Below are 72089 nucleotides of genomic sequence, written 5' to 3' on the forward strand. Positions count from 1 at the left end.
CTAAATAAAATAAGTGATAGCCATTCACTGGTTCATTCCTCAGGGCAATGCCTTGATCAATCAGAGTTAAGCTGCCTGTTTTAAAATTTCAAACAATTCTTGGCAGTTAACTGTCAGGCATCATTAACTGGTGCATTCTCCATGGCAATGCCTCTACCAATCAATTAGCACTCTCTTCTCACACAGTGTAAAGTTATTGCTTCTCCTGAATCTTGTGATTGTCCTGCTGAGTGCAAGATGAAAAGCTTCAATAAAATGTTTTATTTCAGCAACACTCAAGTTCTGCATGACCAAGCAACTAAAGTGATAATTCTTAATGGCTGTCAATCTATCTTTCTTGACTAGAAAGTGAACAATTAAACATTTAAACTCTCACTCTTTCAGCTTTTAATTGTTGTTGGAGATTTTAAGAAATGTCAACTTTAAATTTTACTCTCTTTCCTTTTCTTTCTCCTCTCTCTCTCCCTCTCTCTCCCTTAATGCAATTCCCTCAGCCCCCTCTCTTTATTTTCCTTTCTGTACCTGATTTGACTAATTCAAGAGTAAAATACTGCGGATTCTGAAAATCTGAAATAAAAACAGGAAGTGTTGAAAATACATTTTCTGTGGGGACAGAAACAGAGTTAACATTTCCAGTTGAACTGGAAGCACATAATAATCTTCAGCAAAATGTTTAATCTTTCCTGCCTTCCATGCTCTCACAGATCTTCCCTTTTGTGCTTTCCTCCCTGACTCCAACCTTTCTCCGCCTTTCTCTGCTTTGCTTAATAACTGTTATATCTCAGAGTATTCCCAGTTCTGAGGAAGGGCCCCCGACCTGAAACTTTAACCCCACTGACTCTACTTCACCCTATTTCCTTCCTTCTTGTTCCTCTGTTTCTTTCTCAATCCGTAATTTTCACTGGTTAACCAGCTAGACTCTAGGCCCTATTGTTCACCAAGGTCCCAGATGCCCTCAACGCCGCTGTTATCAGCTCCCACTTCCGGTGAGATACAGGACAAAAATATGTTGAGATGAAGGGAGTGGGTGAGTATGAGTCTTGGCTGCTCAGATGGGGATGTGAGATTCCTGCAGAGAGGACTGAGCGGAGCTACAAGATGTGCTGTCCTGAGGAATGCTTTGTAGGAGAATGTTGTGGAAGTCGGATGGGACTTGGCATCTGTAAGTGTTAAGCCGTTCACCTGGCATGCCTTCCTGAGTTCATGCATTCTCTTGGTGCACCATGTCCAGGTTGGAGGGAGCACACTCCAGCTGCAGACTTCTTTGGCTGCTTGCATCTACATCTGCTTGATTGTAGAAGCTGTCCTCCTCCTCCCACCCTTGGGAGAGGACTCCCAACACCGCAGCCCCTCAGGCCCTAGAGCAGGGCCCCCAGGTGATATTGAGGGACCTGGGGAGCAGCCCCCTGGGGCCGCCTCTCCATTCCTGAGGTTGCTGCAGCCTCGAAACTCCCAAGCGCTGAAGGGCTGTTCGAACCAATGCTGGTGTCCCTAGAATCAGGCATCCCTTCTTTGACAGAATGGATGCGTCATCCCACCCATCCTTCCAGGGTAATATTTAGTTTGCACTGACAAAATGTTGCTGCTGGGATGTACAAATCAGACACCTGCTTCCCAGCCGGCAAGTGGATCTGCCATTCTGGATGGGGCGAGGGGTGAGAAGTTTCCTCGCTACATGTTGGAGTTGAGGGTACAATATGGAATCCAAGCTGCTCTCAGATGCTAGAGAGCATCTCGTGTCCCCAGCAAGTCACACAGCAGTGAACAGAGGCACACAGCAGGTGTTAGAGGTCAGATAAGCCAAAATCTATAGCCAACTTGAGACAATTGCGAGTTAACCTTAAGCGTTCATATTTACTCACCTTGCAAAAATATAAGATGCTCGGGGATGTTGATTGTAATAATTTATCTAAATCCACATTACAGTTCAGGAAATCAGTATTTAAATTAACTCGGAGGAGATGCTAATAGATGCATTGCCCTTTCACAGCTGAGCAAGCTGGGCACTCCTGTTGACACAAACTGAAAGATGTGACATGGAATTCAAATCAGATTCTAATTTTAAAGCAACACAGAGCAACCAGAACTAGCGGACATCAGCATGACAGCCACGAATAAATCCAATAGGGCATTCAGGAGAAATCTCTTTACTCAGAGAGCGGTGAGAATGTGAAACGTGCTACTGACTGAGGCAGCGGTGTAGGGGTATTGTCGCTGGGCTAGTAATCCAGAGACCCAGGATAATGCTCTGAATACAGGGTTTGAAAAACATCGTAAAATTTGAATTCAATAAAAATCTGGAATTAAGCGTCTGATGATGACCATGAAGCCATTGTCGATTGTTGTAAAAACCCATCTGGTTCACTAATTCCCTTTAGGGAAGGAAACCTGCTGTCCTATATGTGACTCCAGGCCCACAGCAACGTGGTTGAGTCTGAAATGGCCTAGCAAGCCACTCAGTTTTATGAAATCATTAACAAATCTAAAAGGAACGAAGCTGGACAGATCATCTGACATCGACCTAGGTGCCAGAAACAACACTGCAGACTCAGCCCTGTCGACACATCAAGCCCTCCTTTCTAACATCTGTAGGCGAGTGTGAAGAGCCATACCCACGGAATCTTATCTTACAGGTAATTTCCCAAACGCCACCCTGGGTATGTCTTCTCCCACTGGCAGGGCGGACCCAGCAGGGTTGGTGGCACAGTGGTACACACTGGTGATATCAAGAAATGGCTGAAGGCATTGGATACTGCAAAGGCTATGGGCCCTGACAATATTCCAGCAATGGGACTGAACACTTGTACTCCACAACTTGCCGTGCCCCCTGGCCAAGCTGTTCCAGTACAGCTACAACACTGGCATCTACCCAGCTGTGTGAAAAATTGCCCAGGTATGTTCTGTACACCAAATACAGGACAAAAATCCAACCCACGAATTATAGCCCCATCAGTCTACTCTTGATCATCAATAAAGTAATGGAAGGGGTCATCAACAGTGCTATCAAGCAGCACTTGCTGAGCAATGACCTGCTCACTGACACTCAGTTTGGGTTCCGCCAGGGCCACTCAGCTCCTGACCTCATTACAGCCTTGGTTCAAACCTGGACAAAGGAGTTGAACTTCAGCGGTGAGGTGAGAGTGACTGCCCTTGACACCAAGGCCACATTTGATCAAGAGTGGCATCAAACAGCCCTAGTAAAAAGGGAGTCAATAGAATCAGCGGGGAGTCTCTCCACTGGTTGGAGTCATACCTAGCACAAAGGAAGATGGTTATGGTTGTTGGAGGTCAATCATCTCAGCTCCAGGACATCATTGCAGGAGTTCCTCAGTGTAGTGTTCCTCAGCTGCTTCATCAATGATCTTCCTTCCATCATAAGGTCAGAAGTCAGGATGTTTGCTGATGATCTCACAATGTTCAGCACCATTCACGACTCCTCAGATACTAAAGCAGTCCATGTCCAAATGCAGCAAGATCTGGACAACTTCCAGGCTTGGGCTGACAAATGGCAAGTAACATTTGTGCCACACAAGAGCCAGGCAATGACCATCTCCAACAAGAAAGAATCTAACCATTGCCCCTTGATGTTCAATGGCATTACCATCACTGAATCCCCCACCATCAACATCCAGTGGGGGTTACCATTGACCAGAAACTGAACTGGACTAGCCATATAAATACTGTGGCTGCAAGAGCAGGTCAGAGGCTAGGGATCCTGTGGTAAGCAATTCACCACCTGACTCCCCAAAGCCTGTCCATCATTTGCAAAGCACAAGTCAGGAGTGTGATGGAATACTCCTCACTTGCCTGGATGAGTGCAGCTCCCACAACTCTCAAGAAGCTTGACACCATCCAGGACAAAGCAACCCACTTGATTGGCACCCCATCCACAAACATTCACTCTCTCCACCATCGACGCGCTGTAGCAGCAATGTACACCATCTACAAGATGCACTGCAGCAACTCACCAAGGGCTCCTTTGACAGCACCTTCCAAACTCACCGCCACTTCCATCTAGAAGGACAAGGACAACAGATAGTTGGGAACACCACCACCTGGGAGTTCCCCTCCAAATCACTAACAATCCTGACTTGGAAATATATCACCGTACCTTCACTGTCACTGGGTCAAAATCCTGGAACTCTCCCCCTAACAGCACTGTGGGTTTTGGCTTTCAGGAAATACGACAGAATTTGTTCCCAAGAGCCAAGTATATTTCAAGTGGTCGTCCAATTCTCTAATGTTTTTGTGACACTTGGGGTTTCCTTCAGAATCATATCATGATACAGCACAGAAGGAAGCTACATAGCCCAAAGCGCCTGTGAGTGCTCTTCAAGCGAGCAATCCAATTAATGCCCACTCTCCTCCTTTTCCCCATAGCCCTGCAAATTTTTGCTTTTCAAGTACTTATCCAAATCCCTTTGAAAGTTACCATTGAATCTGCTTCTACCAGACTTTCAGACAGGGCATTGCAGGTACTAGCAACTTATATGAAATGTTTCCATATTTAGAAGCAGAATGGAAGTGGAGGAAACCATTTGCTTGTAATAAAGTCATGTTGGAGAATGAGTCCAAGTACATCTATGGACACCTAATAGGAGCGAGGCATGCAGATTCTTAAAAAAGCCCTCAGGTTTTCTTGGGTGTTTTTTTTAATTCATTGTGGGATGTGGGTATTGCTGGCTGGGCCAGCATTTATTATCATCCCTAGTTGCCCATGAGAAGGTAGTGGTGAGCCACCATCTTGAACCGCTGCAGGTCCATGTGGTGTAGGTACACCCACAGTGCTGTTAGGGAGGGAGTTCCAGGATTTTGACCCAGTGACAGTGAAGGAACGGTGACATATTTCCAAATCAGGATGGCGAGTGGCTTGGAGGGGAACTTGCGGGTGGTGGTGTTCCCATGTGTCTACTGCCCTTGTCCTTCTCGGTGGTGGCAGTGGTGGGTTTGGAAGGTGGTGTCGAAGCACCTTTGAAAGAGCCTCCTTGGAATTTGTTTCTTTGCTTATCGCTGGCCCTTTGGCTTTCATGAATTCTTGGTCTAGTTTCCAATATTTAAAAAAAAACCTGGCTCCCATCTCCCTTTCTTGACATCAGAAACATTACCAATTGGAACCCTCTAACCTGCATGTTTAGAGATAGGGGAGAACCTTCAGAGGGACTTAAGGCCAGCTAGGCTTCCTGTGTGGTGTCCTGTGCAGGCCAACCAAGACACCTACTCTCATGCAGAATCATAAAATCATGCCATGCAGAAGGAATAGGCTGTCGAGCTATCCAATTGATCCCACATGTATAAGATTGATGAGAGGTTCATGACAGAGTAAATCAACTTCAAAGAGTGTGCAAATCGAGCAAGTATGCAACTTGAATGTTCAAAACCATCACTAGATTTCAGGCGGGGTGTATAATGGGATTCACGCCTTCCCATCAAAGTTGAATCTTCCCACCCCATAATAAATTCATGAGAAATTGACGTGCTGGGAGGGAAACCTGATTTTTAACAACAGCATCAAATACTACTAATGCCTTTGTGAAGTAATTGTCTTTAACTTTTCTCAGTGGGAACTAAATCTGTCACCCACTCAATACATTCCACAGAGCGATCAATGCAAAGCCACAGAAATCCCTCACCACTGACCCAAAGGAGCATATGCAGCAAAAAGTGGTTGTTGTCATTGCTGCAGGAAAGATAAGGGACTTAAAGTATTCACTGAGCCAACAACCCACAGTCAACAGCCAGTGCTCAACTCACTCGCCTCACAGTCACGACACATTACTGTCTCTACCTGTGCTGACCGTTTTTGGCTTAGTTAGTTTGCTCGATCTTAAAGTTCAAACAGTTTTCCCCCCTTGGCACTTAATTTCCACTGTCACCAAATTCTCATTATTAGAAAGGAAAGCTTGCCTTGCTTAAGAAAGATAGCACCTGTCAGGGCTGGACCATATCCCAGTGCTGCCATTTTGGAGGAGAAATTAATCCAAAACCTCATTTGCACTCTCAGTTGGACTTAAAAGATCCCATGGTGCTATTTTGAAGAAGAGCAGGAGGTTTCTTCCCAGTGTCCTAGCCAATATTTATCCCTCAATCAACAAAAACAGATTATCTGTTTATTATCACATTGCTGTTTGTGGGAGTTTGCTGTGCTTGAGTTGGCTGCTGTGATTCCTACATTACAATAATGGTTGCTCTGCAGTGTACTTCAGTAGTTGCACAGCATTTGAGGATGACTCAAAACTTGGAAGAATTGCAACCCGTGAGGTGGATAGCGTTAAGCTTCAAAAGGACATGGGCAGGCTGCTGGAATGGGTGGACATGTGGCAGATGAAATTCAATGCAGAGAAGTGTAAAGTGATTCTTTTTGGTAGGAAGAGCAAGGAGAAGTAGTCACTCCAAAAAGTGACATCAGCACAAAGGTGGGAGCTGATTGGTGAATAGTGGGTAAGTGTTTTTTCTTCAGTTTAAAATAGATTAAGTTAAGGAAAGGCAAGGATTCTAGTTTTTATTTAAAGTACATAATTAATATAACTTTTTTACTGTATTTAACTTAAAGTAAGGTTTTTTTTTCAACTGGAGGCATGGCAGAGCAGTTCAGTCCCATGTTATGCACTGCCTGCAACATGTGGGAAGTCCCAGATACTCCTTGCGCTCTGACCAACCACGTGTGCAGGAAGTGCCACCAGCTGCAGCTACTTGAGCTCCGAGTTTTGGAACTTGAGCAGCAGCTGGAGACACTGAGGTGCATCCGCGAGGCTGAGAGTTTCGTGGATAGCACGTCTTTAGACATGATCACCCCACAGATTACGGAAGTGCAGACAGAGAGGGAAGGGGTGACCATCAGTCAGAAGAAAGGTGTCAAGCAGGTAGTCAGGAAACCCCCAGGGTGCATCTCACTCGAGAACCGTTTTTCTGTGTTGGAAAATGGTGAGAGTGACGGTTCCTCTGGGGAGTGCAGTCACGCTCATGGCACGGTGAGTGGCTCAGCTGCACAGGGAGGGAGGGGGGGAGGAAAAAGAGTGTAAGAGCAATAGTGGTAGGAGAAATCGACAGTAAGGGGAACAGACAGGTGTTTCTGTGGCCGTAGATGTGACTCCAGGATGGTATGTTGCCTCCCTGATGCCAGAGTCAAGGATGTCACTGAACGGCTGCAGGAGATTCTAAAGGGGGAGGGCAAACAGACAGAGATCGTGGTACATATTGGTACCAGCGACATAGGTAGAAAGAGGGATGAGGTCCTGCAAGAAGGATTTAGGGAGCTAGGAAACAGATTAAAAAAACAGGACCTCAAAGGTAGTAATCTCTGGATTACGTCTGGTGCCCCGCGCTAGTGAGTATAGAAATAGGAGGTTAGCCCTGATAAATGCGTGGCTGGAGAGATGGAGCAGGAGGGAGGGCTTTAGATTTCTGGGACATTGGGACCATTTCTGGGGGCAGTGGGACCTGTACAAGGCGGACGGGTGGCACCTGAACCAGAATGGGACCAACATCCTTGCGGGGAGGTTTGCTAGTGCTGTTGGGGAGGGTTTAAGTTAACTTGGCAGGACGATGGGATCCTGAGAGGAGGTTTAGCAGGGGGACATGCACAGCCAAAATTAGAAGAGAGAGCAAGTGAGTCTGGAAGGCATAGAAATTATAGAGATAAAAACAAAAAAACTGCGATGCTGGAAATCCAAAACAAAAACAGAATTACCTGGAAAAACTCAGCAGGTCTGGCAGCATCGGCGGAGAAGAAAAGAGTTGACGTTTCGAGTCCTCATGACCCTTCGACAGAACTTGAGTTCGAGTCCAAGAAAGAGTTGAAATATAAGCTGGTTTAAGGTGTGTGTGTGGGGGGCGGAGAGATAGAGAGACAGAGAGGTGGAGGGGGGGTGGTGTGGTTGTAGGGACAAACAAGCAGTGATAGAAGCAGATCATCAAAAGATGTCAACGACAATAGTACAATTGAACACATAGGTGTTAAAGTTAAAGTTGGTGATATTATCTAAACGAATGTGCTAATTAAGAATGGATGGTAGGGCACTCAAGGTATAGCTCTAGTGGGTTTTTTTTTTATATAATGGAAATAGGTGGGGAAAGGAAAATCTTTATAATTTATTGGAAAAAAAAGGAAGGGGGAAACAGAAAGGGGGTGGGGATGGGGGAGGGAGCTCACGACCTAAAGTTGTTGAATTCAATATTCAGTCCGGAAGGCTGTAAAGTCCCTAGTCGGAAGATGAGGTGTTGTTCCTCCAGTTTACGTCGGGCTTCACTGGAACAATGCAGCAAGCCAAGGACGGACATGTAGGGCAAGAGAGCAGGGTGGAGTGTTAAAATGGCAAGCGACAGGGAGGTTTGGGTCATTCTTGCGGACAGACCGGTCTGTCCGCAAGAATGACCCAAACCTCCCTGTCGCTTGCCATTTTAACACTCCACCCTGCTCTCTTGCCCACATGTCCGTCCTTGGCTTGCTGCATTGTTCCAGTGAAGCCCGACGTAAACTGGAGGAACAACACCTCATCTTCCGACTAGGGACTTTACAGCCTTCCGGACTGAATATTGAATTCAACAACTTTAGGTCGTGAGCTCCCTCCCCCATCCCCACCCCCTTTCTGTTTCCCCCTTCCTTTTTTTTCCAATAAATTATAAAGATTTTCCTTTCCCCACCTATTTCCATTATATAAAAAAAAACCCACTAGAGCTATACCTTGAGTGCCCTACCATCCATTCTTAATTAGCACATTCGTTTAGATAATATCACCAACTTTAACTTTAACACCTATGTGTTCAATTGTACTATTGTCGTTGACATCTTTTGATGATCTGCTTCTATCACTGCTTGTTTGTCCCTACAACCACACCACCCCCCCTCCACCTCTCTGTCTCTCTATCTCTCCGCCCCCCACACACACACCTTAAACCAGCTTATATTTCAACTCTTCCTTGGACTCGAACTCAAGTTCTGTCGAAGGGTCATGAGGACTCGAAACATCAACTCTTTTCTTCTCCGCCGATGCTGCCAGACCTGCTGAGTTTTTCCAGGTAATTCTGTTTTTGTTTTAGAAATTATAGGCCAGTTAAGGCACAAGGGAGTTTGGCAAAGATTGGATGGTATTTATTTTAATGCAAGGAGTCTGACAAATAAGGCAGATGAGTTGAGGGCACACAATAACACATGGAAGTATGATGTCATTGCTGTCACAGAGACATGGTTGAGAGAGGGGCAGGATTGGCAGCTCAATATTCCAGGATGTAGAGTCTTCAGGGAAGGAGAGGAAGAGGTATCACAATATTGATCAAGGAATCAATTACAACAGTAAGGAGGGATGACATCTTAGAAGGCTCCTCAAATGAATCCATATGGGTAGAACTGAGAAACAAAAAAGGAGCAATCAGATTGCTGGGAGTGTACTAAAGGCCCCCAAACAGTCAGAGAGAAATAGAAGAACAGATATGTAGGCAAATTTCAGAGAAGTGTAAAAATAATAGGGTAGTAATAGTAGGGGATTTCAATGTCCCCAACATTAACTGAGTTAGTCATTGTTTGATGGGGTTAGAGGGAACGGAATTTTTAAAATGGATCCAGGAGAGCTTTTGAAGCCAGTACCTAGAAGGTCCTACAAGAGAGGGGGCAGTCCTGGACTTAATTTTAGGGAATGAAGCCAGGCAAGTAGTAAAGGTATCAATGGGGGAGCATTTTGCAGACAGTGATCATAACTCCATTAGATTTAACGTTGCTATGGAAAAGGACAAGGATGGGCGAGAAATCAAAGTTCTAAATTGGGGAAGACTGATTTTAATAAGATCAGATATGACTTGGCCAGAGAGGACTGGGAGCAGTTACTTTTAGGTAAATCTGCGTCAGAGCAGTGGGACTCATTCAAGAAGGAAATAGGGAGAGTACAGGGCCAACATATTCCAGTAAAGATAAGGGGTGGGACCAACAAATCCAGAACCCTGGATGACAAGGAATATACAGGATTGGATAAAGAGAAAAATGGAGGCTTATGGCAGAAACTGAGGGCTCAAAACAGCGAAAGCCCTAGAGAAGTATATAATGTATAGGGGGCAACTTAAAAAGGAAATTAGGAGAGCAAAAAGGGGGCATGAGAAAACATTGGCAGGTAAAATAAAGGAAAATCCAAAGTTATTTTACAAGTACATTAAGAATAAGAGGATAACTAAGGAAAGAGTAGGACCTATTAAGGACCATAGTGGTAATTTGTGTGTGGAGCCGGAAGATGTATGTAAGGTTCTAAATGAATACTTTGTTGGTGTTCACAAGTGAGAGAGACGACATGGGTCTGGAAATCAGGCAGAAGGACTGTAATATAATCAAAGAAATTAAAAAGGGAGGGGGTTCTAAGTGGTCTGGCAGGCTTAAAAGTGGATAAATCTCCAGGCCCGGATGAAATGTATCCCAGGCTGTTGAGTGAGGCAAGGGGGGAGATAGCAGGGGCGTTGGCAATAATTTTCAATACCTCTCTGGCCACAGGAGAGGTGCCAGAGGATTGGAGGACAGCCAATGTGGTACCGTTATTCAAGAAGGGAGGAAGGGATAAACCAGGGAACTACAGGCCAGTCAGTCTAACCTCAGTGATGGGGAAACTATTGGAAGCAATTCTGAGGGACAGAATTAATCTACACTTGGAGAGGCAGGAATTAATCAAGGACAGTCAGCATGGTTTTGTTAAGGAGAGGTCACATCTGACCAATTTGATTGAATTTTTCGAAGAGGTGACCAGCTGTGTAGATGAGGGCAATGCATTTGACATAGTCTACTTGGACTTCAGCAAGGCTTTTGATAAGGTCCCATATTGGAGACTGATAACGAAGGTAAGAGTCCATGGGATCCAAGGCAATTTGGCAAATTGGATCCAGAATTGGCTGAGTGGCAGGAAGCAGAGGGTGATGGTCGAGGGGTGTTTTTGTGACTGGATGCCTGTGTGCAGTGGGGTTCCACAAAGATCAGTGTTGGGTCCCTTGCTGTTTGTGGTATATATAAACAATTTAAACTGGAGTGTAGGAGCATTGATCAGTAAGTTCGCAGATGACATGAAAATTGGTGGGGTGGCAAATAGTGAGGAGGATAGCCTTAGATTACAGGAGGATATAGATGGGCTGGTCAGATGGGCTGATCAGTGGCAAATGGAATTTAATCTGGATAAGTGTGAGGTGATGCACTTGGGCAGGACAAACAAGGCACGGGAATAAAGGATTAATGGTAGGACCCTGGGAAGTACCGAGGATTAGAGTGACCTTGGTGTGCATGTCCACTGGTCCCTTAAGGTAGTGGGACAGGTAGATAAGGTAGTTAAGAAGGCATATGGGATACTTGCCTTTATTAGCCGAGGCATAGAATATAAGAGCAGGTACTTTATGCTGGGAGGTTATGCTGGTACTTTATAAAATGCTGGTTTGGGCACAGCTAGAGTATTTAATGCAGTTCTGAAATCCGCATTATAGGAAGGATGTGATTGCACTAGAGAGAGTGCAGAGGAGATTTACCAGGATGTTGCCTGGGCTGGAGAGTTTTAGTTATGAGGAGAGATTGGATAGACTGGAGTTATTTTCCCTGGAGCAGAGGAAATTGAGGGGGGACATGATTGAGGTGTATAAAATTATGAGGGGCATAGACAGGAAGGAACTTTTCCCCTTGGTGGAGGGATCAATAACCAAGGGGCGTAGATTTAAGGTAAGGGGCAGGAGGTTTAGAGGGGATGTGAGGAAGGATTTTTTCACCCCCGGGGTGATGGGAACCTGGAACTCACTGTCTGAAAGGCTGTCAGAGGCAGAAACCCTCATAATATTTCAGAAGAATTTAGGTATGCACTTGCGATGCCATGACATACAAGGCTATGGGCCTGGTGCTGGAAAATGGGATTAGAATAGTTAAGAACGTGTTTGACTAGTGCAAACTCGATGGGCCGAAGGGCCTTTTTCTGTGCTGTAGACCTCTATGACTCTAGAAAATAAAGGGTACAATTGTAAAAGGGATACAGGAGCAGAGTGGCCTGTTTTTCTTATTCATTCATGGGATATGGGCATCGCTGGCTCAGCCAGCATTTATTGCCCAGCCCTAATTGCCCTTGAGAAGGGCTGGAGAGGGTGATGGTCAAGGTGGTGAGCCACCTTGAACAATTGCAGCCCATGTGATGTAGGGCTGTTAGGAAGGGAATTCCAGGATTTTGACCCCACAAATCATTGCAGGTTGAGAAAGTGGTGAACAAGGTATACAGGATCATGGGCTTTATAAATAGGGGCACAGAGTATGAAAACAATGAAGTTATGATAAACCTGTGTAAATACTGTGTCATGCCCAGTAAAAGCATGTCATATAATGGACTTTCAGTCAATACTTTTAAAAATTGGGCACAAACAAGATGTTATGATAGCTGCTGTAAGTCATGACTTTTAGCATTTGGACTATAAACGAGATCAAGTCTCTGGCGAATACCTAAAAAACTATAGACATGGGTGAGAATACCTCACAGCCATCTGTGGAATTCACTCATCTCATTGTTTAAGGATGGACCAAGACCTAAAGTCTATGTAGTTTCCAGAATGCCTGTCTCCATGTTTCAGACTAGACATAAAAGAAGATTGAAACTCAATGGCCACTATCAACTTCCCATTGTATTACATTGGCCTCCCCCATCCAAACTAGACTGGGTGGGCCTCAGAAGTTTTAACACAGTGGTCATGTAATCAAAATAGGGTTCAGGGACTGCACCCTAATACCCCATAGCCCAGCACACCCTTTAGAACCAAGAGTCTTCAGCCAGTCTGCGAACCTGGCTCTGAAACTAGCTGCCAAAGTACTTAACCTGTTACAATCTCAAAGCTCACCTGAGAACCAAGCTCTGAGATATTCAACTACAAGAAACCTCACAACCTGCTGTGAACCTTTTACTTTAGAAGGCCCTCAATATAATTTTAAATCATAAAATCCATTCAAGAAATGACAGATCTGCCACGTGGGAGACCAGTGATCATAAATCAGAGACTGAAATAACTGTAATCTGTAGAAGTGCACTATATGTATCTGCACCTATTACTTGTTTGTGTGTGTGTGTGTGTGTGTGTGTGTGTGTGTGTGTGTGTGTGTGTGTGTGTGTGAGAGAGACCAAGTGCACACCATTGTGTTAAGTGATGTAAGTATGTGAGAATAAATAAACTTCTTTATTTTAAACTCATTTAAGCTTGCTGCTGATTTTTTTTAGCTGGAATACACACTCCAAGGATAAGAAAAGACACACCTTTTTCCTTAAAAAACATGTTGATTATGGGCAGTTTTAGAACAAATACATTCTTTCTATGACAACTGTTTGACCTCAACTGGGGTATTGGGACCAGTTCTGAGCACCACACTTTAGGGAGGATGTGAAGGTGCAGAAAAGATTAAAAAGGATGGTTCCAGGGATGAGGAACTTTAGTTATGTAGATAGATTAGAGAAGCTGCGGCTGTTCTCCTTGGAGAAGTGCAGATTAAGAGGGGGTTTGTTAGAGGTGTTCAAGATCATCAAGGTTCTGGATAAGGCAGATAGGGAAAAACTGTTCCTGTTGGCGGAAGGATCAAGAATTAGAGGGCACTAATTTAAGGTGATTGGCAAAAGAAGCAACAATGACATGAGGAAAAGCTCTTTTACACGTGCGCTGCCTTGACGGAATCTAGTTGAGACATTGGCTGCCGGCTGAAGAGCCGACAAGGGTCCCACACTGTCTCTTTTCGGAAATGCACACTGGACCACGCACCAATCAGGCAGTGGTGAAGCCACAGCCCTTCCCCTGGAATCAAGACCCCTGGGGTGGAAGTCTCACCTACCAAGAGCTGCCAGCCAATCATAGCCTAGCAGCTCTTGTGCACAGCAGTGCCATTGGAGAGGCCATGGCTGCTTCTGGAAGGACAGACACCAGAGTCCCAGGATTGTGGAGTGATCCCAGTCACAGGTAAGTAATATTTTTTTTTTTGGAGGGGGGGTGGGGGGAAGGGGTGGGGGGCTATCTGTGGGGTGGGGGGGGGTCTGACGGATAGAGGGGTGCCATGGCGTCAGCAGCAGGGGCAGGGGGCGTGCCACTCAGCAGGCTATACCCTTCCTGATGACCAATCAGGGCAAAAGCACTCAGTGCCTGACCGAAGGACCCACCCTCCCTCCAGAGGTGAGAAGCTGGCTGCACAGTTTTACCTGTTGTGGATGCCACATGACAACAGGCCCGCCTGCAGCTGGGTTAATACCAACAGCGGCAGGATGAAGCCCTCATCAGTTGATGATCGGGCAGGAAGTCGACCCTGGGCCCTCCCACCCAGAACTTAATTGTGGCGAAGGTGGTGGGAGGAGTGGGGGGGGGGTGGTGTCAAGTACACCGCCATCCCAGCTTGTTAAATGCCCTTCCCACCTCCAAACTCACCAACGAGAGCACAAGAGTTTGGCCCTGAGAGAGGAGCGGAGGCTGATTCAGAGCCTTCAAAGGAGAGTTAGATAATTATTTGAAGAGAAAAGGTGGGGAATGAGACCAAGTGAGTTACTCGAGCTGAGATCCGTCATGAATATGATGGGCCCTATGTCTCCTCCTGTGCTGTAACCATTGTATGATTCTGTGTAAATTGTGCTATATAAATACAAGCCTACCTTTCTGCCTTTCTTTCTGACTTTATTTCTGCCCTTTTTTCTTTTGAAATGTGATTTAAATTCATTCATTTCATTTCGTGCAATGTTCAATTGTTGTAATGAAGAAAAGGCAGCAACCTATTTGTGCACAGCAAGGTCATAGGCAAGTGGCCAGCTCGGTGACCTTCAATGTTACTCAATGACAATCTGATGCATAATCTCATATCAATGAAAGGAAATTGGCCTGAAACATCCTGACAGCGCAGTTCATTATCTGAAGCACTCGGACAGAGTTCTCCATTAAGGACAAAGCGTTCGAAGCAGACATCGGGTTACATTGTAATACAATCGTTTCCATTGAGCCAACTAGAAATAGGAACTTATACAGCCTGATATGCAAGTGGCAACTTGCTGTTCATTGAAGGGCTGATTCATTCAGTGCTGAATGCCCCAGAGGAAGTGGGAAGGGGCTCGTTGGCATGACATAACACTGATTAAAGCTGACAGGGAAACACGGCGTGCAAATATTGAACAGTGGCTTTTAACCAAAGTAAAAATGGAAAATGTTGGTCATGCTCAGTTGGGACAGAGGAACAAGAGCGAATGTTTGAGGTCGACGATCTCCCACCCAATTCACTAAGCAAAGGAAAGCAGAGGTTTAAGGATTTGTAATTAATAATTGACTCTGGTTGGAGTTGGTGGTGGGCCCATGTAACTGCAGCTGTGATGGATGAGAAAGCACACAAGGGCAGTGTGTCATTGGCAGAAATTACAACTGCTAGATAATTTGTAAATACCAGGAGAGGTATGAAAATAACAATCACTTCTCCATTCCGTTACTGTTACCTTGAGAAATGGTGCTTTGTAATATTTGAATTACAATACATGTATAATTTTCCAATCAACTAGGTGCAATTAGTGTTCTACTGCACACAGTATAAACATCATATCCCCAATGACATGAAGATTATATTAACTGTGTACCTATATTTATTATTAATATTTTATGATTGTAATTAAATTATACATTTCTTATCCATCATAGAGCAACCATCTTCAGCTGCTTCATCAATGACCTTCCCTCCATCATAAGGTCAGAAGTGGGGATGTTCACTGATGATTGCACAATGTTCAGCACCGCTCATGACTCACCAGATAGTGAAGCAGTCCATGTCCAAATGCAGCGAAACCCAGACAATATCCAGGCTTGGGCTGATAAGTGGCAAATAACATTCGTGCCAGGCAAGTGCTAGGTAATGACCAACTCCAGCAAGACAGAATCTAATCACCTCTTCTTGATATTCAATAGGATTACTATCGCTGAATCCCCCACTATCAACCTCCTGGGGGTTACCATTGACCAGAAACTGAACTGAACCAGCCATATAAACACTGTGGCTACAAGACCAGGTCAGAGACTGGGGATTTTGTGGAGAGAGTAACTCACCTCCTGACTCCCCAAAGCCTGTCCACCATTTACAAGGCACAAGTAAGGAGTGTGATGGAATACTCTCCAGTTGCCTGGGTGGTTACAGCTCCAACAACACTCAAAAAGCTCGACACTGTCCATGACAAAGCAGCCCCCCTTGACTGGAGCCCATTGCCTTGAATTCACTCCCTCCACCACTGGCACACGGGGCTGCATCTTACCTATGTCAGGCGTGCTGGGTGAGAGAGGGCAGGGGCGAGTGCGGAGCCGATCACCGCCCGTGATCGCCTGAGTACCGCCATTTCACGTGGGCAGGCCAATTAAGGCCTGCCCAGCATCATACACGGCCAGTATAGGGCTCCCTGTGCAGCTGGGGGGAGGAGGGAGAGTTGGGGCCTGCGGTCTTTCCTGCATGTGCGCAAATGAACGCAGCATCTCCTTGAGGCACGAAGCTGCCTCAGGGAGATTAAGTTGGTCATGAAAATTTTGAATAATTGATCTAAAAAATTATTGAAGCATGTCCCCTCATGCGACAGTGTCACATGAGCTCGGATAATGTGCATTTCGCAAAATTAATTTAGTTATTTTATTAAACCTTCGGGGAACCTCGGCCCGCCCGTGGATGAGATTTCCTGAAAAACGCGAAGGCCGCTTGACCTGTTCGCCTGCCCCCCTCGCCAACCTGAAGGTTGGACAGGCCACGCTGTTAATGATCTAAATTACTTTCCTAATGGCCTGAATAAGCCTTTGACAGTTCGGCAAGCGGACAGCCGTCTCCAGGACGCATCCGCCAAACGCAATATTGAAATGACGTACGACGATGTCAGGATGCACGCCCAACGTCATCTCGTGTGTTGGCGTGTCGGACCAACCCCCGCACACCGATGGCAATATTCTGGCCACATTGGCAGCAGTGTGTGTACAATCTACAGGATGCACTGTAGCAACTCACCAAGGCTCCTTGGACAGCACCTTCCAAACCCATGACCTCTACCACCTAGAAGGACAAGGGCAGCAGAAACATGGGAGCACCACCACCTGGAAGTTCCCCTCCAATCACTCAACATCCTGACTTGCAAATATATCACCGTTCCTTCACTGTCACTGGGTCAAAATCCTGGAACTCGCTCCCTAACAGCACGGTGGGTGTACCTACACCACATGGGCTGCAGAGGTTCAAGAAGGCAGCTCACCACCACCTTCTCAGGCACAATTGGGGATGGGCAATAAGTGCTGGCCTAGCCAGTGATGCCCACATCCCATGACTGAATACAAAAAAATATGGAGCCAGGCTTATTCATAAGCAAAAGCCTCAGCAGATTTCACCTTAACCTTGCTACTGATTTCTTTAAATTTCCTTAATTGCATGCAAATTTCTTGTGGTTTGTTGATGCATATGCATTTTTTTCTCGATGTATATGCTTTTTAAAAGCTTGCCGCAGGTGATATTCATTGACTGGTGCAATTGGCTGTGAGGTTGATAGTGAGGAGAAAGCTGTAAACTGCAGGGAGGTATCAATGAACTGGTCAGGTGAGCAGAAAAGCGGCAAATGGAATTGAACCCTGAGAGGCATGAGGTTGTGCATTTGGAAAGGCCAAACAAGGCAAGAGAATAAACGATGGGATACTGAGAAGAGGGAGTGCATGCCCACAGATTCCTGAAGATAGTGTGGCAGGTGGTTAAAAAGAATATGGGATATTTCTCCTGTTGGCCAAGGCATAAAAAATATAAGAGCAGGAATATTATGATGGCAAATTGTATAAAACACTAGTTCGGCCACTTCTTCAGAAGGGTCAGACGGACTCGAAACTTTAACTCTGTTTTTCTCTCTCTCCGCAGATGCTGCCAGACCTGCTGAGTTTTTTTCCCAGCATTTTCTGCTGTCATTTCCGATTTCCAGCTTCCGCAGTATTTTGCTTTTGTTTTAAGCTCTTAATGAGCCTGATTGGCTACCTGCCGTGTGCGGGGCATGGCTCTACCATGATCCCCATCCCCCCTCTGCAAAAGTAGCCTGGGAGCAAGATGGGGCTGGGAATCAGCATGTCCGCTGGCAGGGCTACTTTTATCTGCCATCTGCCTGCTGAAGTGGGGTGGAGGCGAGAGGTGGCGGGGGTATGAAATTCAAGCCCAGTGCATCAGTACACATCAGGCACTTGTGATGCCATTTACTAGGAATCATGTTGAAGCAACAGAGACATGTTCGCTGGCATGAGCTCTGGCAAAAGGCCATTAACCTGAAACGTTAACTCTGTTTCCCTCTCTACAAATGCTGCCTGACCTGCTGAGTATTTCCAGCATTTTCTGTTTTTACCTCGGATTTCAGAATCCGCTGTATTTTTCTCTAATTATCTCCAGTATGAAGGAATAGAAATAGGAAAAAACAATTAAGAAAAACATTGGTTACGTTCCCTGTGGGGAGGCTGTAAAGCAAAATAACCAAATTTACCGAATGACCCCCAAATGAAGAAATTACCAACTGGATTACACTTTTTGAAGCTCTTTTACTTTAACCAACACATGGACTGCGGCGGTTCAAGAAGGCGGTTCACCACCACCTTTTCAAGCGCAATTGGGGATGGGCAATAAGTGCTGGCCTAGCCAGCGATGCCCACATCCCATGACTGAATACAAAAAAAATGGAGTCATACTTACTCATAAGCCAAAGCCTCAGCAATCAGTAATCAGAACCTATGCAAATGAAACATAAATTAGCAGGCAAACGATACTTCAAACAAAAAGGTAAATTTCATGTTAAATAGTCGATGCAACAAAGATACACTCTTAAACAACCACCAACATTTGCATCACTCTCCACATAAGTGCGGCACTATGTAGCTGTAAAGTTCCATAACTGGGCAGAATCCTCTGTTTGGCGAGCAGGGTACAGGGCCCGCTCGCTGGCGTGTAAAATAATGCGGGGTGATGTCGGGCTTGTGTCCTGACGTCACCCCACATCATTTAGATTTTCAGTTCGGTGGGCGCGCAGCTGGATGAGGTTTCATGAGGGTATTAAAATTTTTATAACATGTTTAAATAACAGAAATTGACATATCCCAGCTTATGTGACAGAGGCACATGAGTGGACATGTCAGTAATTTTTTTCCCCTTCTTTATTGAACCTTTCAAACCTGAGCCGATCTCCCTGAGGCAGCACTTTGCCTCAGGGAGATCTGTGCGCTCTTTTGTGCAATCCAGCTCAGGGAATTCCGCCCCCCCCCCCAACACCCCCACCCACAGAGGGAGCACACAGAACTTCCTGGTGGACGTCACGCTGGGTGGGCCTTAATTGGCCCGCCCATGTAAAGTGGCGGTGCACCCCAGCTGGGGGCACCGATCGGGAACCCCCCCCCCCGCCGCTTGCACCCACTCCCGCACAACCTCCCCAACTTGGGGGGGGGAAAGATCCTGCCCATGGTGTTCTTTATTCACACAGGATAAGTCATTAGTCCTATTTGACAACGGCTTTCACCTTTGAGTTTCATGGGTAAGGTTATCACCTGCAAGGCACACTGCTATGAACCCTCCCTCCCTCAGTTCATGACAGTCCTAATGGTCTAGCTTTCCAGAGGTTCTTTTCAACTGACCAACCAATAACACCGCAGTTCAAGGTTTGGCCATTTCAGGGAAAGCACCCAGCTCTTTAATAACACCAAGCTATTCTCACAGCCTTCCAGGTTTTAGACAATTTTTAGCCAGCTCTCACAGTGTCTCCAGAAGCTCCTGTCTCCTTTCTTCCAAAACAGAAAAACTGACCTCGGCCTGAGAGAGATTTGCTTCTTTTCTTCATAAGAATTCGGTGTGTCCCTCTTTTTGTCTCTGCCTGCTTTCTCTTTGTGTTTGCACCTGTGTGCTGATCAACTTCTGCCTGCAGCTCACCTTTGTGCCTGGCCACAAGGCTTCTATGTTTTTATTTATTCTTTCATGAGATAGGGGCATTGCTGGCAAGGTCAGTATTTGTTGCCCACACCTAATTGCCCTTGAACTGAGTGGTTTGCTGGCCTATTTCAGAGGGCAGTTAAAAAGTCAACCATATAGTCATGGATCCAGACTTGCATGTAGGTCAGACCACGTAAGAATGGCAGATTTCCTTCCCTAAAGCGCATTAGAAAACCAGCTGGGTCTTTACAACAATTGATGATAGTTTCATAGTCATCTTCTGAGACCAGTTTTTAACTCCAGGCTGATTCATCGAATTTAAATTCCACCAGCTGCCATAATGGGATTTGAACTTGTAACTCATGGGCATTTGCCTGGGCATTTGGATTACCAGTGACATTACCACTACATCACCATCTTGCCCCAATCTTCCTATATGTTTGTGCTGTTTTCAGGTCAAGGGTCGCCAGGTCACTATTTTTCTAATCGTTCATGGGATGTGGGCATTACTGGCTAGGCGAATATTTATTGCCATCCTAATTGCCCTTGAGAAGGTGGTGGTGAGCTGCCTCCTTGAGCCACTGCAGTCCATGTGGTGTAGGCTGTTAGGAAGGGAGTTCAAGGATTTTGACCCAGCGACTGTGAAGGAATGGTGATATTTTTCCAATTCAGGATGGTGAGTGGCTTGGAGGTGAATTTGCAGGAGGTGGTGTTCCCATCTATCTGCTGCCCTTGTCCTTCTAGGTGGTAGAGGTCATGGGTTTGGAAGGTGGTGTCAAAGGAGCCTTGGTGAGCTGCTGCAGTGCATTTTGTAGATTGTACACACTGCTGCCACTGTGTTGGTGGTGGAGGGAGTGAATAGTTAAGGTGATGGGTGGGGTGCCAATCAAGTGGGCTGCTTTGTCCTGAATGCTGTCGAGCCTCCTGAGTGTTATTGGAGCTGCAGCTGCACTCATCAAATGGAGAGTATTCCATCACACCCTGACTTGTGCCTTGTAGATGGTGGAAAGGCTTTGGGGAGTCAGGAGGTGAGTTACTCGCCTCAGAATTCCCAGACTGTGACCTGCTCTTCTAGCCACAGTATTTACATGGCTAGTCCAGTTCAGTTTCTGGTCAATGGTAATGCCTAAGATGCTGATAGTGTGGGACTCAGTGAGGGGTATGCATTGAACGTCAAGGGGAGGTGTTTAGAATCTCTCTTATTGGAGATGGTCATTGCCTGGCACTTGTGTGGCATGAATGTTACACGGACCACTTTTCATTATTATCCAAGAAAATTACAATTGATCCCTTTACAATTGATGCAAACTCTTAAAAGTTCTTTCCAAACTTCCTTTAAAACAATTATAGAATACTTTTAAACATTTTAAAGAAATTAAAATTTTCCTTACTGTACTGCTTCTGGGCCAAATGTCATCACAATTAGAACAGTGAGGATTATTGCATGATTTAATATAGATACTTAAAATTACGAAGGCCAGTTACATAGAAGATTGACACAGCCTGTTTCCCTATTTCCAGTAAAATTGCATACAGGAACCTTGGCCTATGAAAAGAGGCATTGAGTACAAAGATAAGAAAGCAAGGAAGTTATGCTAATCCTTTATAAAAATTACTGGCTCAACCTCGCCTGGAGCACTGTGTTCAGTCCCGGGCACCAAATCTCAGGAAGGATATTAAGGCCTTTGAGAGGGTGCAGAGGAGATTTAGTGGATTGGAAGCAAGGAATCGGGACTTCGATTATGTGCAGATGCTGGAGAAACTAGGGGTTAATGTTCTCCTTATAGCTGAGAAGATTCAGAGGAGCTTTCATTGAGGTGTTCAAGATAATGAAGAGTTTTGATAGAGTAATGAGGAGACGATGTTTCCAGTGGCAGGAGGGTTGGTTATCAGAGGATACAAATTGTGGATGATTGGTAAAAGAACCAGATGCAACATAAGGAGAGATTTTCTTTTTACACAGCAAATTGTTGTGATCTGGAACGCACTGCCGGAACAGATGGTGGAAGCAGATTTAATGGCAACATTTACAGGGCTTTGGGAAAGACCAGAGCGATGGGAGTAATTGGATCACTTCCTCCAAAGACCTAGTAGAGGCATGATGGTCTGAGTAGCCTCCTTCTGTGCTGTATCACTCTATCATTCCAGCTATAATCTTATTTCTAAGCCTCTTTGTTTTGGACAGCTCAGTCACTGAATCATAGAATGATACAGCACAGAGGGAGGGTTGATCAGTAAGTTTGCAGATGACACAAAAATTGGTGGGGCGGTGAATAGTGAGGATGATAGCCTTAGATTACAGGAGGATATAGACAGGCTGGTCAGATGGGCTGATCAGTGGCAAATGGAATTTAATCTAGATAAGTGTGAGGTGATGCACTTGGGCAAGACAAACAAGGCATGAGAATACATGATGAATGGCAGGACCCTGGGAAGTACCGAGGATCAGAGGTGTGCATGTCCACTGGTCCCTTAAGGTAGCAGAGCAGGTAGATAACGTGTTTAAGAAGGCATATGGGACACTTGCCTTTATTAACCGAGGCATAGAATATAAGAGTAAGGAGGTTATGCTGGAACTGTATAAAACGCTGGTTAGGCCACAGCTAGAGTATTGCGTGCAGTTCTGGAATACGCATTATAGGAAGGATGTGATTGCAAGAGAGAGAGTGCTGAGGAGATTTACCAGGATGTTGCCTGGACTGGTGAATTTTAGTTATGAGGAGAGATTGGATAGACTGGGGTTATTTTCCCTGGAGCAGAGGAGATTGAGGAGGGACATGATTGAGGTGTATAAAATTATGAGGGGCATACATAGGGGCATAGATAGATCCCTCCTTGATGGAGGGATCAATAACCAGGGGGCATGGATTTAAGATAAGGAGCAGGAGGTTTAGAGGGGATATGAGAAGAATTTTTTCACCCAGAGGGTGGTGGGAATCTGGAACTCACTGCCTGAAATGGTGGTAGAGGCAGAAACCCTCATAACATTTAACAAGTATTTGGATCTGCACATGCGATGCCAAGGATATGCACATAGTGCTGGAAAATGAGATTAGAATAGTTAGTACTTGCTTGACTGGCGGAGGCTCGATTGGCCAAAGGGCCTTTTTTGTGCTGTAGGCCTCTATGACTCTATGGCCCATTCTGCCTCTTTGAAAGAACTGACCAATTAGTCCCACTAACTTCCTTGTTCCCCGTTTGGAAATCTAACCAATTGTCTCTTTGAAAGTTTATATTGAATCTGCTTCCACCTCCCTTTCAGACAGGGCCTTCCAGATTATAACTAGCTGCTTAATGAAAAATAAATCTTCTCAGTTGCCCTCTGGTTGCTTTGCCAATTATCTTAAATCAGTGACATCTGATTGACGAACCTCCCGCCAATGGAAGCAGTTTCTCTCTACTTACTCTTTCAAAACCCTTCAGGATTTTGAATGGTTGTGATATATGCCTGTCTGCACAAAAAATATCCAGTCAGTGCAGTTTGAGATCTGCATGCAAGCTGGAGAAGTATCTCAAGAGATTTCTACAGTTGAAAGGGTTTTTGAGAAGAATGAAAGCTTTGTGCAGAGCACGTGACCTACAAAGTTCCTGGCAGTCTAATAAAACATCAAAAGAACCAAATGGTATTTTCTCTTTAGTTTGGCGTGACAAGTCACCTAAAACATTTGAATCTAATGAAGTGCTTTTGAAAATAATAGTATAAGTGTAGTTACTTTTCATTCATATGCTTTCTAACTACAGAAAGTGACATTTGCAACTGAGTTGTAATGCAATGTTAATCTAAAGTGGTTAAATCCAGATGACCAGAAAAGAAAACTTTTGTTTTTCCCCTTTATAATTTGACTTTCCGCTTTCTCTCAAAGGTTCTGGTTGCAATTCTGAAAAGTTTCCAACATTCTGGAGGCTGCATTTCTTCGATAATCTAAGCGGAGGAGATGATCTGAGAATTGGCAATTACTCTAATTACACTAATCTGCTAACTCAATTAAGTGGCTTCCTGCCAGGCAACCAGACACTCTCTAGGTAATGGTGAGTATTGAACAGAATGATTGCCATTGATCGATTACAGGCAGAGCCCCCGGTCCTCCACAACCCTATTCATCCTGCGTGATGATAATTCTTTCACAAGAGATTCTGTATCCTGGAATTGACTATTGCGTTCTAGGCCGGCCTCTCTTCTTGTTTCTACACGTTGGTTCATGAATGATCATTCTGAAGCCGGTTCCTCTTTAGCCCTGAAAGGATCATCAGCCAGTTTTAACCTTTATTGTTATTACTATTCTGCCTCCATATACCATCATACATAATCTCCCTGGTTGATATCTAAGGTTTTTCTCAATAGTGTTGTCTAAGGCTTTATAAACAACAGCATCTAAGGTACTTTTTTACCATCAACTAGGGACAGAGGAACAGAGGAGGCTATTCAGCCCATTAGCCTATTCCTACATTCAATTAGACCAAGGCTGACCTGTATCTTAACTCCAGCTGCTTGTCTTGGTGTTAATTTTTTTATGATTTCTGTTTACTTATGTGCAGCTAGTGGGGATTAATTGGGGATTTACTTGAGCCTTTACCGATAGACATAGGATAAAACTAGGATTGTTGAATTAGCAGGTATATACTTGTAATGTGCAAATCTATGAATAGATGTTATTATACATATGAAGTATGAAGTTGGTGAGATTGCTATGTTTCAGGACTGCCCCCCTGTAATTTTAGGTAAAATGGGGCAACGAAGGTGGCCCTCTGACCTGTTCTGAATTCTGCCAACAACAGGCCTTGTGGTTTGGCTGTTAAAGGTTAAGGGGGCCTGGGTTGTCTTACTGGGAAGAAGGTGCAAGATATTCACACGTGTGAACAATGACCAGAGCAGCTGTGCTGACAGTGGAGCACATCCACTATCTCTGCAGCTATCTCTATTATAGCTCCAGGATGTAGGAGCTGGGGATTTGTCGCATTTTAATCCCTTAAATTTCTCCAATACTTTCTCTCTGCTGATCTTAATTTGGCGATCTTCCTCACCCTTTTTTTAGCCCCTAGGCTACTGTCAGTTACTGATAAGGAACTTGTGTCTTCTACCGTGAAGACAGGCGCAAAGTATTTGTTCAGTGCCTCTGTCATTTCCTCGCTCCCACAATAATTTCTCCTGTCTCTACTTCTAAGGGACCAATGTTTACTTTAGTTACTCTTTTCCTTTTTATATAATATTGTAAGCACTTAATCTGTTTTGATATTTCTGGCTAGTTTACTCTCATATTCTATTTTTTCCTTTTGTATCAACTTTTTGGCAGCCCTTTGCTAGTTTCTAAAACACTCCCAATCCTCAGACTCCCGACTGCTTTTTTTTGCAACACTTTAAGCCTCTTGTTTTAATCTAATACTATCCTTAATTCTCTGAGTAAGCAATGGATGGAGCCCTTCTTGCTGAGTTTTTGTTCTTCAATGGAATGTATTTTTGTTGAACAGTTTGAATTGTTTCTTTAAATGTTTCCCACTGTTCATTCACCTCCAGACCTTTCAGTCGATTTACCCAATTAGCCGAACCGGTTCTCCCCTCACCCCTGTGTAACTGGCTTTGTTTGAGTTGAAGATTCTTGTTTGTGATTGGACAATGTCACGTTGGTTAAGGGGTATATATTGGTCAGGGCACTGAGGGAGAACTCCCCTGCTCTTCTTCATGGGATCCTTTATACCTGCTCACCATAATAAATAAGGCCTCCATTTCACGTCACTTCAGAAGGACAGCAACTGTGACAGTACGGCACTCCCTCAGTACCACACTGGGAATATCAGTCGAGGTTTTGCACTGAAATCTCCGAAATGTGATTTAAACCCAGAGCCTTCTAAAGTAAGATTACACTGAGCCACAGCTGACAGTGATATAGGCTGGCCTTGAAAAATGCATAAATTATTCTTTGCCTCTCAGATATTTGCAACCATCTACAGCTCCAGTTCAGATTAACGGATCAATGATCTTAATATATCCGCTGATGAGTTGGCCAGCATCATAACCAGATTGGTAGAGGACAGTGATGAGGTACAAGGGACATTTGAATCATTAGCCAAAAGAAAACTGACATTAGCTGATGAACTAATGCGTTACAATCCCAATAGGATTCTCATCATTAATCATGTACAATGTCTCCCCATACATCAGAATGGTATGCATGCTCATTTTAATTCACACACTCTTGAGGATATTAATGAACATTCAGTCATTTTGCCAGATGTTTGCTGCTATAATTTAAGACCTAGCCCAGCTTTCAAATCCACTCTATAACAATTTGGAATTTGCGGCATGACTAAAATTAACTTATATTTCCTCTCTTCCCAAAATCTGGCTAAATTACTGTTTTAATGCTTTGTTAAACCCGTCATCATTTATGAATCACTCAAAGCAATCTTAATGAGAAGCTGCCATTTACCATAACAATGCTCAACTCTTGGAATATTAGCAGTCTGCATTTTTGAGCACTCCTGCCAATCCTTAGGTGGCAAACCCAACAGGATCTAGCGCTTTACAGTTTTCCAGCCTTAACATTGAGCTTAACATCATAACCAGCTCCCAATTTCTCTTGTACATTCTGTAAACCTTTTAGGCCTCCTCTGTGTTAACAGGATCCAAGCCGATTGGTGAAGCCGAAACCAAGGCACAGAGCGTTTCTTTACTGAGAGAGTTTATTAACTTGTTCAGCCTCACAGCTCTCCTGCCACTCAACCCAGTGTCCCAGCTATCCCCTATTTATATTGAAACAAACTCCAATACTTAGCTTAGGTTTAATTTGAATTTGCGGTTTGGAAACTACAGTTCCTGGTGGGCCTCAGGCCTTCTGTGCATGCGCCAGCCAGGAAGTGGCCACATAGGTGCATTCTGTGCCTTTTACCGTCCTTCGGTCAGGAACTTAGGTCTCCTGCAATTGAGATGGTCAGGAAATGGCCGCACATGCACAGTTCATTCATTTTAATGTCTTTAAGCCGGGAACCGACCCTGTGCACATGCACAGAAGAGAAAAAAGCAAAGAAGTAAAATGGCGCAAAAGGGCAGGTCAGGTGACCTGAACCAGAGCACTATTGTGCTGAAGGTGTCCCAGGGAGCAGGACACAAGGATAGGGACAGGGAGAAGGTCCCAAACTGTGAAGAATATCCCAAACCAGGGATTGGGACAGAAAGAGAATTCCCAGGAAGAAAGTCCCCGGCAGGGACAAAGACAAGGATCAGAGATAGATCCCATTGATTCAAGATAAACAACAAGAGCAGAGAAAATGGCTCCAAATTAAAGAAAGAGTTGCGAGGGGCAGACTTGAAGTGAAGTGGTCTTGAGAGAAGCCCAGAAGATCCGAGATAGCAGCCGAAGGTTGGTGACTCTGGGCTGCTGCCCATAAGGTCAAAGGTACCCTTTTGGAGCAGTGGCATTCTCCTTGGCACGGCCGAAGCTCTGAGAGTGTGCTTAGAAGCTGAAACTTGAGTGTACTCGGAGACCCAGGGGAAAAGGTAGTCTCAGAAGGCGAGATTAAAACCCTGGGAGTTGGATCCTGGTTGAAGTGTCTGAGCGGGAGTGGTGTTTCAAGCGAACTCCAAGTGAGCTCTTCAAACATGGAGATTGGACGCCCTGGTGAGAATGACAGAGGCCTGAGTTTTCAGCCTGGCATACGAGGGTGGTCAGCGAGCCCGCGAGCGGGTGTGAAATCCGTTCCCGCCCGCAATCAGCTCCCGAAGTCAATTTCATGCTAGCTGGCCAATTAAGTGCCGGCCAGCGTGAAATGCACGCTGAGAGAGGCTCAGCAGTACCAAGGGGGTGGGGGGGGCTGCGGGGGGAGTGCGGGAGGAGGGCAGGCACCAGATACAGGCAGGCTGTGGGCAGGGGATTTAAATGTAGCTGCCTGAAGGCTGGAGGTGTGTGTACAGAGCCTCAGAGAGCTGGTATGGATTTCAAAAATGTTTGGCTGCCATCCTTGATTTAAAGCACTGCCTCTGTGCCCCAGGTTGGCATCATTGGCTGGAGCCCCATGCCAGGCATGACTGGAATTCCCAGACCCAGCCTGTCTCCTGTTTTTCAGATGAGTGCCTTAGGGTCTCGCTGCAGGCAGTAGGTGACCGTCGTGGCTTCCTGCTGCCAGGGGGCGTCAAGAGGGGGGGGCCAGCTCACATGGTGAAGAAGACCCGGACAGAGGTGGCAGCACTGGTCAGCGGCCATGATGTAGTACGCAGGACCTGGATCCAGTGTCGGAAAAGGTTCAATGACCTTCTACGCTCTGGCAGGGTGAAGACTGACTCCAGTTGGAACCTTGGGTTGGTGTCTTTGTGGGTGGAAGCACATGTTGGTGCTCAGGAGTGTGAAATGCAGAGTGAAATGTGGCACTTCATGAGCTTTAATAGCCCATGGCTGGCATGTAGGTCAGGGTGATGTGCAACAATATGACGGGCAACTGTTCCTACATCTTTGGCGGGTGAGGGAGGGGTGGGGTGGTTGGGAGGCTGCATGTTGTGGGTGACTAATGAGTGCAATTTTTCCCTTACAGGAGAGGAGGAGTCACAATTCAGTGGAGCGAGGATGGACTAGTGGCAGATTGCAAAACCTTCTTGTCCTCAGTCAGGCGGAGGAGCAAACATTGGAAATGGCCTCCGAGTGTGGAGCCAGGTCCACAAGTCGCAGAGAGCAAGGGGTGTTGGATGAGAGCAAGAGTCCAATGGAAAGGGACAAGCTTGGTGTTGAGTGTCAGAGATGTGAGGCTGTGGTTAATAGACCGACATGCGAAATGCAGTTATTCCTGTTGCTTGCCAGTCAGAAGTATTTGCTCAGCCAGATCTCCATTCCAATGAGAAGACACATCGAGTGCACTCAGACTTCGTAATGATGGTTGATGCTGACATTTTTGCTTCCTCCCCCAGATGGCTCATCATCATGACCCCAAAAGAGCCCCCAGGGCTCACCCCCCCCACCCCACCCCAACGCTCCCCGTCCCCCCACGCCCCTGAGGAGGAACAGCTGCCAAATGCACCCGCATCACATCCTCCTTCTACACCATGCATCAGCGCAGTTACAGGCACATCGGTGGGCATAAACGTCTCGGATCTGATGGTAATGCACAGTGGTGAAGGCACATCACACTCACCTGAGGAGCTGGTGGAGGCAGAGAGTCCAGAGGGCACCAGCCGTCGGAGGATTTCTGGAGACCAGGGCAATGCTGAGTCCCACGCAGTTGATGAGCCTCCGGATTCATCCATGAGACAGCAGAAGCTGGGTGTCCGATGGAATGCACAGGAAGATCCAGCCGAGATCCCTGAGGATCTGTGTGATATGCTCTGTCTTGGAGGAATCCATGCAGATCGTGAGCCCAGCTCTCTGAACGCACAGCCTCCTCCACAGAGAGACTGGTGACTCTCATGGACAGGCAGCTCCAGGAACTCAACCAGGAGTTTCTGGGGTTGCGTTCAGGCCTGCGAGCCCACACACTGGCAGTGATGTCAGCAGGTCACTGCCAATGGGAGAGATGGATGAGGCACCGAGTAACTCTGCTAGCTGCTCGTCTATGTAGAGTGAGCAGGGAGGTTCAAACCAACGTCATGTTGGCAGATGAGCTGCAGCTCTACCTGCAAGCTCCTCTCAGGGCACTCTGGATGATGGCAGCGGCTCCTCCGCCCCTCTGCCAGTCACCGTCACATCTGCTGAGACTACAACGACTGAGGAGTACCCAGCTTTGGCGTTAGACTTTCCTGCCCAGATGGGACCTACACAGGCTCTGCCAGCCAGAGGAAGGCTGCCACGGTCATCAAGGCCAACAGGGCATCAGAGTGAGCAGACTGCATCCAATTCAGCTGCCAGCGAGGGGGTAGCACCAAGATTTGGCACTCGCAAACAGAAGTTTAAGTCACGATGTTCACATAAGGGTTGCCAAGGGTGATTAATGCTTCCATGTGCACTGATCCATTGGCATATTTGCCTTCATTAGAAAAATGTCTTATTATGCGCAACTGCCTTAGTGTGCTTCATACATTCGATAGGGAAGAGACCTGGGGCCTGACTCTTCTGGTCGGCCTGCGGGGGAGGGTCCCGCTCGCCGACGCGTAAAGTGACACCCGGTGATGTCAGGAGTGCTTCCCGAATGCATCATTCCGATCTTCAGTTCGGCGAGGGCGCGCCGGAGTCGGCTGCGCACCTACCAAATTGTCAAAGGACTATAAAGGCCATTTGAAAACAAATTAAAAGAATTAACGGAGCTGCCCGTCCAACCTTAAGGTTGGCAGTGGTGGTGGTGGGGGGGTGGGGGTAGGGGAGGGTGTGGGGCAGGTGAGGAGCCCAAGCGGCCTTCGCATTTATCATGAAACCTCAACCACAGGCGGGACAAGGTTTCATGAAGGGTTTATAATTCAAATGAATTGTTTTAATTAATATTCGTTGACATGTCCCAGCTCGTGTGACGCTGTCACATGAGGGGACACGTCTGAATTATTTTTTCTTTTATTTAAATTTTCCATAATGAAATTAAACTCCCTGAGGCAGCTCCGTGCTTCAGGGAGGTTTCTTCGCTCTTTCGCGTGCTTGCTCGAAGGAGCACAGGCCCCGACTCAGTTTCATCAGTGCTTCCGGGTGTGCGTCACGCTGGGCAGGCCAATTAAGGCCCCCCCCCACCCCCCCACCCCACGTAAAATGGCTGCGCGCAACCAATCGTGGGTGCTGATCGGCTGCAGACCGCCCGCACCCACTCCCACTCAGCACCACCAACACCAGCCCCCCCCCCACCCCCCACCCCCACCCCCCCCCCCCCCCCACCCCCACGACAGAGAGAAAATTCTCCCCTGGGAGTAGCATGTGGCACACAGGAAGGGCTGCAAAGTTTATTTCAGAGGTCTGACCTTGACCTATGGGTGACAGGATTGGCTCATCTGGAAAGATCAGTAAGGTGGAGTACCCCTTGCCATCACCTTGACTCCTTGCTTTGGATGGACCAGCTGAAAACCCTCTGAATCAAGGCCTCCCTGACTCCCATAAAGATTCTCAAATCAGGATCCAGCTCCTCACCCTGGGGCTCCTCCAGCTCCTCTTCAGACCCAGCAGTTGAGTCATTCTCTGCGGCCTGTGCAGCAGCATCGCTGTCTTCATCCTCCAATGGTTCCCCTCTTGACAGAGCCAGATTGTGCAGTGCACAGCGAACAACTACAAGGTAAACGTGATATGGAGGGTGTTGAAGTGATCCCCGACTGGTACAGGCAGCGGAATCTCATCTTTAATAGGCCTATGATGCTCTCAATTACTGCCCTTCTGGAGGCATGCCTTCGATTATTGCTCTCTGCTTCTGTCCTCAGGTGCCTCAGTGGAGTCATGAGCCACCTTTTCAGTGGGTAGCCTTTGTCCACCAGGAGCCAAACATCCAAGCAAGCTGGAGCCACCAAGAGCCTTGGCACCTGGGAGTGACGGAGGATGCAGGCATCATAACAGCTTCCAGGGTACCTAGCACAGACCTGCAATATCTGACTCTTGTGGTCACATACAATCTGTATGTTAAGGGAGTGAAAGCCCCTTCTATTGATGAAGGCATCTAGCCCCCCGCACTGGCGCCTTTATGGGCACACGTGTACAGTCAATGGCTCCCTGGCTGCGGGAAAATCCTACTATTGCAGCGAAGGCTCTGGTTCACTCAGCCTGGCTGGCTTCATTGGTCTGGAAATGAATGAAGGTACTGATCCTTCGGAACAGGATGTCAGTGATCTGCTTGATACAGCTAAGGACAGCCGATTGGGTGACACCACATAGATTCCCCCACTGACCCCTGGAAAGAACCTGAGGTGTAAATGTTCAGGGTCACAAAATGGCGGAGGAACTGACTGACTGCATCAGTCTTCGTGGAAGACACGAGTAACATCCTCAAAGTTCAAGGTAGTCGGGGGGCAGAGGTGAGTATGGTGGCCATTACCAAGGAGAAGGTGCTAGGAAAACTGAAAAGTCTGAAGGTGGATCAATCACCTGGACCTGATGGATTACACCCCAAAGTTCTGAAGGCGATAGCTGAAGAGATAGTGGAGGCAGTAGTGGTGATCTTTCAGGAATCACTGGAGTCAGGGAGGGTCCCAGAGGATTGGAAAATCGCTAATGTAACCCCCCTGTTTAAGAAGGGAGTGAGGCAAAAGACGGGAAATTATAGGCCAATTAGCTTGACCTTGGTCGTTGGTAAGATTTTAGAGTCCATTATTAAGGATGAGATTACAGAATACTTGCAAGTGCATGGTAAAATCGGGCAAAGTCAGCATGGTTTCATCAAGGGGAGGTCATGCCTGACAAATCTGTTAGAATTCTTTGAGGAGGTAAAGAGTAGGTTAGACAAAGGAGAGGCAATTGATGTTATCTACTTGGACTTCCAGAAGGCCTTTGACAAGGTGCCGCACAGGAGGCTGCTCAGTAAGATAAGAGCCCATGGTGTTAGAGGCAAGGTACTAGCATGGATAGAAGATTGGCTGTCTGGCAGGAGGCAGAGAGTGGGGATAAGGGGATCCTTCTCAGGATGGCGGCCGGTGACTAGTGGAGTTCCACAGGGGTCAGTGTTAGGACCACAATTTTTCACTTTATACGTTAATGATCTAGATGAAGGATCTGAGGGCATCCTGGCTAAGTTTGCAGATGATACAAAGATAGGTGGAGGGACAGGTAGTATTGAGGAGGTGGGGAGGCTGCAGAAGGATTTGGACAGGTTAGGAGAATGGGCAAAGAAGTAGCAGATGGAATACAACCTGGGGAAGTGTGAGGTCATGCACTTTGGTAGGAAGAATAGAGGCATGGACTATTTTCTAAGTGGGGAGCGAATTCAGAAATCTGGAGTGCAAAGGGACTTGGGAGTCCTAGTCCAGGATTCTCTTAAGGTTAACTTGCAGGTTGAATCGGTAGTTAGGAAGGCAAATGCAATGTTGGCATTTATTTCAAGAGGACTAGAATATAAAAGCAGGAATGTGCTGCTGAGGCTTTATAAGGCTCTGGTCAGACCACATTTAGAATATTGTGAGCAATTTTGAGCCCCGTATCTCAGGAAGGATGTGCTGGCCCTGGAGAGGGTCCAGAGGAGGTTCACGAGAATGATCCCAGGAATGAAAGGCTTAATACATGAGGAACATTTGAGGACACTGGGTCCATACTCAATGGAGTTTAGAAGGATGAGGGGGGATCTGATTGAAACTTACAGAATACTGAAAGGCCTGGATAGAGTGGACGTGGGGAAGATGTTTCCATTAGTAGGAGAGACTAGGACCCGAGGACACAGCCTCAGAGTAAAGGGAAGACCTTTTAGAACAGAGATGAGGAGAAACTTCTTTAGCCAGAGAGTGATGAATCAATGGAATTCATTGCCACAGAAGGCTGTGGAGGCCAGGTCATTGAGTGTATTTAAGACCGAGATAGATAGGTTCTTGATTGGTAAGGGGATCAAAGGTTATGGGGAGAAGGCGGGAAAACGGGGTTGAGAAACTTATCAGCCATGATTGAATGGCGGAGCAGACTCGATGGGCCAATTGGCCTAATTTCTGCTCCTATGTCTTATGATCTTTTAGTCTTATGGTCAATGTAACCTTAAGAGCCACTGGCATTGGGTGGCCTTCTACATAGTTGGCGCGATCCCTGGACCAATCATCTCGCATATGTAGTTGACAGTCTCCTTGGTGAGGTCGAGCCTTCTTCGGCACTGAACCTCAGACATGTGCAGGTAGCAGGAGCGCTGCCTGTAGATACTGCCTGCTGGGTTTTGGCGCCTTCTCCAGACCCTTCTGCCTTGTACTTCCTGCAGGCCCTGCACCCCTTCTGACTGTGCATCTCGATCCACGGCTCCCACTCTGGGCCCGTGGGTAAATGGCCTCCTCTCCCTGCTGGCACTCTCCTCCTCTTCTGAGGAAGTCCCTCCAGCAGAGTAGGCAATCCCCAGTTTTATGCAGATGGTTGTACAGGTTTCAGCACAGGAGGGGCTTATTGGCAGAAGGCCTCTGCAAATCCTAAGAAGTTAGGGGGTTCTCCAGAATAACATAAAAAATGCCAGAAACTATCAATAAACCAGCTCCAACCCGCTCACAGCCAAACTCCTAACTATTCATCTTTGCATCTGCCTGTGGGCCTTTTATCCTGCCTTAAATGTAGAATCCATGAAAAACGTGAAGGCCAAGTGGTCCATGTGCCGAGTGTAAAGGACCCAGGGTCTATACAGAATCACGGACAATTGCCCTATAAATGACATTAATTAGCCCTTTAACTGTTGGCGGGCACACTTCCAACTTTCAGCATGCTCCCGGCGACTGAAATATTGCGAGGCAGCACAAGGACATCGGGATGCCCTCCCAACATCAGTGCACCCCATTTCAATATGTATCATGTGTACTATGCGCTCACTCAGCGAGGGCAAAATTCTGGCCAGAGTTTCAGTGCGCCCGGTTAGCTCAGGGTGTGACAAATACCTGGGTGAGTTGCTGAGAAATCCGTAGAACCTGCTTTGGTCACATCTGTGACTTACTTTGGAGACTATAGTTTGCCAGTTGTTCCACATGTACTGCGCACTTACCCTGAATATTAGAGTATAAGATAGATATGATAGATTGTTTTATCTTTCCGAATTTGTATGCGTCTGTCAAGATAAGCTGGGGTGAAGGGATAGTGAATATTTGAATCATTTCCTTGTGTTTGTATTTAAATCTTTCCAACCTTTTTGTCTGGTGTAATCTCGTTCATTTTTCTTGTTTAATAAATGTTTTATTCTTTCTATTAAAAGTTCATCAGCAGACTCCTGTGAATTTGTTCAGTAACTTTCCTCCACAGTTTAAAAAAACATTAGGATCCATCAAGCCAGGTTCTCCTCTGGAATTTGACATGTCCAGCAGTAACATCAGCTGGGATCGTAACAATATGTGCTCAAAGACAATTAATACCCATCCCTAGTTTCTCTCAACCTTTGCAATGTAGTTGACATTAACAATGTGATTGATAAGACATTGACACTCTGGACTCATCTTTTGGTTGTATATTCATCCCATTTGCCAACCTCCTTTTTCAAAAGCAAAATACTGCTAAAAATCTGAAGTAAAATCAGAAGATTCTGGAAATATTCAGCAGGTCAGGTAGCATTTGTGGAGAGAGCAACAGAGTTAATCTGATGAAAAGTTTCCGAACTGAAACGTTAACTTGGTGCCTTTCTCCACAGAATCTGCCAGACCTGCTGAGCTTTTACAACATTTTTCGGTTTTATATCACCTCCTTTTTGCTTTACACCACTACCCCTGTTATCATTTCTGCCCTCCCACTCTCTAGTCTATTACAGACCTCCTCTTTTGTTCTTTCACTGTCCCTGTACTCGCTCAGTGTTCATCTCTAAATGTTTCCCAGTTAAAAACAGATGAAAATTAGAAATAGAGGCAGGAGTAGATCATCCTTCAAGCCTGCTTCTCTATTCTATACAATCATGGCTGATCTGACTGTGGCCACTTCCCTGAGGAACGTTTGAGTACTCTGGGTCTATACTCGATGAAGTTCAGAAGGATGAGGGGGGGATCTAATTGAAACTTACAGAATACTGAAAGGCCTGGATAGAGTGGACGTGGGGAAGATGTTTCCATTAGTAGGAGAGACTAGGACCCGAGGGCACAGCCTCAGAGTAAAGGGAAGACCTTTTAGAACAGAGATGAGGAGAAACTTCTTTAGCCAGAAAGTGGTGAATCTATGGAATTCATTGCCACAGAAGGCTGTGGAGGCCAGATCATTGAGTATATTTAAGACCGAGATAGATAGTTTCTTGATTGGTAAGGGGATCAAAGGTTATGGGGAGAAGTTGGGAGAATGGGGTTGAGAAACTTATCAGCCATGATTGAATGGTGGAGCAGACTCGATGGGCCGAATGGCCTAATTTCTGCTCCTATGTCTTACGGTCTTTTGGTCTTATGGCGACTCCCCTTATCCCTTGATTCCCAGAGAGTTCAAAGACCTGTCTCAGCCTTAAACAACGGAGCATCTACAACTCTTTGGGAGAATTCCAAAGATTCAGAACCCTTTGTGTGGAGAGATTTCTTCTCACCTCGGTTCTGATGTAAAGTCATCAGAGTGTCGGTGGGAGAAACCTGGCAAGTTTAAGGGTGCAAGGATCCTGATGGATTTAAGGGCAGGACCACACGCACATTTTTCCCTTTGGTTTCTTGCCCGGCAGCTGACTAGGTTGGTGACGGGCTCTGGCAATTGGGAGGGAAGCCACCTGCAGATCAGAACTCGAGGATGTGAGGGGGGATGGTAGACCACGGGAGGGGGGGGGGGTGGGGGCAGAGAGATAGAGAGAAGTTGTAATTGGCAGAAGGGAGGCAGAAGGCTTTTTTGAGGGGATCAGGTGATGCAGAGTTGGAGATATGTGATTTTGTAGTAGGTAAACACCCCTGCTCCTCCTTGCTCCACAAGAGGTGCTGCAAAAAGCCTTTTGGAGATGACAGCTCCCATCTGCCTTTCTCTGTCACATTTCCCAAGCCCTGGGAAGCCCAGGGCTACTGCTAAACCTAAACCAGGCTCCCAACTGCATTTAACAATATTGCTCACCACTCCAAGATTCACACACCTCATTACCAAATGGCGGCCATTAGGGAGGCTGTGTGTTGGGGTCATGTTTCACATTATTTAGGGTTTGGGTGATGGGGTGAGTGAGGTGTTAATATCGAGACCATAAACTCTGCTTCTGCTGCTGGTGTTGCTGCCGGGCCTGCAGAGTGTCTCCAGCAATCTCTGTTTTTTTTAAGCCACAGAATCGTTGTTCAGTTCTCTTACAGCGACGTTCAACTCAGAACTGAAAATTAACTCTGCAAGCGTTAGTAACTTGGTCGGCTCATGCAGCTTCCTGTAGTGGCCGGGACACTGATGAATACTGATGAGTACTTGGCCTATAGCAATTTATAAGTAATTTGTCAAAGCATCCTTTCAAATTACATTTTTATAGATTTAAGTGCCACTATTATTGTACTGTGCTGTAAAATTGTTTTTCCTGCATAATGTTCCATTCCAATATTTATTGATTTTTTGCTTCCAGGTATTTTTACCAGAAAAGGTTAGACGCTGTTGCAACAGCTTAATTTCTCTTTCTTGGCAAATGCCACAGGACTGAAGTGATTCTTTTGTTTTGAGGCCATTATTTTGTTAGCGGTAAGGCTATGAGTTGTGCAAAAGGGTGACATTTATTTCTTTCCACACCCCATCCCCAACTTTTAACCTCAAATGTCATTCTTTTTTTTCCCTTCATAACTGTTTCAAATCCAGTTCATCTGTAGACTGGACCCTTCAGCATGTGGGTCGTTTACTCTTCTGGCAACGGCAACTTTCTATAATCCTCACTCTTGAGAGGCGTAAGCAACAGCTTGGAGGCCACTCAGCCCATCTTTGAAACAGCTATCCAATCAAGCCCACTCCCCTACTTGTTCCTCAAATCCCTGCAAAATTCTCCTTTCCCACTATATACGTTTACGAACAGTGGACTTTACAAGACAGCTATGATTTAAAGGTATCTCCTTTAATTTAAGATGAAACAAAACGATCTGAATAGGAGGATGGTGCAGTAATACTGAAAACCACCACCCAGATACAGGATAATGTGATCCGAGCCCCATGGGAAAGAAACCCAAACTATTGAAATTATGACATTTTTAAGATTGTTACATTTTGGGACTGTGGGCGGAATTTTCCATGACCATTGAGAGCGGGCAGGTTTGATGGCGTGAGGAAACAATATGGTGAGTAGGCCAAAAATCGGTTTCACAATGACATGAAACCAATTTGCAATCGTCCCTTCTGCCTGTCAATGCCGGGCTGTGTTTCCCACCATCGGACATCGGGAAATTCATTGTAATACATCTGCATAAATCAGTATAAACCCAGCTCGCTAGAATCAACCCTCCTCCCCAACCGCCTCCCCCACCCCCCACCCCCACCCCTCCGCCCCCCCAACCGATGCTGGATCACCTGGGGCACCTCTCGCAAATGTACTTAAGCGACGTGCACCTGGCGAGCTGCACTTCACTCAAGACTTCAAGGTTTGTTTGCCTACCTTGCTTCAGGCAGCGCTCGTGGTCATCAGCGCCAGGCTTCAAAGGCGGCACCACATCGGTTTTAGTGGGGCTCACAGGCAGGTTTCTACCTAGCAGACCAAGGCTGCAGGGCTAAGGCTTGCTTGGGGAAGGGGTATAAGTGGCCACAGGAAAGGGAAGAGACTGCAGGATGAGAGCTGTACTGGGGAAGGGGGGTATCCCAGGGTGTGTGGGGGCACATGTTGATCTGTGCAAGTGGGCGCAAGATGGTGAGGGCTGAGGAGGCAGTCTCCAGAGGAGCTGAGGCCAGGTGGAGATGTGAGGGTGTGTGTGTGAGAGAGTGTGTGGTGATGTCCCTTGAGCTGGCAGTGAGTGAGATGCCAGTGAACGTGTGATGGGCATAAGTGTGTGAGTTTAGAGTGATGAGATGGTTGCCTTACCCTGGTGGCACTGATGAGATCATTCATCCTCTTTCTGCATTGGATGGCCAACCTCTTCTGTGCAGCATTGGCACTGACCACCACCACCATCGCCTCCCAAGTTGGAGAGGTGAGATTACTGGACCTCCTGAGGCCAGAGCGGGGGTAGAGGACATCACAGTGGGCCTCCATGGCATCCAAAAGGTGTTCCAGGGATGTGTTACTGAAACAGGGAGCTACAGTCTTCTTGCCTTTTGGAGCCATGTCTTCTGTGCAGCAGTCCTGGGCTGGAAGCACTGAGAGGTGTGTGCGCGGCTGCACTTTAAAAATGGCAGTCGGCGTGAGGAAGCGGTGAGGTGATGGCGTGGTAGGCAAATGAAAGCCCGCCCGCCATTGAAACGGTGTGTTTCTCGAGAATACATGATTAACGAGGCGGGATTGGGATGATACTGCGTGAAAAGCCGTCATTGCAGCTTAGAGGTAAAGTGTACTTTTTCCCGCCTGCTACCATGCTTAGCACAAATCTGGGATGATTTCGGTCTGTGTCTTTGAGTTAAGGCTAAATGACCTGTTTTGAAGTCCGCTTGTCAGCAAGCCTGGGTGCTCTGATAAAGTTTCAAGGGGGCCCAGATTATTTCACTGGGAAGAAGTCGTAACATGTTTACCCTCGGAAATAATGGCGGAAACCTGTACACTAACAGAGGATAGACTGAGAATCTCCAAAATCCCAGAGAAGTGCTAAGAATGTTGGGTTGCAAACACTTGTGCTTTAAACTGTCCATTTAGTTCCAAAAATGAAAGAGTGTTGGGATTGCAAAGATAGCTAATCCACATCTCTATTTTTTTTTATTCATTCACGGGATGTGGGCTTCACTGGCTACTTGGATAAAAGGCCCATGTGATTCACATTTGCATGGAATTGGGTTTGAGAGGGGGGAGGGGTCTAAAATAATCCTGAAAATTCACAGACACAGTTGATCTGCCACGATCCAGGAAGGGGAGGGTAGCAGCTGTGGGCAGCAAGAGGCTGTGACGCACTGAGCAGGAATGCGGGTACGAGCTTGCGCTTCAATTGGAAAGGTCAGATTCATGGGGGAGGGGTGCGGGTGGTGTTAAAAATGAGACTGAGATTTGCCTAGCTTTAGCGAGAGGAAGCAGTCTGTGGGGAAACTTGCACCATGAAGGACAGTTCTGGAGTTAAAGTTTCCAAGCCAGAAATAAAAACAGAAATTGCCAGGAAACACTCAGCCATTCTGACAGAGGCTATGGAGAGTGAAACAGAATTAATAGGCAGGACTTTATGGGGCACCAAGGTCCCCATTTCCCAGCTAAAACGTCAGGCGGAGAGGAGAGAGGTCAGCTGCACCGCAACCATTTAACACAGGGAGCAGTGCTTATTTCCTTAAAGCGAGACTTCCATCTATATCTCAGGAGGAAGTCCCGCCTGAGAGAGCTGTCGGCCAATCGGGTGGCTGACAGCTCTGTAGTCACGCCAGCACCAGGTTTGGGCACTGCTGGGATGACAGTCAGTCCCTAAGAAAGAGGAGGCAGTGGAGGCTGGACTTCAGGTAAGTCTGGGGTATCACTATGGCCAGGCTGGCAAGCCCCAGCGAGGGAGTTCAGGGAGGGGAGCAGGGGCGACATTGAGAGGCCAGTAGGGAGGGTTGACAGGAAGGTATGACCTTAGGGGTGGTGCCTCTGCTGGGCACAGGGAACCCCCTAAAAGGAGATCCCTCCCCTTACCCAACACCAGCTCGCACAGCTAAAGCTAAAAGATGAGGCCTTTGATTTGTCACTAATTGGCCACTTAAGGGCCTCAATAGGTCAAAGGGTGGGTGGGCGGGCATCCCAACACCTCCCCCACCCTCTATAAAATTTGAGACGGTTTGGAGTGGGCAGGTAGGCAGAGAGAACCCACTGGGTTTTACGAGACTCCCACCATCAAGTCTGCCAGCAAGAGAGGGTAAAATCCAGCTCAGTGTTTCAGGTTGGTCAACTTTTATCCAAACTAGGAGAGGTTATAGATTAAAAAAAGGTTTTAAGTAAATTTCAGAGGCAGTTGGAAGGTGGGACAGGTTTTGGAAAGGAGTGGAGAACAGGAGTGATTAATGTAATCGTGGTCATGCCATCAAGACTGGACAGAGACCAATTCATATGAAAGATAAGTGTCTTTGTAGATAACACTACAAACATACGATTTCCTGGACACAGAGAGGAAATTTCCACGTGTTTTAGGTTTGTCCCTCTGTTTTTTTGCATCTCTCTGGAAATGAGATGGCCGCAGAGGTGTAATGGGGTGGTGATGATCCTACCATGTGTGGGTCAGGCCTGATAGGCTAACTAGTGCTTCCCTGCCCAGACAAATGGTAGACAGGCATGTTGATGGGGCAAGGCAAACTGAAGTTTCTACACTTGTCTCAGTTTGACTTGAACCAGTCACTGGAAATTGGCTGGCACTGCAGGTGACTGCTTTGGCATCCTAGAAGGAGGTGAAGGCAGGACAAATGAGGAAGGAGATTATGCCAGTTTAGCAACATTGATACGGTCCCATTGAGTAGGGATTGCCTTAGCAAGCTCTAGAAATGCCTTTGACTCTGCAAAACTTGGCTCCGTTAACCATGTTCACATCAGCTCCAGCACCAGCAGATTTGTTGACAACAAGTTGGCACTTGGGATGAGCCCAGTTTTTGTCGACTGATCTCCCTGTGTAGGATTATCTTATCTTACACCACTTTAAGCTTCAACAACTGTGCCAGGCGTAATCAGAGCAGAACACCCCATCACTGTTCAATAGCTACCTTGGAAACAGGTTCCCAGGCTCCCACTCGTTCCACTTATATTCCCTTTCATCAGAATGTCTACCTTTGTGGGACATGCCAATTGAGCAATTTTCTGTGACTGACAAGTGTTATCTAAAGAGCAGTTTCTCTTCACACCGGAAGAACACAATTTATTTTCAATGCACACGTTGCCTGAGTCTTCAGGGCACATCAGTGTTTTATTCTTTCACAGAACAATTTTGTGCCAATTTTGCAGTTGGCTTAACTCTTCCACAGGTATTGAGCAGTTTGACAGATTGAATTTAATAGAGGTATTCAAAAATTTTGCAGGGTTTTGATAGAGTAAATAAAGATTAACTGTTTATAGTGGCAGGAGAGTTGGAAACCTTAGGACACAGAACCAGAGGAAACATTAGATTTTTATTTTTACACAGCGAGTTATTATGGCCTGGAGTACAGTGCCTGAAAGGCTGGTGGAAGAAGATTCAGTAGTAACTTACAGAAGAGAATTGGATAAATACTTGGAAAGGGGGAAAAAAACATTTGCAAGGCTATGGGGAAAGTGCCGGGGTGTGGAACTAATTGGATACTTCATTAGGAGAGGAGCACAGATATGACCCTGAATGCCTGTGCTATGCTGTACGATACCATCATTCCAGGTATGCCTGTCAAATAACTATTAAGCTATTCCAAAAGCATAAAAGAAACATTATTTTCCTGTCATTAGCTTCTCTCTCTTCATTTTTTAAAAAATTATTCTTTCATGGGATGTGGGCATCACTGGCTGGACCAGCATTTATTGTCCATCCCTAGTTACCCTTGAGAAGGTGGCGGTGAGCTGCCTTCTTGAACCGCTGCAGTCGATGTACAGCCACGGTGCTGTTAGGAAGTGTCCTCGCTGCTTCAAGATTGCCAATCACAGCTCCCCACACAGCTCAATACCAGGATATCACAATGGGACAAGGAGAAGAGGCAGACTCAAAGAGCTACCTCAGTTGGTGCAGGGGTTGAATCTGTGCTGTCAGTGTTTATGCTGCTTTGAGTAATACCAAAGCCAAATGAGGTTTGTTATGATCCCAGCCGAGTTTACCACTGGACAAGCCTGATCTCAGGGTGCAACCCAGCTTGATAGATCCTAACTTTTAATTGTTTGCTTAGATACGTGGAGACGGGCTACTGAACACAGTCACGGAAGTCAGCTGAAGAACTTTTAATAAAAGCATAAAACATTTATGAAACAAGTTGAACGATATTACAATACTCCCTCACCCACAACAATACCTTTACAGATATATACAGATTTGTAAGGATATACAAATTACAAAAGCTATCTTATACTCTAATGTTCATGTAAACCAATTGCTGACCTGTGGTCAGACACACCACACTCTGAAAGATGCCACCCCAGACTATGGATCTCTCCTCAACTCCCCCAAGATGCCTATTACCTCGTGAGCCAACCATGTCAATGAACTCCACCTTTCACATGAGGGTTTCCAATCTTCATTTTCCAAGAACTCGCCTTGGAATCTTTTCCCAAACTGACACTTTCTCTCAGACGCCTTCTGCAAGGGTTCACCTCCAGGGTTTTGAACTCTCCTTCGCATATTCTTCTCCCCAGGTCACCATCTGCATTCAAGTTGTCTTCCACGCACTCTCTATCACTGACTCAGCTGTCAACAGTAGCACTGCTTCACATGCCCATAGCAAAGAGTTACAGACCTTCAGTTGCCTCTTTGGACCTTCTGACTTCTCACAATCCTTTATATCACTTTAACTCTGCTTCCTACAGCTTGGAGCCTTTCTCTGCCCCTCTTAAATTCACTTAACAGGACCTTTTTCCACATTCCTGTCCTTCCTTTAACTAGAAGGTCTGCTTGGGACTTTCTCCTGTTCTCCTGGATTCTTGAGGACTTTCTTATTTAGCTTGGAATTGGCTGTCTGAGCCTTCTAGGCTGCTTTTGCCTGGCAGCTGCCTTCAAAACTGAACTTAAAAATTACTGTTTCTAGTTTATTCTGTGTGTGTCTGTGGGAGGGACCTGCCACTCTCGATCCCACAGCTCAGTTTTTCTACCCTTGTGCTTGCTTAACTTCTCTTACAGTCATAAGCTCTCAGTAGAAATGCCGGCACCTTTTAAAGTGAAACTAAAACTCAACTCGACAAATCAAACTTAAAACATTAACGCTAAAACTCATTCCTAACACCTACAAATACCAATATAATTTACTTAAACTATCTCTATTTCCTAACAGGTCAAATTAACAAATTCAACAATTTAAAGGAGCAGTCTCTTAAAGGCACACTAACAAAGTGCAAAAATCTTAAAGGAAACTTAAATCAAATCATAATGTAGTTTTGGTGGTCTCTGTCCCCATTTATACTCTTGAATATAACAAATAAAACAAACGATCAAATTAGCAAAAATGGGCGAATTAACAAATTGACAAATGGGCAAATTAACGCGTGTAGTCCGTTAAAGGGAGCTGTTGGCATTTATAAAGCACATGCTCAAGCCAACTGAATGAACTGGTTCCCCGCTACCTCACTAATTGGCATTTCTGTAACTCATGGCTGTAATATTGTCCGGTTCTGGCATTGTAATCTGGGTCCATTAAAACCAATGAAGGAAAAACAAAATTTATTCACAAGAAAAATAAAATAAACCCTTCAACAACAACTTGCCTCTATATAGCGTCTCTAGTGCAACATAACATTCCAAGGGGATTCACAGGGAGCCAAGGAAATCTGACTCCAATCATCATATGGAGATGTTAGGATAGGTCACCTAAAGCTTGCTCAAAGGGATACATTGTAAGGATTCTCTTAAAGAGAGAAAGAGAATGAGGGAGACAGAGAGGTGGAGGAAGGGAATTCCAGAGCCTGGGGCCTTGGCAGCTGAAGGCACAGGCTCAAAAGGGGGAGCGATTAGAAATGGGGGTTCTTCAAGCTCCCAGAATCCATGAGGGGCATGGACAGGGTGGATAGGGAGCAGCTGTCCCCCTTAGTTGAAGGGTTAGTCACAAGGGGGCATAAGTTCAAGGTGAGGGGCAGGAGGTTTAGAGGGGATGTGAGGAAAAACGTTTTTACCCAGAGGGTGGTGACGGTCTGGAATGCACTGCCTGGGAGGGTGGTGGAGGCGGGTTGCCTCACATCTTTTAAAAAGTACCTGGATGAGCACTTGGCACATCATAACATTCAAGGCTATGGACTAAGTGCTGGTAAATGGGATTAGGTAGGTAGGTCAGGTGTTTCTCACGTATCGGTGCAGACTTGATGGGCCAAAGGGCCTCTTCTGCACTGTGTGATTCTGTGATTCTGTGATATCCCTCTCATGAAGCCATGCTGACTCTGCTTGATTAGATTATATATTTCTAAACGCTCTGCTATTACATCCTTTATTATAGATTCTGACATTTTTCCAATGACAGATGTTGAGCTAACTGGCCTAAAGTGACCTTTTTTTTGTCTCCCTCCCCTTTTTGAATGAGGCTGTTATGTTGGCTGTTCTCCAATCCTCTGGGACTTTTCCAGAATCTAATGGACCAAGTGCTGGTAATGGGATTAGGTAAGTAAGTCAGGTATTTCTCACGTGTTGGTGCAGACTTGATGGGCTGAAGGGCCTCTTTTGCACTGTGTGATTCTGTGATTCTGATTCTGTGTGAATTGGAAATGCACAGGTATCTCAGAGGGTTATGGGGCTTGGGAAAATTCCAAAGATAGGGAGGGGTGTGACTGTGGAGGGATTTGAAAACAAGGATGAGACTTGAAGTAATGAGGAGGCAATATAGTTCAATGAGTAGAGGAGTGATGGTTGTGATAGCGTTAGAACTATTTTTCAAAAAAAAATGAATGCTTTTTCCTCTCCAGGAACTCAGGAACTAAAAACAAGAATACAGCAAGTCATGATAGGCAAGATGAAACCCAATGTCACAGAACAGTGGTACATGTGTTGAGTTTTCCCATCAAACAGATAGCAGATCCAAGCAATCAACTTCCTGTGACCTGGGGACAGTGAAGACTGACAGACTCATAATAATCCATCGGGCAGAAGGTGCTGATGATGATCCTGCTGAAACCAAAACCAAAACTTCCTCAGGATCCATCTTCAGCTTCTTTTCAATGTGTTCATGCAGGGGGTTGCTGGCAAGGTCAACATTCATTGCCCATCCCTATAGAGAAGGTGATGGCAAGCCACCTTGCTGAATACAATTGAATGGCTTACTAGGCCATTTCAGAAGGCAGGTCAGAATCAGTCGCATTGGTCTGGAGTCACGTGTAGGCCAGAACAGGTAAGGCTGGCAGATTTCCTCCCCCAAATGATGTTAGTGAACCAGATGGGGTTTTATAACAATCAGCAGTTTCATCATCACCATCACTGATATTAGCTTTTCATTCCAGATATATTCATTTGAATTTAAATTACCCATCAGCCATGGAAACCTCATGTCCTTTGCTTTCTTTCCTGGGATGTGGGCATCACTGGCAAGGGCAATATTTGTTGCCCATCCCTAACTGCCCTTGAACTGAGTGGCTTGCTCGGCTCACTTTTTGCCTTTCATCGTCATCTCTTTTGCCGTTTAATCTCCCTTGCCTTTCACCTTTCCCTCTGACCTTCCCCATCCCCCCTTCCTCAATTCTTGATTATAAACTGCTAACTCCGTATCTATCCCCCACAGACGCCAGCCCACTAACGTATTTCCAGCATTGTTCCGTTTTTATTTTGTGTCCAGCGCCTGCAGTATTTTGCTACCTGTTTCAACATGTGACCTGCGGTTGACTGAATCGAAGCTCTTCTGTTCATAATAGGTATAGCAGCGGGGCTCGAACAAGCCGAGGTTCTCTTTGATAAATTGTGTCTTCTTACCACATTAAAGGCGCTATGTAAATGCAAGTTGTTGTTGTTAGATTTTGGGACAGTGCTTGAATGACAGTGGAAGTTCAAAAGCAGATGTCACCTCTGGACTGACAGCTTAAAAGTCTCAGCTAAAATGGCTCACATTTACTTTCATTCAAAGCTACAATCGATAGCGTTTGGCAGGTGGAAAGGGCAGAAATCTCAGTTCAAACAGCTTAAAGCTCAGCTTCGCAGAGCTCAGAAATGTTGACCAGTACAAGAGCAGGCTTTTGATGAAGCCACTGAGACGGGATGCCTGGATGATACCCCGATTTCCCTGCCTCGCCATCGGCTCGGTTGGCAATTGAGCTGGCTTCTGCGAACGCTGTCGTCCCAGCCACTGAGAAAATTGTTTTCAGGATTTCAGTGGGAATCTTCGTCCTGTGGCTGATGAAGGAATAAGAGAACCAATTACCCGGTGTGAAGGGAGGTGTTTTATCAGGGAGAAAAAAGCAATTGAAGTAAGTCCAAAGCTTAAAGACTCTCCAAAAAGCCATTTCTGCTTGATCATGCAGTAAGATTCATGTTGCCACCACAGCAGTCACTTGGAAATATCTTTTAAACCTAACAGATTTCACAGCGGTGGAGAAAAGAACTATCCTGTTGAACAATCCCAGAGAAGTATTGAATCATGCAACAGAGAAGGAGGCCATTCAGTCCACAAAGTCTGTGCTGGAATAGAAACAGAAAATGCTGGAAGATCTCCCCAGATCTGGCAGCATCTTTGCAGAGACAGAAACAGAGTTAATATTTCAAGTCTGTATGACTCTTCTTCAGGGCTGAAGTGGGGTAGAAAGGTGATGGGATTTAAGCTATTGGAAAGGGAGGAGCAGGTCAGGGATGGGTTGGAGGTCAGGAGAGATTAATTTTTTTTATTCATTCAAGGGATGTGGGCTTCACTGGCTAGGCCAGCATTTATTCCCCATCCCTAATTGCCCTTGAGAAAATGGCGGTGAGTTGCCTTCTTGGACAAAGATATCATGGACACAATACAAAGGGATTGGTAATGATAGTATTAAAGAATAAAGTGTGTATTAAAAGCAGCATAAAAGTCAGCTCTGTCTGAAAGCAAGATAGCAGAATGTGTTAATAGCAGAACAAGGGTCAGTGCTTACTAAAAGTCTGTGCTGGCCCTTTGAAAGAGTTATCCAATTAGTCCCACTCATGCTTCTCTTCTCTCACAGCCTTGCAACCCTCCATGTCCAAGTTTTTATCCAATTCCATTTTGAAAGTTATTATTGAATCTGCTTCTACCACACTTTCAGACAGTGCATTTCAGATCATAACACCTCACTGGGTAAAAAAAAAGCAACTCCTCATCACACCTCTGGCTTTTCTTTGGCCAATTATTTTAAATCTGCATTCTCTGGCTACCAGCCCTCCTGCCCATGACAACAGTTTCTCACCCTCTTCCTCAGAAAATTGAATCATGTTAAGGAGTGAAAAAAAGATCCACCTTCTTTGGCTTCACCCCATCAGCAACGGCAGAATTGTACTCAGCCACAATCTGTAACCTCGTGGCCCGGCATACCCCCCACTCTACCATTACCATCAAACCAGGCGATCAACTCTAATTCAATGAAGGGCAAAGGAGGGAATACCAGGGCCAGCACCAGGCATACCTCAAAAGGAGCTGTTAGCTTAATGAAGCTTCAGCACATGAATACTTGCTATGCTGCCATGAAAATATTAATGTATATAATATTATTGGAAAATATTTTTCTTTTAAAATAGAGGTTTAGTCTGCGGGTGTGTCTTCATTGCATTAAAGCCAGCTAGTCTGGGTGCTTTAATGTGTACCAGTTTTGAGATGTAAGAGAGGTAGAGTGTATTTGCATTTTTGAACAGAGCATTCAAGAAGTGGGGTGAAATCTGGCACCTAGCCAGCAGATACCAAGCAATATGTTTATATTACTATTAAAATTGGTACTATGAAAGGGGTTTTATTGTTAGAAGAGGTGGAGCTCAAAGAGGCTGGTGATACAATGAGAATTTACATTCAGTAAGATGTGCTGGATATAACCGATCACAGTTTTGTGTATGGAGAGCAGAAGCAATGTAAGATCAAAGTAGCTGTAAGCCTACAACTGTCTCAGTGAGGACCAAAGTGAAAGGAAACTCATTTTGAAGTTGTAAGGTGAAAATGCTTTGCCTGGTGTTTGGTTAAGTCTATAGGTTGCTATTGCCTTAATGGAGATTAGTTTGGGAATTTGTCAAGAGTTATGATAGTAGTAATTTGTAGCCATGTGTATATATTTAACTTGTGTAAATTAATGAAATATTTCATTTAGCTGAATATAAAACCTCTCGAGAACTGGTGGTCTGATTCCTGAGTTTAGAGTCGCATCTCAAACATACCACTTAAAATATAAGTTATGACAGTTGTTTAAAGTTTCCCTCTGGGATTTTTAAATAACTCAGCTTTACCAAACTGCTGGGTTATAACACATGCCAAACAGTGGAAGCAGCAGGCGATTGACAGTCCCACAACTAATAGGTCAACTCAAAGTTCTGCAGTCCTGCCACATCCAGTGGTAGTGGACAATTAAACAACTCACTGGAGGAGGAGGCTCCACAAATATCCCCATCCTCAATGATGGGGGAGCCCAGAACAGCAGTGCAAAAGACAAGGCTGAAGCATTTGCAACTACCTACAGCCAGAAGTGTCAAGTGGATGATTCATCTTGGCCTCTTCCTGATAACTCCCCATCACAGATGCCAGCCTTCAGTCAATTCGATTCACTCCATGTGATATCAAGAAACGGCTGAAGGCACTGGATAGTGCAAAGGGTCCTAACAATATTCCAGCAATAGTGCTCAAGACCTGTGCTCCAGAACTTGCAATGCCCCTGGCCAAGCTGCTCCAATACAGCTACAACACTGGCATCTGCTTGGGAATGTGGAAAATTGCCCAGGAGCACCCTATCCACTGAAAGCAGAACAAATCAAAGCCAGCCAATTACTGCCCCGTCAACCTACTCTTGAACATCGGGGGTAAAATCTCCGCTGACTAGAATCATTCCTATGACAAAGGAAGATGGTTGTGTTGTAAGAGGACAATCAGCTCAGCCCAGGACATCACTGCAGGATAAATACAAAAAACTGCAGATACTGGAAATCCAAAACAAAAATAAAAATACCTGGAAAAACTCAGCAGGTCTGGCAGCATCTGCGGAGAGGAACACAGTTAATGTTTCGAGTCCGTATGACTCTTCAACAGAACTAAGTAAAAATAGAAAACAGGTGAAATATAAGCTGGTTTTAAGGAGGGTGGGGGGTAGAGTTGGACATCACTGCAGGAGTTTCTCAGGGTAGTGTCCTCAGCCCAACCATTTTCAGCTGCTTCATCAATGACCTTCCCCCCATCATAAGGCCAGAAGTGGGGATGTTAAGTGATGATCGCACAATGTTCAGCACCACTTGTGACTCCTCAGATATCGAAGTATTCCATGTTCATATGCAGCAAGACGGGTACAACATTCTGGCTTGGACTGATAATGTTGGGAAATCATATTTTAAAACTATTTTTGATTTAAAATATGGAAGGAAAGAGTATTATTTGGGCATTTGGATGCTGACCTGGAGTTTTTTTAAAGAAGGTCGTAAGTTGACCTAGAGACAGTCAACAATCAGGTCTCTTCCAAGAAACCATGACCTGCGTGGTATTTGAGGAAGATATGTTTGTTTGTTTTGAACGCCAATCACTGTAATTGAAAGGGAAAAAATCTGAAGAGAGGCAAAGATTGGTAACATGCTGGAAATCACATGGGAGAGAAAAAAGTAACTTAAGTTTGAACCTGCTGGTTTTGAAGTCAGTCCTGTTGGGGAATAAGCTGAGAATGGAAGGCTAGCCTGACTGGCTCTCTCTTTTTCTTGCCTAAAATCGCGTGTGGCTATCAACCTGTAGCCAGAGAACCCTTACCTGAGTGTAACTGGCCTGCATTTGGACCTGTAAAGCTGAGACCAGAAGAATTGATGCATTCTCCTCCACAACAAAGTCCCGTTGATGAGAACTTCTGGACGTTCGCCAGGGCCAGCGGCCTAGTCGTCCCACGAGGGAACCGCAGATTGACAGGCTCGAGGCCCTGCAAACGTTATCTTCTAAAGCCCATCTCAGCAGACGGACTCTATCTGCTCATCCTTTGTTTGTTTGTGTATGTGTGTGTGTGTGTCTTTTTCATTCTGGGCACCAGTACAGAAGGCAAACAATTGGCCATTTGGTGAGTACATTAAACTTTTACATTAATGGAACGGCCTGTGGAGTAGCGGGGTGAGATAATACATGCACTCCTCCCATCTAGGTCATAACCACAAGTGGCAAGTAACAATTGAGGCCCACAAGTGCCAGGCAATGACCATCTCCAACAAGGGCGAAGTTAACCATCTCCGCCTGGCATTCAATGAATCCCCTACCATCAACATCCTGAGAGTCACCATTGACCAGAACTGAACTCTATCAGCCATATAAATAATGAGGCCACAAGAACAGGTTAAAGGTTAGGAATGCTTAGGCAAGTCACTCACTCCCTGACACCCCAAAGCCTGTCCATCATCACAAGCACAAGCCAGGAGTATGATGGAATACTCTCCACTTCCCTGGATGAGCACAGCTCCCACAACCTCAGGAAGCTCAACACCATCCTGGACAAAGCAGCCTGCTTGATCAGCACCCATCCATCATCTAAATACTTACTCCCCCCACTACCGATGCACAGTGGCAGCAACATGTGCCTTATACAAGATGCACTGCAGCAACTCACCAAGGCTCATTCGACAGCACCTTCCAAACCATGACCTCTATATCACCAAGAAGGACATGGGCAGCAGACGCATAGGAACACCATCACCTGTAAGATGCCCTCCAACCTACATACCATCCTGATTTGGAACTATGTCTCCATTCCTTCACTGTTGCTGAATCAAAATCCTGGAACTCCCTCCCTAACAGCACTGAGGGTGTCAGGGGAATTCAGGATGGGTAACAGATGCATTGAGCTTCCATAAAACCATAAGACGTAGGAGCAGAAGTAGGCCATTTGACCCATCATGTCTGCTCTGCCATTCAATGAGATCATGGCTGATCTGATAATCCTCAACTCCACATTCCTGCCTTTTCCCCATAACCCTTGATTCCTTTACTGATTAAAAATCTGTCCATCTCAGCCTTGAATATACTTAACAACCCAGCCCTCTGCGGGTAAAAAATTCCACAGATTGACTACTCTCTGAGAGAAGAAATTCCTCCTCATCTCTGTTTTAAATGGGTGACCCCTTACTCTGAGATTATGCTCTCTGGTCCTAGACTCTCCCATGAGGGGAAACAGCCTCTCATCATCTACCCTGTCAAACCCCTAAGAATCTTATAAGTTTCAATGACGTCTCATTCTTCTAAATTCCAATGAGTACAGACCCAACCTATTCAACCTCTCTTCATAAGAAAATCCCTCCATACCCAGGATCAACTGAGTGAACCTTCCCTGGACTGCCTCCAATGCCAGTATATCTTTCCTTAGAAAGGGGGACCAAAATTGCTCACAGTATTCTAGGTGTGAACTGACTAGTGCCTTGTATAGTTTTAACAAGGCTTCCCTATTTTTATACTCTTTGAAATAAAGGCCAACATTCCATTTGCCTTCTCTATTACCTGCTGAAATTGTATGTTAGCTTTTCGGGATTCATGCACAAGGACCCCAAATCCCTCTGTGCTGCAGCCCTCTGCAGTCTTTCTCCATTTAAATAATATTCAGCTCCTCTGTTCTTTGTGCCAAAGTGCATAACCTCACATTTTCCCACATTATATTCCATCAGCCAAGTTTTTGCCCACTCACTTAATCTGTCTATATCCCTCTGTAGACTCCTTGTCTCATCCTCACCACTTGCCTTCCCAGCTATTTTTGTGTCGTCCAAAAACTTGGCGATAGTACATTCACTTACCTCATCTAAGTCATTAATATATATTGTAAATAATTGAGGCCCTAGCACTCATTCCTATGGCACTCCACTAGTTACAGGTTGCCATCCTGAAAATGCCCCCCTTATCCCAACTCTCTGTCTCCTATTAGTTAGCCAATCCTCTATCCATGTTAATATACTATCCCCAACACCTCTTATTAAGTAGCCTTATGTGCGGTATCTTATCGTACGCCTTTTGGAAATCCAAATATGTAACATCTACTGGTTCCCCTTTATCTGTCCTGCTTGTTACCTCCTCAAAGAATTCTAATAAATTTGTGAGGTATGATTTGCCCTTCATGAAGTCATGCTGACTCTGCTTGATTAGATTATGTATTTCTAAATGCTCTGCTATTACAGCCTTTATAATTTTCCCTATGAAAGGTGTTTAGCTAACTGGCCTATAGTTACCCGTTTTTTGGTCTCCCTCCCTTTTTGAATAAGGGTGTTACATTGGCCATTCTCCAATCCCCTGGAACTTCTCCAGAATCTAGGGATTCTTGGAAGATTACTAGCAGCGCAGCTACTATCACTGTAGCTACTTCCTTTAATATCCTAGGATGCAACCCATCAGGTCCAGGTGACTTATCGGCCTTTAGCCCCTTTAGTTTCCCTAGTATTTTTTCCCTAGTGATGGTCATTATATTTATTTCCTCCCTCACCCCCTTTCATCCTTTGATTATTTAGTATTTTTGATATGCTATTAGATTCTTCTACCATGAAGACTGAAACAAAGTATTTATTCAACTCCTCTGCCATTTCCTAGTCCCCCATTATTATTTCCCCAGCCTCATTCTCTAAGGGGCCTATGTTCACTTTGGCCTCTCTCTTCCTTTTTATATATTTAAAGAAGCTCTTACTATCCATTTTTACAGCACTTGCTAGTTTACCCTCAATGTTTATTTTCTCCTTCCTTATTATTTTTTTGGTCATCTTTTGTTGGTTTTTAAAGCTTTCCCAATCTTTTGGCTTACCACTAACCTTAGCCACGTTATCTGTTTTTTCATTCAATTTGATACTGTCCTTAACTTCTTTGGTTAACCATGGTTGGCCTTCTTCCTCACTGGGATATATCTTTGTTGAGAGTCATGGGGCAGAATCTTCCGGTTGGTGAGTGGGGTCGGGGCCCTGTCACCGAATTGTAAAATGACGCAGGATGACATTGAAGGAACTCCCGATATCACCCCGCGTCATTTCCATTTTCAGGTCGGCCTATTGAGGCCATTGAAAAACTGATTAAGGTAATTAATGGACCTGCCTGTCCGACCTTAAGGTTGGCGGGCAGGCTGGGAGCCCTGGCGGGCTTCGGAAAAAGCATCAAACCTCATCCACAGACGGGATGAGGTTTCATGAGGGTATTTACATTTTTATCGAATTTTTCAATAAAAGTTATGGACGTGTCCTAACTCATGTGACAGTGTCACATGAGGGAACATGTCAGGGAAATTTTTTTATAATTTCTATTAAAAATATTAATTCCGAGCCGATCTCCCTGAGGCAGCACTTAGCCTCAGGGAGATCTGTGCGCTTTTTCGTGCGCGTGCATGAAAGAGCGCACTCCCGGCTGAGGGAATCCCCCCCCCCCACCCGCACAGGGAGCGCATAGCGCTCCCTGGCAGATGTCACGCTGGGAGGGATTTAATTGGCCCGCCCACATAAAATGGTGGTGCCCCTCCAATCGGGGTCACCGATCGGAGACGCTCCCACCCACACCCGCTCTTGCACATTTTTCCCATGAACTATTTTCTTAAATGTTTGCCATTTTTCCTCAACCGTGTTTTCTACTAAAATCCTTTCCCAGTCCATCCCAGACAACTCTGCCCTCATTCCATTGTTTAATATTTAAGTTTACCACAGTTGTTTCTGACCTAAGTTTCTTATGCTCAAACTGAATGCTAATTTCTACCATATTATGGTCACTGTTTCCTAGGCGATCCATTATTCTGAGATCATTTATTAAACCTGCCTCATTATAGAACACCAGATCCAAAATAGCCTGATCCCCGGTTGGATTCACAACATCTTGTTCTAGGAAACTGTCCCAAATACACTCTATGAATTATTGCTTGTATCTACCTCTGCCAATTTGATTTTCCCACTCTACATGAAGGTTAAAGTCATCCATGATTAATGTACTTTTTTTTACATGCCCTCATTATCTCCTGATTTATTCTCTGTCTTGCAGTATAGCTACTGTCAGGGGGCCTGTAGACTGCTCCCAACTGTGTCTTCCTCCCCTGGTTATTTCTTACCTCCATCTATCTGGGTTCTACATCTTTCTAATGGGCTGGTAAAAACCTCCTCCGGGGTTCCCCAGCAACACAGATGCCAGTCTTAAGCCAATTCAATTCACTCCGCGTGATATCAAGAAACAGCTGAAGGCACTGGATAGCGCAAAGGCTACGGGCCCTGATTATATTCTGGAAATAGTACTGAAGACCTGTGCTCCAGAATTTGCCGTGCCCCTAGCCAAGCTGTTCCAGTACAGCCACAACACTAGCATCCACGTGGCTATGTGGAAAATTGCCCAGGTACGTCCTGTACACAAAAAGCAAGACAAATCCAACCCAGTCAATCAGTACCACTCCATCAGTAAAGTAATGGAAGGGGTCATCAACAGTGTTAACAAGTGGCACTTGTTTAGCAATAACCTGTTTAGTGACTCCCAGTTTGGGCTCCGCCCGGACCACTCAGCTCCTGACCTCATTACAGCCTTGATTTAAACATGGACAAAAGAGCTGAACATTCAAGGTGAGCAGGTCAAAGCCTAAGAATCCTGCGATGAGTAACTCACCTCCTCACTCTCCAAAGCCTGTCCACCATCTACAAGACGGAAGTCAGGAGTGTGATGGAATACTCCTCACTTGCCTGGATGAGTGCCGCTCCCACAACACTCAAGAAGATTGACACCATCCAGGACAAAGCAGCACCATATCCACAAACATTCACTCCTTCCACCATTGACGCACAGTGGCAGCAGTGTGTACCGTCTACAAGATGCACTGTAGGAATTCACCAAGACTCCTTCGACAGCACCTTCCAAACCCACGATCAATACCATCTAGAAGGACAAGGGCAGCTGACTCATGGGAACACCACGACCTGGAAATTCCCCTCCAAGCCACTCACCATCCTGACTTGGAAATATATCACCGTTCCTTCACTGTCCTTGGGTCAAAACCCTGGAACCCCCCTTCCTAACAACACTGCGAGAGTACCTACACCATAGCAGTAGTTCAAGAAGGCAGCTCACCACCACCTGCTCAAGGGTAACCAGCAATGGCCAATAAATGCTGGCTCAGCCAGAAAAGCTCATGTCCCTTGAATGAATAAAAGGAAGCCCAGACATTGTGTCCAGTTCTGGCTACCAAACTTCAGGAAGGATGTGAAGCCCTTAGAGAGACAGTGCAGAAAATATTTAGGGAAATGACTCTAGGGATAAGGGACTTCAGTTACCTGCATAGATTGGAGAACCTGGGGTTGTTTTCCTTATAGCATAGGAGATTGAGAGGAGATTTGATAGAAGTATTCAAAACCAAGAGGGGTCTAGAGAGAATAGATGGGGAGAAACTGTCCCTATGATTTGTAGGGTTATACAGCTGCCAACTGTGATGAAATGTATTCCTGAAGTCTTCATCACATGACTTGCTTCCACTGGAGTTTAGAAGAGTGAGGGGTGATTTGCTTGAGGTATATAAGATCCTGAATGGTCTTGACAAGGTGGATCTTTCCTCTTGTGGGTGAGTCCAGGACAAGGGGGCACTGTTTTAAAATTAGTGGTCACCCTTTTCAGGCAGAGATGAGGAGAAATTTTTACTCTCAGAGGGTCGTGCAACTTTGGAACTCTCTGCCTCAGAAGATGGTGGAGGTGGGGTCATTGAATATTTTTAAGGCAGAGGTAGATAGATTCTTGTTAGGCAGGGGAATCGAAGATTATTGGGGTTAGATGGGAATGTGGAAATCAAAGCACAAGAGCATCAGCCGTGATCTTATTGAATGGCACAGCAGGTTCGAGGGGCTGAATGGTCTACTCATTTTCCTATTTTTTATGTTCTTATGACTTTCCCCCACACTCCAACCATTAGTCGGCCAACAGATCCACCCTGGTGACATATTGCATTCCTACATCAATTAGAAAGCAAAAAGACTCACTGCCCAATTTTATGTTGCTCGACTGTCTGGCAAACAGCCCTTTTATCCTAATTTTTAATATGTTTTTATCTTGTAAAGAGAAATGTCCAAATAAAAGTTTTTAAAAATGTATTTTTTTATTAGAGATTCATAGATGTTTACAGCACAGAAGGAGGCCATTCGGCCCATTGTGCTCACGCCAGTCAACAAAGATCTGACTGCACTAATCCCATTTTCCAGTGCTTGGCCCATAGCCCTGGAGGCTATGGCAACGCAAGTGAACATCTAAATACTTCTTAAATGTTACAAGAGTTTCTGACTCAACCACCCTTTCAGGCAATGAGTTCCAGACTCCCACCACTCTCTGGGTGGAAAGATTTCTCCTCAACTTGCTTGTCAGTCTTCTGCCTCTTACTTTAAATCTATGCCCCCTAGTTATTGACCTGTCTACTAATAGAAAAAGTGCCTTCCTATCCATCTTATCTATGCCCCTCATAATCTTATACACCTCTATCAGGTCCCCTCTTAACCTTCGCTGCTCCAAGGAAAACAACCCCAGCCTATCCAATCTTTCCTCATAGCTCAGACCCTCCAGCCCAGGCAGCATCCTGGTAAATCTACTCTGTACCCTCTCCAGTGCCATCACATCCTTCCTATAATGTGTTGACCAGAACTGCACACGGTACTCCAGCTGTGGCCTAACCAGAGATTTATAGAGTTCCAGTTTAACCTCCCTGCTCTTGTATTCTATGCCTCAGCCAATAAAGGCAAGTATCCTATGTGCCTTCTTAAACCACCTTATCCATCTATTTGCACCACCAGCAGCAAGGCCCCCAGCACCAAGCCCTGCAGAACCCCACTGGAAACAGACATCCAGTCTCAGAAACATCCTTCTACCATCACCCTCTGTTTCCTGCCTCTCAGCCAATTTTGGATCCAGCATGCCACTTTGCCTTGGATCCCATGGGCTCTTATTTTCTTGACTAGTCTGTCATGAGGGACCTTATCAAAAGCCTTGCTAAATTCCATGTAGACCACATCAAATGCATTACCTTCATCAACATTGGTCATTGTCTCAATAATCTTTCTCCAGGATTGCACACAGCAGCCCAGGAGATTGTTCTTCAATTCCTGAAGTCACCAAGCTAATTGTGGAGGATTGGCATCCCTAATTGGTGGAAGGGTTGAAAAGCAGAGGGCACTGATTTAAAGTAAATGACAAATGAATCAAAGGCGACAGGAGGGAAATCTTTCTTCTTTACCTAGTGAGTTGTTGATGTATGATGTACCTTTAACTGCTATCCATTACTATCAACCATGAGACTGGATGTGATGTCTAATCCTATGATGCTGTAGACAGCACAAAGCAGCAGTCCCCAAGGTCACACACGTCTACATAGCCTCCCGGTTACCATTGTCTGTACATAGCCCTATCTTCAAATAAAGAACACACATTATTGTTCTACCAATCCTTGTTGATTGATTGGTTTATGCTAAACAGAAGCAAATAACAGTTACGGTCTGGAATGCACTGCCGGAGAGGGGGTGGAGGCATGGGCCTTCAAAAGGGAATTAGGTAAGTGCAGGAATGGAAAAGAATTCCCAGGCTACAACAAAAGGGCAGGAAAATGGGACCGGCCAGATTGGTTGCGGAGAGTTCAAGAGGCTGAATGCCCTCCTCCTGTGCTGTATCCATTCTACAGCTCTATGATACTTGGCAGCCTTTTTCTTTACTTTCATACTTTATTTCCCCAATTAACTTTGTAAAGGGGGAACTGGTTCAAGGGGTAAGATGGTGGCTAACCAGAGGACACTGAGTTAAGGTAATTGGTAAAATCAACATGTCCATTCTCGTCAGATACTATCTATCTAAGGGGATGGTGGCATGGTGGGAATGTCACTGAGCTAGTGATCCAAAGGCCCAAGTCCAGCTGGTAACTGGTGGAACTTAAATTCAATAATCAGATCTGGAATATAAAGTTAATCTCAGTAATGGTGACTGGGAAACTATTATTGATTGTTGTAAAAACTCATCTGGATCACTAATGTTCTTTAGAGAAAGAAATCTGCCATCCTTACCTGGTCTGGTCTATATGTGACTCTCGACCCACAGCAATGTGGTTGATTCCGAAGTGTTCAGTTCATGAGCAGATAGGGATGGGCATCACACATTGGCTTTGCTAGCAATGCCCACATCCCATGAAAGAATAAAGAAATAAAATTGGAACCCGGTCAGACTCATAATTATGTGTTTGGTTAATTCTTGACTGTCAGTCAGACTTTTTCTCCATCACCAATTTTTTTATATAATAATTATTCAAAAACAATGAAAAAAAAACACCATTTCCTTGGAGCACTAGTTAGTCTGGAGATTAATCTTCAATTCATAGAGACTCCAAGAAAATCTTGGAGGCTTGACAAGCTAGGCAGCATTACATAACAAGAGCAAAAATAAAAAAGCGAATGCCAGAAATCGGAATTGAAAACAGTCAATGGATAATGTGGGAAACATAAAGCAGATCAGTTAACATTTGAAACCAGAAAAGCAAGTCAATGTTTCAATTCGAATCGGTTGTTCTCTTTCAGATCCCAACTGATGTGCAATTCCTGGCGTCCTCCCATTTCTATTAAAGACATAACCGAATTTCAGCTCCCTCCCTTGCCAGGATCTCACATGCTACATAACCACTGTTTACACTGTCTCTTCCTGTCAAGCTGAGTGTCAATGCTCTGTTGGGAAATATTTGCTCGTTGGCAGTGCCTACGGATATGAACATACTGCTGTATCACTCAACCTGAGCATGGTGAACGCCAGCCTTGAAGATAATTAGGTCATTTTTGCAAACACTTGCTTAAAAATACAGGTCCAGGGATGTATATTTTGTAGAATTAACTGACAACAGCTTGCAGTGAACAGCCCACACAGATAACAATGTATCTGGTTATTGCACATTTCCATAATCGTGTTTTGCGCACAGCTTTTTTGGAACTGCAAGCAGCTCCTCTTATAAATGTAGTACGTGAATATCATATCAGTATGATATTAAAATGTGTCCTGGCCAACACTGCTCCCTCAACCGACACATAAAAACAATAGTCAGAGCAGACATAATGGGCTGAATGGTCTTGTTCGACACGGTGATAATCCTATGATTCTGTCGTTAACACATTGCTGTTCGTGGGAGCGTGCTGTATGAAAATTGGCTGCCGTGTTGCTTAGCTTACAACTTTAAAAGTATTTCATTGGCTGTAAAGTACTTTGGGCTGTCCGGAGGTTATGAAAAGTGCTATATAAATGCCAGCCTGTCTTTCTTTTTTTCTTTCTTTAAGTGGATTAAGGGTTATGGAACCAAGGCAGATAGGTGGAGTTAAGATAAAGATCAGCCATGACCTACTTAAACTCCTGTCCCACATTGAGTATTGCTGAAAAAGGAGACATTTTTTGTCAAAGCTTTTCGTCTTGCACTCATCAGGACACCTGGAAGAAATTCCTTGCAAATTGTCCTGATGAGTGCAAGACGAAAATCTTCAACAAAAAAGTGTCTCCTTTTTCAGCAGTACTCAAGTTCTGTACGACCAATCAGCTATTTGTTCCTACATTCCTATGAAGCTGACAGTAAACCTCCAATTTCTTCCAAGGGTAGTCCTTTCAAAAGGCCAGTAGCTATATTCTTAAAAAGGAAATAAATACAGGGCTGCAGGGAAAGAGCAAGAGGAATGGGACTAATCAGATTACACTTTCAAGGAGCCAGCACAAGCATGATGGGCCAAAAGTCCTCCTTCCGTACATTATGAATCTATGCTCATACTTTTCCTAATTTTAATCTGTGGACAAACTGATCAGCCATGATGGGTTATTTCACAAGTTCCATGATAAGGAAAACGTTTACATAATGCTATTAAACCCTAAATCACAAAGATAACCTTGGCATGACAAGCAATGCTGAGGGGAAAAGTGATTTATTCCGAAAACTAATAGCCCTGTGTATGAGAATCCCATTACCATTCATATTTGATGAAGATGACACCAGGCTCCATTACATTCTGATTACTGGGGCTAAGTTCCATTAAAGAGAGCAAAGTCTAAACTTGCTAAATCCCTGCACAATAGACTAATTAGCACCCAAGTAATTAGAGTAATAGCTGCATTGGAACCAAACCAAATATAGTGCAACATTAAGCTAATCTTTTGCTACTGCTGTAAATCAATAGCTTAATTCTTTACCAAAGGAATTTTTAATGGGTGCTATAAACAGAACATGTTATGGAATGGCTTCAATTTTGTGCGGAGTCTGAACGGCCATTTCATGACATTTACATTAAGAGCCTAGCCCAGATGTACAACATATTCCATAAGGCCTTAAATTGGAAATCCAAGATTTCTACAATGCTTTGAGTACGAGATTTGCCCATCCTGGGAGGGGGAGTGAGGAATTTGGGGCGTGGGTCGGGGAAAGGCTCAGATACAGCCACATTTTAACACTTTGTTCTGGTCACCAACATTCCCCAGGAAGCGAAGGGTCACTTCTGTTCCCACCCCATTTCTCCTGGTGGCAACACTGGAAGAGGCTTGACTGGCAGGTTGACATCAAATCTCTTATATCCTGCCAGGTCCACTTTGGTCGCCCCCTAATACACCAAGACTGAGTGCTTGTTAGGGGTGTCTTATCATCAAGGCCCCAGCCCCAGTTTTGGACTCCCCCACAAATGAAGCTGATTTCTCTGCATCGACCCTATCAAATCCCTTCAAAGTCTTAAAGACCTCCATTAGGTCACACCTCAGCCTTCCCCTGTCCAGAGAAATGCTCCCCAGCCTGTTTAGTTTTTACAAACAGCCTCCTCCCGCATTAGGGTTGTCAGGAAACTGTCCTCTTGAGCAGTCCAAGATGTCTCAATTTTGGTAATTTTGCACCCTGGTGCCAGCTCAGGGTGAGAGCTTGGTGTGGAGTGGATGGGTGAGTGACAACATCACACACCCTCGCCAGCAAGAAGCCAGTCATTTTAATCTCTGACCTTTGTTTGAGCTTCTTAATTCAGACAAGTGATCACTTTCGACATGAATAATGGAACGGCCTGGCTTGTAGATGCTGTAGAGGATCCAAGGAAACAGTGAAGAAAGAAAGACTTGGCTTTATCCCATGCATTTCTTGGCTTCAGGACATCCCAATACGTGTAATGCAGGAAATGTAGCAGCTTAGTTTGCACACAGCTAATTCCCACACACCGCAATGTGCTGGTGACCAGATAATCTTTTAGTGATGTTGGGATTGAGAGGTAAATATTGGCCAGGACACCGGGGAGAACTCCATTGCTCATCATTGAAATAGATCGAGATTCTGTCCTGCCCTGACTCAAGCATTTCCTTTTCATTTCTAGATTTTTATTACGAGTTTGCAGATGGCATCAAGGCGCCAAGAAACTGTCAGGTGCGAGTTTGGTGGTAAACAGGCTTCACGGGGAGGGACAGACTGAGACTGAGGGGAAAATCAACTACAGGCAGGCCGGGGGTGGGTGGGGGGGGTATAAACCAGCTACATGGGGAAAGACAAGAGGGGGGTAAACAAACTACAGGGAAAGTGGCAGAATGTGAGAGGATGCAAAAATGCTTCAGGGGGTTTTGGAGAGGCTACGTGAATGGGCAAAAAATTGGCAGATGGGATACAACGTGGAGGAATGTGAGGTTATCCACTTTGGTAGGAAAAACAGAAATACGGAGTGTTTCTTAAATAGTGAGAGGCTGCAAAGTGTTGATGTTCATGAGTCTTTGTTCATGAGTCACTGAAAGCTAACATGCAGGCCCAGCAAGCAGTTAAAACGCAGATTATATGTTGGCCTTTATTACAAGACAATTTGAGTATAGGAGTAAAGATATCTTAACTGCAATTATATAGAGCCTTGGTGAGACCGCACCTAGAGTATTGTGCGCAGTTTTGTTCTCCTTGCTTAAGTAAAGATACACTTGCCATAGAGGGAACGCAATGAGGGTTCACTAAATTAATTCCTGGGATGGAGGGATTGTCCTGTGAGGAAAGATTAAATAGACTGGGTCTTTACTCTCTGGAGTTTAGAAGAATGAGAGGTGATCTCATTCAAACATATAAAATTCTTACAGGATCCCACAGGGTAAATGCAGAAAGGATGTTTCTGCTGGTTGGGGAGGGGGGTGGTCTACAACCTGGGGAAAATCTCAGAATAAGGGGCAGGTCATTTAGGACTGAGATGAGGAGCAATTTCTTCACTTTGGAATCTTTGGAATTCTCTGTTCCAGAGGGTTGTGGAGGCTCAGTCATTGAGAATGTTCAAGGCTAAGATCGATAGGTTTCTATATTAGTGAAGAACGACATGTTGTTGACGCTTTTCATCTTGCACTCATCAGAACAATTTACAAGAATATCAAATGTAAAGGGAACAATAATGTATACTTCATGAGAAGAGAGTGCTGATTAGTCGGCAAGTGGAGTCTGATTGGTAAAGGCGTTGCCATGGAGGATGCACCAGTTAACTGATGACTTACAGTTAACTGCCAAGCTTTGTTTAAATTCAGACCAGGCAGGTTGGCTATTTGTCAAGGCATTGTCCAGGGGAATGAACCAGTGAAAAGCTGTCGTTTATTTTGAAACAGGTCCAATGTGTGTACGAGTTCTTTCTGTCTCAAAGAACTGGGCTCTGTGCATTAATTTATGTAGCCTCTAGCACATGCAAGTGAGCCACACTGATGATCTTAAATTGGTTGCCAGCGTAATTCTTAGCACACTTAGGATTGTTTAGCAAATGTTGTCGAATCACAGAATCACATCTAATGTTGGACACTGTGCTTTGAGTTTTGCAAACATGGGCTGGTTGGGTACGGTCAGTACCTTGCCTGTTGTGGACAGCCAAAGGGACAGGCTGTTTGATACAATCCGCTAGCCTTTAGGATGTACACCCTACATACCTGGCATCACACGGACACTGAAATTCATATACCACATTACTCATTTGTGTGATAGGCAGAACGTCTTTTTGACTTGACAGCAGCATCCTGTCAGCGTTAATACCACTCGTGTTGCTACTGCATAGTAGCAGCGTGAAACGGCTAACTTCACCAGTTTTTTAAAAATTAATTTATGGGATGTGGGCATCGCTAGCTAGGCTAGCATTTATGCCCCATCCCTAATTGCCCTTGAGAAGGTGGTGGTGAGCTGCCCTCTTGAACCACTGGAGTCCATGTGGTGTAAGTACACCCATTGTGCTGCTAGGAAGGGAGTTCAAGGATTTTGACTCAGTGATGGTGAAGGAATATATATTTTCATGTCAGGATGGTGAGTGACTTGGAGAGGAACTTGCAGGTGGTGGTGTTCCCATGTATCTGCTGCCCTTATCCTTCTAGATAGTAGTGGTCATGGGTTTGGAAGGTGCTGTCTAAGGAGCCTTGGTGAATTCCTGCAGTGCATCTTGTAGATGGTACACACTGCTGCTACTGTGTGTCGGTGGTGGAGGGAGTGAATGTTTGTGGATGGGCTGCGAATCAAGTGAGCTGCTTTGTCCTGGATGGTGTCAAGCTTCTTGAGTGCTGTTGGAACCACACTCATCCAGACAAGTAGAGAAATACCTTACACTTCCAGGGTAACCTGAGGTACACTGAGCACTTTTTAGGGCCAGAAGTGACTGCCTTGGGCCCATTCATGATTCTGCATGATATACAGTGATCAATGATCTAATCAGGGTAGCCATTATACCACAGATAGGCCCTATTTCAGCATCAAACTTGCAGGGTGATCAAATGGCTCGGGCCCTATTTACAAGGTTGCTGATAAGGTCAACCTTATAGCACATGGAACTGCAGGAATCCCAATACACACATTTACCAGTGAAGGTCGGCTTGTGGTAAGCGGCAGTAGAGAACCCCTGGCAGATTTCTCAACTTGCAAGTCGCGGAAAGGGAGATCATCTGACCGCCCCATTTTCAAAGGTGAATTTGAGCACTGGGTGGAGTCCATTAAGATGTGTAAGGAAATTCTTACCTGCAGCTGCAGATTCAAATATAGCAAATGTATCATCTACATTTAGGAAACATGCAAGAAGTAGGTGGTTAGGTGTCATTCCATCGAAGATGCCTTTCCCAGAAATACTCAAGTTCTGTACTGCCAAATGACTACCTGTACACCTGAGACAGAGGTAAAACAAAGACCAAATTTGGGATACCAACAACATAGTTCACCTCGCAGGTATGTTAAGTACAGGTAAGCTTTCTATCGAATTTCTCCGAGAGGTAGTAATTTGTGGCGTAAATTAGTAACCATATTACCAATGGAAACTGGCACAGAGAAATTCTCTTTCTCAGAGAAATTCGATAGGTGGCTTACCTGTTCTTAACTTACCTGTGAGTGAAGAGACAGGATAAAAGAATGAGAGGGTAAACCAATTATAGGGGAAGAGACAGAACATAAGAACATATGAACATGTGAAATAGGAGCAGAAGTAGGCCATTCGGCCCCTCGAGCCTTCTCCATCATTCAATAAGATCATGGCTGTTCTGCTTCTGTTTCAAATTTCACATTCCCATCTACCCCCCGATACCCTTTGATTCCCTTGCCTAACAAGAATCTATCTACCTCTGCCTCAAAAATATTCAGTCACTCCGCCTCCACCGCTTTCGGACGCAGAGAGTTCCAAAGTCGCACAACCCTCTGAGAGAAAAGAATTTCCCCATTTCTGTCCTAAAAAGGCGGTCCCTAATTTTAAAACAGTGTCCCCTAGTTCTGGACTCATCCACAAGATGAAATATCCTTTCCACATCAACTTTGTCAAGACTATTCAGGATATCACATACTTCAATCAAATCGCCCCTCACTCTTCTAAACTCGAGTGGAAATAAGCCCAGTCTGTCCAACCTTTCCTCATAAGACAACCCACTCATTCCAGGTATCAATCCAGTAAACCTCCTCTGAACCGCCTCCAATGCATTAATATCCTTCCTTAAATAAGGAAACCAAAACTGCACATGGTATTCGAGGTGCATTCTCACCAATGCCCTGTATAACTGAAGCATAACATCCCTACTTTTATGTTCAAATCCTCTCATAATAAAGGATAGCATTCAATTAGCCTTCTTATTTACTTGCTGTACCTGCATACTAACATTTTGTGACTCATGTACTAGAACAACTAGATCCCTCTGCACCTCGGAATTTTGCAGCCATTCTCCATTTAATTAATACTCTGTTCTTCTATCCTTCCTTCCAAAGTGAACAGCTTCACATTTTCCCACATTAAACTCCATTTGCCAGATCTTTGCCCACTCACTCAACATATCTATATCTATTTTCAACCTCTTGTCAACTTCAGAACATGCTTTCCTACCTATCTTTAGGTTGTCTGCAAATTTAGCTACCATGCCTTCACTCCCCTCATTTAAGTCATTGATGTAAATTGTGAAAAGTTGAGGCCCCAACACAGACCCCCTGCAGGACTCCACTTGTCACATCCTGCCAATCAGAAAAAGAATCATTTATACATGCTGTGTTGGCTTGACAGGGTTGTCAGGTTTCAACAAGAAACAGATAAACCTTATTACAGAGAGCTTTTCAGGTGCTACATGCTCGATCAGGACTCTTGTCAGGAAGCTCCAGCTCCTGGATTGTCCGCGCTTCGGGCTCATTGGTCGGAGCCTCCCAGAACATCACGTGACCCCTATTAGATAGCAGGAAAGGCTATACTCAAGTCACTACATTTCTTCCACCTTTAATTTTTTTTTACAATTTCTATTTACAGGGAAACATTTTAATATCCACCAACATGTACATCAGGTGATTAAAGATCAGGTCTCTGAGATACTCTCCTAATTCGGCTAGAGCAGCGTAGATCCATCACTTCAGGTTCTTCAACAGGATTGACATGATCTGGAACTGCAGCATGAGGCACATTAGTAGAAAGCGGCAGTTGTGGGTTTGGCAACTGTGCAGAGTCTTCGGGCATGTCTATTCTAGGTCGATCAGCCACCTCAGGAATGGACGATTCAACATTAATCACAGACGGAATAGCTGGCTGTTGGAATGTCTCTCTAGCATGAATATGATCTATCTGCTTACAAATGATCCTATCTTCCGCTTGTACTTGGAAAGATAATGGACCAGTTTCTGAGACAACAGTTCCAGGAACCCAACAAGGTCCACTTCTGAACTTTTGCATGAATACCATGTCACCTACACTGAATGTGTAAGCTTTGCTGTGTATTTTGTGGTTCAATTTTGATTACTCTGACTCTGCTCTACCCTCTCCACTAAATTTGGAAACACTGGGCTTAACCATGTACATAGGCGACATTTCATCAACAATTCAGACAGTATTGAACCCGTAGTCGAATGTGGTGTTATACAAAAACTGAGAAGAAAGTGGGAAAGTTAAGATTCTAGAGAACCTTCATACCAGACTTGAAAGTTTGTACAGCTCTCTTGGCTAAACCATTTGATGAGGCTTGGTAAGGGGCTGTTTTAATATGCCTGATTCCATTCAGATTCATGTATTTCTGAAACGTTGTGCTGGTAAAGGCTGTACCATTATCAGAAACAATAATTTCAGGTAGGACATGTATACTAAAACAGTGACACAGCTTCTTGATAGTTGCACTCAGTGTTGGCGATTTGACTTCGTACACATTCATCCATTTAGAATGTGCATCTACGATCAACAAAAACATGGTACCTAAGAATGGTCCTACATAATCGATGTGTAGTCTAACCCAGGGTCGGCTAGGCCACTTCCATGGATGCATGGGAGCTGAAACAGGCAACTCCTGCTGTTGCTGACAGTGGAAACAGTGCTTGACCATGCTTTCAATGTCATTGTCAGTGCCTGGCCACGAGACATAGCTACGCGCAAGCATTTTCATCTTTGATATTAGTATATATACTATAGGACCTGAGGGCACAGCCTCAGAGTAAAGGGAAGACCTTTTAGAACAGAGATGAGGAGAAACTTCTTTAGCCATAGAGTGGTTGAATCTATGGAATTCATTGCCACAGAAGGCTGTGGAGGCCAGGTCATTGAGTGTATTTAAGACCGAGATAGATAGGTTCTTGATTGGTAAGGGGATCAAAGGTTACGGGGAGAAGGTGGGAGAATGGGGTTGAAACTTATCAGCCTTGATTGAATGACGTAGCAGACTCGATAGGCCGAATGGCCTAATTTCTGCTCCCATGTCTTATAGTCTAATGGTCTTATGATAAGCCTGAATGTGCACTGTGAAGCTCTGTCAAGTGTGGTTCTCTTCCTTGTGATGGGACGACAACTCTTGATCCCCACAACAAAATTCCATCTTGACAGCTTAACTCTGTGTTTCTGGCATGGAATTGTCTCACATCTTCAGATACAGGTGAATTTGACCACCCTTGCAAAACAAAGTCACTGACTTTCAAGGATATTGGGTCTCTATGCATCCAATTTCTAATTTGCTTTGCACATGCAGGTGAAGAGTCCAAGAAATTCAGTAATAACACAACTTCTTGTGGAACAGAAGCATGTACAATGCTATATAATAGGAGATGACTGAGTGCATCCAAATTTGCAATGTGTAAGCCAGGATTGTACATAAAAGTATACTCATACGCGGATAATATCAGAGCCCAATGTTGTATTCTTGCTGTGTCTATAGGCGGAATAAACCCATTAATGGTTTATGGTCCGACACAATGGTGAACTGTTGTCCATATAGGTATTAGTGGATTTTTCTCACTGCGAATACCACCAATAAAACTTCCTTTTCTGGCTGGGAATAACTCTTCTTGGTTGTGGAGATGGTTCTTGAGACATAGCCAATGGGCCATGCTGATACATTTTCCATTCTATGTGTTAACACAACTCCTACACCATAAGGAGAGGCATCGCATGTTAATACCAACTCTTTCCATGGGTCGTAGTTACCAACAAACACGATGAATGCAACAGTTTCTTTACTTTCACAAAAGCCTTCCTACCTGTTTTAACTCCACAACCAACAGATATTCTTTTTTAGCAATGGTGTCAACACAGTTGAGAAGTTCGGCAAGCAACAGCTATAATAGTTGATGATACCCAGGAAGGAATTGAATTCGGTTACAATGGACGATAAGGGTGCATCTTTGATTGCCCTAACTTTCCCTTCTACCGGATGCAAACCCATGTCATCCACCCTGTGAGATAAGTTACTTCTGGTGCTTGAAATGTGCATTTTTCCTTCTTTAACCGTACACTGGCTTCCATGAATCTTCTTAACACCTCCTCCAAGTTGGCCAAGTGTTCGGTCACGATTGGCCCTGTGATCAGAATACCATCTAAGTAAAATACTATTCAGTGAAGTCTTGCAAAAGGCTCCCCATTGTTTCCTGGAAAATAGCACAAGCAGTCGATACTCCAGAGGGTAGGCAAGTGTACTGATAAAGACTCCTGTGTGTGTTGATAGTCACGTATTCTCTCGACGTGCTATCCAATTCTAATTGTTGGTAGGTGTGCCTCATATCCAATTTTGTATAGGACTTGCCTCCAGCCAGCTTTGCATTTAAGACATCTATCCTTAGAATGGGGTACTTGTCTAGTTTTGCTGCCTTATTTACTGTCCATTTATAGTCCCCACAGTGTATGATTTGGTCAGGCTTAACCACTGGAACTATGGGTGCTGCTCATTCCAAGAATTGGACAGGTTGGATGATGCCCAGCTTTTCTAATCGGCACAGTTCTACATCCACCTTCTCCTTCAACATATGAGGCACAGATCTGGCCTTAAAGAAACAAGGTATCACCTGAGGATCCACGTAAATCTTGGCCTTTTAACTTCCCTAATTCATCCCGAAATACCATCTCATATTTCCTTAGCAGTTCATGAACTCCTCCTGTTTTCAGGTGAAATATCTCAGGTCAGTCAAGTTTGATCATCTGTAACCAGTCTCAGCTTAAAAGGCTGGGACGTTCTCCTTTCACTATTATCATGGGCGGCTGGGCTGTGTCTTGCTTATAAGGAACTGGCACTGTGGCCATGCCCTTTACCTGGACAGGTTCTCCAGTGTATGTCTTTAATGTAAAGTTTGTCCGCTCCAGGTTTATTGGCTGTCTACCTTCATTAAGGTACTTGAAAGTGTGCTCTCCCACCACTGTAGTTGAGGCACCCATATCCAGCTCCATTATTAGCGGCTCCTCTTAAATTGGATTGCAACAGTGATAGGTTCGGTTTTCACAGAGGTTACGTTACCCAGGGAATAAATGCTGGTGTCAGCAGCTTCAAGATCTGCTGTATTTTTCAACTCAATCATGTTGATTTGCTGCTTTACAGGCTGTTTCAACTTTGCCCTGCATTGCCTTACTACGCGTTTTGCCTGTGTTCTTGTAAATTTAAACCAAGGCCAAGCTGCATTGTTCCAGTGAAGCCCAAGGCAAACTGGAGGAACAGCACCTCATCTTCCAATTAGACACTTTACAGCCTTCCGGACTTAACATTGAGTTCAACAACCTCAGACCATGAACTCCCTCCTCCATCCTCACCCCTTTTTTACCCCCTTTTATCAATATTCATTTTTATTTTTTAATGTTTATTTTTTATCCACTTATTTTTATTTGTATTTATTTTCATTGTTTTATCCCCACCTTTTATCCTATTTTCGATCTTTTCCCCCATCACTGTCCCCTCCCCCCACCCCGCCCCCACAAGGCCCATCTGTCACATGTTCATGTTGTTCTTTCCAGAGCGCTTACCCTTGTCCTGCTATTATCACATTCTGCTTTCTGACCTTAATGCCACCATCAGCACACATTCTGCTTTCTGACCTTAATGCCACCATCAGCACCACCTTTAGCAGTAACTACCATTAACACCCCTTTGTCCTTTTGTTCATGACATCTTTGCCAATCTCTCCTTTGCCTCCACCTATTGCTGACCTTCTACCCAGCTTCACCTGCTCCACTCCCCTTGAACAGTATAAATTTCATCACATTTTTATTTCTCTTTAGCTCTGAAGAAGAATCATACAGACTCGGAACATTAACTCTGTCTTTCTCTTCACATATGAATTAGACCTGCTGAGTTTTTCCAGTATTTTCTGTTTTTGTTTTATATTTCCAGCATCCACAGTATTTTGCTTTTATGGTAACATAACTGATGTTGCCTTAATTGTGAAATAACTATTGACTGGAATACTGCCCTGCTCTTAATCAAAATAGTGGCTGTGAGATCCTCCAAAGCCACGTGAGAGGGCAAACAGGGCCTCAGTTTAATGTCTCTTCCAACAGTATATACCTCTGACAGTACAGCACTCTCTCAATATTGCACTCGAGCGTCAGCCTTGATTTTGTGCTCAAATCTCAGACCGTGACTTGAGCCCACTTCAGTAATGGCAGAAGGTAGGGGGGAAAGGAAGATGTTGTCACATGGAGGGGAGGAACAACTGGGATAAGGAAGTCCCAAGGATTCTTTGTGGGGACCAGAAGATCTCTCCTCCTCCTGACCCTCAAGGAACTCATTAATAAATCTTTTTTAAATATTACACGCCAGGGTGTTTTCTGGTTCTCTATCCCTGAATTATAATAGCAATGAGATCCTAATAACATAATTGGATTCCAACATTTATATCTTGATTGCACAATTTTCAGCACCATTCACAACTCCTCAGATTCTGAAACAGTCCATGTCCAAATGCAGCAAGACCTGGACAATATCCAGGCTTGAGCTGATAAGTGGTAAGTAACATTTGCGCCACACAAGTGTCAGGCAATGACTATCTCCAACGAGAAAGAATCCAACCATCGCCCCTTGATGTTCCATGGCATTATCATCACTGAACCCCCCGCTATCCATATCCTGGGGGTTACCATTGACCAGAAACTGAACTGAACTAGCCATATAAATACTGTGGCTACAAGAGCAGGTCAGAGGCTGGGAATTCCGTGGAGAGTAACTCACCTTGTGACTCCCCAAAATCTGTCCACCATCTACAAGTCACAAGTCAGGAGTGTGATGGACTACTCCCCACTTGCTTGGATGAGTGCAGCTCCCATAACACTCAAGAAGCTTGACACCATCCAGGACAAAGCAGCCTGCTAGATTGGCACCACATCCACAAACATTCACTCTTTCCACCACCGACACACAGCGGCAGCAGTGTGTACCATCTACAAGATGCACTGCAGGAACTCACCAAGGCTCCTTTAACAGCACCTTGCAGACCCACTACCTCTACCATCTCAACGGCCAAGGACAGCAGACACATGGGAACATCACCACCTGGAAGTTCCTCTCCAAGCCACACACCATCCTGACTTGGAAATATATCGCCGTTCCTTCACTGTCACTGAGCCAAAATCCTGGAACTCCCTCCCTAACAGCACTGTGGGTGTACTTACCCCACACGGACTGCAATGGTTTTAGAAGGCAGCTCACCACCACCTTCTCAAGGGCCATTAGGTATGTGCAATAAATGCTGGCCCAGCCAGCAACAAATAATTTTTTTAAATCCTGACCACGCCTTCATCTGCCAGAAGCCAGAATATCACACACCTCAGAATCCAAGAAGTTAAACCAGCAGCGGTACATGTATGGCATCAATGTGAGGGTATGTGCTCTGCTCTGTTTTAACCCCCGTTCTGCATGCGTGCTATTCTCATTAAGGGGGTAAAAATTAAGCCTGCAACTCCCACTCCATGCAATGCAGTCCTTGTTTTTCCCTCCATGCTAATTATTCACCAGTTATGCTAATTATTCACCGGTTAATTCTCTCCCATCTTTACTCTCGTTGTTCAGCCAAACTCTCAGTCAGAGCCCATCATTAAAACTGAGCTCCACGTCAGTCTCACTCTTGGCTTTCACAGCTCAAGTGGCTGGCTAGTCATGAAGTGTTTTGATAGAGTGAGTTACCTGAAGCTACTTCAGCTGACTGAAGGGTTGGTAACCAGGTGACACAAATTTGGAGTGACTGAGATGAGGGAAAGTATTTTTACACAGTGTTGTTATAATCTGGAATCCGCTGCCTGAAAGGATGTGTGGAAGCAGATTCAACTTTCAAAAGTGAG

The sequence above is a fragment of the Carcharodon carcharias genome, chromosome 6 (genome assembly GCF_017639515.1).
Source record: "Carcharodon carcharias isolate sCarCar2 chromosome 6, sCarCar2.pri, whole genome shotgun sequence".
In the NCBI taxonomy this organism is placed as follows: domain Eukaryota; kingdom Metazoa; phylum Chordata; class Chondrichthyes; order Lamniformes; family Lamnidae; genus Carcharodon; species Carcharodon carcharias.